The sequence below is a fragment of the Acomys minous genome (genome assembly GCF_964271855.1).
Source record: "Acomys minous genome assembly, chromosome: 19".
Classification (NCBI taxonomy): Eukaryota; Metazoa; Chordata; class Mammalia; order Rodentia; family Muridae; genus Acomys; species Acomys minous.
This window is the reverse complement of record NC_140499.1, coordinates 54600588-54672676: the sequence shown is the minus strand read 5'-3', so window position 1 is coordinate 54672676 and position 72089 is coordinate 54600588. Positions and strand designations below refer to the sequence as shown.

Here is a 72089-nt window from a genome sequence, read left to right as displayed (position 1 = left end):
CACATTACTGATGCTCCACTTGACTCTTCAGTGTTTGGCTGGCCACTAGGGATGGAGCCTGGCTCCTTTCTTGAATTATATTTGCATGATATTTTCTTCGTTGTTGCTTTTTAGGCGTATAAAAATTTCTCAGGCATTTTCTCCTCCTCCCCCTTCTCCTTTTGAAGTACAGATAACACTATTTTTTAAATTAACTGATTAATTTATTTATTCACTTTACATCCCAATCTTAGCCCACTCTGCTCCCAGTTTTACCCACCCTCATTCTTCCCCCCTCCCCTTCCCCCTCCCCTGTATCTCAGAGAAGGGGATCCCCTTCCCCTGTCAACTTACCCCAGCTCATCAAGTCACATCAGGACTGAATGTTTCCTCTTCCTCCGAGGCCTGGCAGGGCAGCCCCATCAGGAGGAAGTGATCAAAGAGCAGGCAACTGAGTCCATGTCAGAGGTAGCCTCTGCTCCTTTTACTAGGGGACCCACATGAAACCTGAGCTGCCCATCTGCTACATCTGTGTAGGGGGCCTAGGTCCAGTCTATGCACGGTCCTTCATTGGTGCTTCACTCTCTGTAAGCCCCTCTAGTCGGCTCTGTTGGTCTTATTTTGGAGCTCCTATACCCTCCAGCTCTTTCTGCCTTGCTGCCACCTTTCCTATGCTTCGTCCAATGGGTGGCTGGGAGTCTCAGCAGGTGTTTCAATCTGCTGTTGGGTGAAGCCTTTCAGAGAACTATGCTAGGCTCCTGTCTGTGAGAATGTCATTAGTAGTGTCAGGTGATGGCTTTCTCTCATGGGCCTTAGGTTGGACCAGGCCTGTTTGGACATTCCCTCAATCTCTGTTCCATCTTTATCCCTGTATATCTTGTAGGTAGGCAATTTTGGGTCAAAATTCTTGGTGAGTTGATGTTCCCCTCCCTCCACTAGGAGCCCTGTATAGTTAGAGGGTGTCCTCTTCAGTCTCTATAACCCCTGTTACTAGGAGTCCCAGCTAGCGTCACCCGCATATCTTCCCAGAAGCCTACCCTGTCCTATGTCCAGCTTGTCAGAGAGATGCCTCTGCCCATGGTTTATTTCCCCTCTGGAAGTCCTCTGTCCTCTCCCCAGGCCTGATCTCCACCCTCATTTCTCTCTGCACCCTGTCTCCTTGTTCCCCCTCTTCAACCAGTTTTGCTCTCTATTCCATTCTCCTTCTGGGTCATATTTAAGCATCCTCCCTTGAGTCCTCCCTGTTAATTATCTCCTGTGTCTGTGATTTGTAGTATGTTTATCCTGTATATATGGCTAAAAATCCACTTATCAGTGAGTACATAACGTGTATCTTTCTGGTCTGGGTTACCTCACTCAGGATGGGGTACAGAGCTAAACCGAGAACTTGCAGGCATTGCCCTCTTAAAAGTTAGAAGTTTAGCTGAGGGAAGTCTTGCCCTGAGGGCAGCCATCCCTTTATTCCACTTCACCTCCAGCTTTTTCTTACCTCTTGCAGCACAAGCCTTGTCTCCGACATTAAATTTCCTTTTACTCTTTTTCTTCTCAAACTGCATTTCCCCCAGCTTGCTTCTTTTCACTGTAGTTACGCATAAGAGCATGTCCCAATAACTGTGGGACGGAACAATATCAAGCTGTCTTTAAAATCTTGGCTGCCAATGAAATGAATTTTAACTTGTCCTCGGGAAGAGTTTGAGGGGAAAAAAAAAAAAGGCAGAAAGCAGCCACATTCTTTGCCAAAACATCACAGGAATGGCTTTTTAGTTCTGTTGCTAATATTGCTGCTCTCAGAAACCTTTTGATCTGGACTGCTGTATAGTCCATATGTCTCCTAGCACGACTGTCTACCAACCTTCTTCTAGGATTGCCCACAAAGGTCACTTAGAGTATTCAGCCACTTTCTTAGTCCAGAGTCTCAAAGCTTTTCCAATTCCTCAAAAAACAAACAAACAAACAAACAAAAAACAAAAAACAAACAAAAACAAAAACAAAAAACCCCAGCATTGTCACACTTATAACCTTGTCCCTATCTTAGTTATCTTTCAGTTGCTGTGACAAAACACTATAACCAAGGCAACTTATAAAAAGTAAACCTTTATTTTGGGGCTCACAGCTGCAGAGGACTAGAGTCCACAACTGACATCACAGGAAACATGGTAGTAGGGCAGCTGGGGTGATGCAGGGGCAGCAGCTGGGAGCTCACATCCTTATCCACAAAGAGAAGGCTGACTGCACTATCTGGGAATAGTGTGGGCTCTAAGCGCTTCAAAGCGCAAGCCTGGCATGGTGGCACACGCCTTTAATCCTAGCACTTGGGAGGCAGAAGCAGGTAGATCTCTGTGAGTTCAAGGTCAGCCTGGTCTACAGAGGGAGTCCAGGACATCCAGGGATGTTACGCAAAGAAACCCTGTCTCAGAAAACCTAAAAAAAATAAATAAATAAATAAAATAAAAAAAAAGAAAGAAAGAAAAATTAAAAACTTCAAAGCCCATTCCTGTGACATACCTCCTCCGACAAGGCCAAACCTCCTAATCCTTCCTAAAATCTTCTACCACTGGAGACCAAAAATTAAAATATGGCTTCTATTCTCATTCAACCCACTACAAAAAGCTTGACACCACACACACACACACACACACACACGCGTGCACACACACACACACACACACACACGCTGCTCTCTGGAACTGTGCTTCTGCTGCTAAGTGAAGCAAGAAAATGGCCCCCGGTGTGGAAAATGTGATCAGGAAAAGTGTTCGCAAAGCACACTTATTTATGCTTTATCCACACTTACAGGAATGACCTAATCAAGGGATATGAAGGGAAAGTAGGAGAGATTGTTAGAGCATGTTCGTCTGTTTGCTTTCGTTTTGTTTTGGTTTTTGTTTGTTGTTGTCTCTTTTTAAGATAGGATTTCATGACAGAGCCATGGGTTGCCTGGACCAGTGGAAATCCTTCTGATCCAGCTTCCCTAAGGCTGGAATGACAAGCACATGCCACCATACCTGGGATGGGACACAGTGCTTAAGGTGTCTGAATAGCTCATGGTGAAGTGTCCAAAGGGGAAAGTTTGAGGATTGTATGTGTGCACAGCCAAGAGCAGGATGCTGAAACATGAGTGTCTTAGAGTAGCTGCAGTAAAGCGACATGACCAAAAGCAACTTGCGAAAGAGTTTATTTTCTCTTCTCCAGGGGGCAACAGTGGCTTCTACCTCCCAGCCTAATCTCCTTAGTCTGAAATCTTTAATGAGGACAATTTAGTTTAATTATATTATTTAAATGTGTTTATAAAATATTTGAAAGTCTCATCATTCTGAGAATGCTGTAATCATCCATTTGTGTTTCACAACAGTGCTGGGAGGGCAGTGAGCTCATTAAAGAGAACGAATGCATGCAGGTAGTTCGTTAAAAATACAGTTATTTCCTTTTTAGCTATACATTTTCTGTTCTAAAGACAAGTGTGTACCTGAAAGTTCTATGCCCGGTAAGGCTTAGGAAAGGGAACATACGAATTTTACATGTATTAGACTAACTACACAGATGGAGAGGCTCAAATTTAAACGACTCTCATTGAAAAGTTACAGGAGTTCTGTCAAGTCTGGGAAGTCCTGGGCTAGACACACCACTGACTACAATCAGAACCTCGGCGTCTCATTTGTAGATGCACATTTTTTTCTGAACTGACATGGATAAGTAAATGGGAGAGGCAAAGAAACATCAGGATTAGTAAAGTGGTTTAAATGAGAAATATTCCTCAGGGGATCGTAGGTTCCTAGTTGATAACACTCTTTGGAGAGTTAATCGAAGGTTGAGCATGTGGAGCCTTGATGGAGGAAGTAAGTCACTGGTGGCAGGTGTCTTCCACTTCCTCTCTGTATGCCCAGCCCACCCCACCCCTTCTTTCTGTGTGTGTATGAGATGTGGTCACTCAGCTTCCTCTTCCTGTTTCCATGTCCTCCTCATCATTATGGGCATCTAGCTCCCTGGAACCATAAACCAAATTAAATCTTTTTTTTTTCCTTAAAGTACCTTTGGCCATAGCACTGCAGAGGGCTACTTATGCCACCTTACAAAAGTATTTCTACGAACACTTTAAGTGCTAAACTATGTTGGGTAAAGCTGGTCTCTGGATCAGCTCTAAACTCCTATAAAATGTGACCCTGAGATAAAGGTTAACTGCTTGACCATTTATCAGCTCTGTCTCCACTTCTATAAACAGTGCTTGCTTGCTGCAAATGTCCAGAGCTGCCTTTCTGTATATGTCACGATTGCCTTTTTTTTTTTTTTTTTTTTAACTCACACTATCTGGAGGAGGTCAAGAATGCTTCCTCCTGATCTGCTTGGGAAGGTCCCAGGAGAGGAAAATAAAGACTCCATTTGACTTATTCAGGCCTCTCAAGAGTTTTTTCTCTTCAAGTAGCCACAGCCATATTTTCTAAGAACAACATCAACAAAATAACTAATACAACTACACAATAATAACTACCGATTTGTGATAGAGCGTTGTGATTTTTTTTGTGTGTGTTTGTGTGTGTCCAGAGCCAAGAGGAAAAGTGAGTTAAGAAATTGCAATAACAACAACAATTTTGTGTTAGGAGAAGAAGGAATTCGAGTTCACTGGGTGTAGTCTCTTTCACTGCTCTAAAGAACAAGCCAGTTCCCTAAGATGCTGTGGTGTGGTTCAAAATCCCAAGGGCAGCTTAAATACTTCCTTTAATATTAAGCCTCGATTAAAATGCTCCCTCCATCACGGTGTGCTTTGTTCGGTGTCATCTGTCCACAGTGAAGTGGCTCTCCTATCATCTCCTAGATGTCTGTCATGAATTTCATCCTCCAGATGTTGACTTTGCTACTGCACCCACAGTGGTTTCCGATCTCGGGGAGTGAAATCTGGTGTTTGCATTGTACTCACTGAAGCCTCGGAATTTCTGTGACTATTTACCCTGTTTGGTTGTTTGTATTAAGTATTAAGTATCTGACTACTTGTTAAAAGTACACACAGGTGGTCATGGAGGATAGCCATTTGAATTCCATTCCTGGAACTCACATGGTAGACGGAGAGAACTGAATTCTGTAAATGTTCTCTGAGCTACACATGCAGTAACCCTAAATAAATGAGTACATGAAGATTTTAAAACACATGGAGATGTGCCAGGCACATCACAAATACTTCCGAAAACCCAGTGGCTTGACTTTCAGATGAGAGGTTACGTCAAACCCAAAGACATTAAGGAAACAAATATTCTTTGACTTTCTCTAAAAAATATACATAAAATAACAAATTATCTATGAAACAATAAACTGCTATGGAAATGCTAAACGTCAGAACACTGGCTCAGAAGTAACCAACCATTAAATTGAATAATATCTTTCCAAATTTAATGAAACAATTGCTCTAAACATAATATTAGAAAATATTTCATTGAAATTGTATGTACATTCGATTTGATCATTCTTATGCAGCTTAATCTCTGCAAATCAACGTCCTAAGAGTTCTAAGCAGCCAGGCAATGGTGGTCCACACCGTTAATCCAAGTACTTGGGAGGCAGAAGCAGGCGGAACTCTGTGAGTTCGAGGCCAGCCTGGTCTACAGAGTGAGCTCCAGGATAACTGGGGTTACACAGAGAAACTCTATCTTGAAAAACCAAATAAGCAAATTAATAAGATTTATAATCAAGACATGTCTTTTATTGAGATTCACTGACTCTAGAAAACCTCCTAAATACATAGATTTTTTTCTAGCGGGCTTCTCACATGATGGCTGGAGAAGAAAGCACAGGAGACTTGTGGAATCGCTTCTGTCACTGGGGAGGATACAGCCAGGGTTGGACTAACATACTTGGCAACTAGAGTTAGCTAGCTGTTTGTTTTTGTTTTTTGTTTCTTTCTTAGGCTGTTATTAAATACTCTGGCAAACATGGCTTTAAGGGAAACAAGTTTATTTTAGTCCATCGTGGTGGGGAAGTCAAGGTACCAGGCGCTCAAAGCCATTAGGCACATCGTGTTTTCTGTCAGAAGAGAGCAGTGACCACCTGCATGCTGGTGACCAGCTCGCTTTCTCCACTTGCATTCTGGCCTAGGGTAAAGGCGCCCCCACACTAGGCAAGTCTTTTCACCTCCATTAATACAATCAAGATACCCAGAGGCCGGTCTTCTTGGTGATGCTAACTTCTGCCAACATTAAGCATCATTTTATCTTAGTAGGTATCTCAGAGATTATGGTTTTTAAGCTTATTTTAAGGGCAGGAGAAAAGAAAAAAATTACATGATAAGAATTACCTTTAAAACATATTCATACTAAATTCCACTGTAATGCCTGAAGTGAAAAACAATACTTTGAAATTATCTACACACATTGCCTCTTTATTGTTCTTCTGTATTTTAAATTTTTCTAAAACTAGTATAGAAGAATTAGAGATGAAATTTAAAAAGTGGTTTATTTATTCCAACTGAGCATCAAGGATTAACATTAATTGGTATCGTAATTTTAGCTGTTTTGTGCCTGTTAGTACTAAGATAGTCCACTTGTAGCAGGGCAGAACTAACCAGGAGTCTTAGCGTGACCTCCAGCCGTGAAGATGCTTGGCAGGAAAGCTCAACAGAGAAGGCATGGACTTTCATTCGCATTCCTGTAACCACCTGGTATTTCTGTAAATGAGACTAAGGAGACAGAAACACAGGATACAATATTCATATGACCCCTTGTACCAAGGAGGGACTAGAGGTCAACAACATGCTCTGGTGATAAACACTTTCGCAACTAATATGAACACAAGAAATGATTCAGCCAGTTGAGTTGCCATGTGACCCTGCGGTCGTGTATGAGTAAAGCTCAGAAGCACTGGTGCTGAGACAGGTGTAAGAGGTGGCTGAGGCTCCTATGGCTCCCACAGAATATTAATAAGAGTTAAGAATCTGAATATCCCGAATAATCAATTATTCACATGAAAAAAATTTTTAATTAAACCCGAGCACCCTTACTCTGGCCTCACATTCCCCCAGGTCTGTGTCCAGTGACTCCTTGGATCTATGCTCAGCTGGTGTCTCCTTCATACCTGTTCCTCTTCGGATCACCTTTGCTTCCTCTAGCTCCCCATTTCCAAGCCCTGTTATAGTTTTCTCATAACCCCAACTGTAATCTATCACCTTATTTCTCAACTTATTTTAGTTTTTCATTGTTGCGTCCCCCGTTTTCTCTCCTGGTCGCTGCTTTCAGCTCATCACTTCAATCCTGGATTCTCCAACTCTGCTTGCAATGCCGTCATCACAGATAATATTTGGAGTGAAGGGAATCTTGGAGTACAAACGTAATTAGCTTTGTCCCCAATGCAAATTACCAGTTACAAGTATCTATAGCTCCTATACTGTTTTATCTGTGGTGTTGGGACTGTGCCTCACGTGTGCAAGGCAAGCACACTGCTAACATACTCTCTCTCCAGTCCATGTTCTATTATATTATTTTAAATAATTTCCCACCATTACTGGTGGAAATTCCCACAACATAGTCTGTATTTAAATTATCTAGAATGTATGAATTAGATAAGGCACATAGGAAATTCTAATCATTTAGTTTGTATGAGGGTTGGGATCATTGCATCTCATTACAATATCTTATCATGTTAGCTCAGGTATATGTCTCCCAATTTGTCTGTTCTCAGGCCCAGATGTTGAAGGAAATATGGAAATGTTGGGAATTATCCTTGAACTAATATATTACTTCCTGCAGACATTAGTAAAATCACCATAAGGGTATGAATCCGGTGAAACTGGTGATTCACACCCATGCAATTAAACATAAGTGAATACTTTTGTTAATGTTTGTTTGTTAAATAAAAACAAAGATAAACTTATTTATTAAACATGGTAATTTCAGACATTTTTACTTGTTCAAGAATGTAAAAAGTTTATCTTTTAAAAATGGAAGAATCAGTAAAGATAAAAGAGTCCAATCTTTGAGAATTATGTGACAGTCTGCGTAGGAGCAAGAGACCACAGGTGTCACACGAGGGAATGCTTGGTTTGCATACTGGCTTTATCAGTGAACAGCTAGTGCAGCCTTGCCAAGATCCCTTCTCCGAGGAGGAACAAGCTGGTCCCAGAGTTACAACCCCCGCTGCTAACTTCAGGAGGCTGATACAGGGAGGAGTTGATGACCCTCGAAGTTTCACAACAGTCTGGAGAGACAACGTACCTCAAAGTCAAGAACAAAACTTAGCTGTTAGATAATCAATAAGCTAATTAATTTAGCAAAAAAGAAAATGACCACAGCAGGGTGTGTGGCATAGACAGGTATCTCAAATATATATTCAGGTTTGTTTTTTTTTTTACACATTAGTAAGTGTTCTGTAATCATTTATATAAGTAATTTTACAAACATAAGAAAGTGATAAATTAACAATGAGGATTTTTAAAAATAAGTTATGGTTTGGATAGGAGATGTCTCCCACAGGCTTGTGCGCTGACTCGCAGGTGCCCAGCTCCCAGTACTATTTTACAAAGGGATGGGAAGTCCAGGCAAGATGCTCACGGGGAGCAGTAAGTCACTGAAGGCTTGACTCTGGAAGTTTTACTCCTCTCTGGTTCTTAATTCTGTTCTTGCTCTGCTTTCTTTCTACTAGGATGTGAATAGTTATCTTCTATCACACATATGCACACACATGCTAGTATGTACATGCGCATGTGCATGCACACTCCTGTTACCATGGTGTTCTGCTCAGACCCATATTCATGGGATCAAACTTCTAAAATGGTATCTCCCTCTTTTAAAAATTTTCCCTTTTGTCAAAATACCCATCAAGAAAGATGAAAACAACAGCTTCAACCAACCAAGCCCAAATACCCATTTCACAGCTTTCACTGAAAAGCAAAAGTTGTAGACTTACTGCCATCCCTGTAGACAAAGATCAGGTATAAACAAAGCTGTAACCAGCTTCCTGACTTCCCTCAGCTCCTCGGGGCTCTTCCTTCCCAGATCCTCACATTGGTAGTTTTTTCTCCACTGCACTGAACTCATCTGAGATCCCAATAAGCAAAGGGCACAGGAAGGTTGTTTTGTTGACAAAAGATAGCTGTGTCCTTCCATACCTGTTCCATGCTGAGTTCAGAAGGTATGAAAAGAAGTGACACACACTGTGCCTACCTAGTACAAATACAGCCTCCAGAATAAGCTGGGTGCAGAACTGGATGAGAAAAATCACATGTGATAAGTGCTAAGAATTTGAATAGGAAACAAGTTGGTGAAATTCCCAAGGAGGAAGGAATTGCTTCTTCCTGGAGGCGTCTTAGAAAACATCCTAAGGAAAATGATCAGAGCCGTGTTTTAGAGGCTGAGTCCCTGAACGCAGAAGGCACCGGGAGGAGACCAGGTGCCAGCAAGCCTGAAGTCCTTACCCTCACCACCATCTTTAAGAGTGCGAAGCCTTCCTCCCCGTGTGTTTGCCTCACAGATATGGAATTCATACAGGCAGCGCCAGGACAGCTGCTTCTTCCAAAAGTCTGCACTTTCCTACTGGAGCATTTTTGAAAGTTTGCCTGAATCACAGAGACTTATCCAAGTCTAATGTTTAGGGTTTCCACATACTTCAAAAGCAAAAGCAAGAAACTTTTGATATTCCTTACATTCAGTCAGTAAGACCCACCGAACATCAATTTCATGTAGTTCAAATGGTGTGTTACAGAAATGGCCCCAAAGGTTACCATTGCATATTGTTTGTAATATAGCTTATGATCATTGTGCTTTTAGTCTTTTCCAAAAATTGTACATTGTGAATGAAATAAAATCTTTACAAAAGTTTTTATACGATTTTTATTTCTTGATAATTTTAATATTTTCACAATTACACTCAATACATTAATTTTTAAAACCCACTGAGCTGTATAATGATTAGTTCTGACTTTTTTATTATTTAATTAATTATTTTTTCATTTGCATATACATTCATCGATTCATTCATTCATTCATTTATTCATACAATATGGAGATGGAGGCCAGGATCTGGGATATGCTAGGCAAGCAAACTGACAATGAGTTACATCTTTAAGCCATTCTTGAAAAAAAAAAAACCTTAAGGGATACTAATTGGCATGTAATATGAATAAATTATACTAAACAAAAAAGAAAAAGAAAAATCTTAATGACCAATGTATCATCTTTTTAAAGAAATCTTTTTATTTATCTTTATTGTATGTGCACTGGTGTTTTGTCTGCACGTATGTTTATGTAAGACCATTAGGTCTTTGAGTCACAGACAGTGGTAAGCTGCCCTGCAGGTGCTGGGATTTGAACCTGGGCCCTCTGAAAGAACAATCAGTGCCCTTAACTACTGAGCCATCACTCCAGCCCGCAATGTATCATCTTCACCTTGGGAAAACTTATTGTCAGAATGTTGATTAGAATTTTACCACAAACTGCATTAATAACAAAGAATAGCTGTTTTATAATAACTTTGTGTTAAATAATTTAATTGTGTTAATAGTGCACATTTTAATATAAATACAATAATAGTGCATCCATAAGCATGTCTGCACAAACACTATGTTCTCTGAGAAAGAGTCCTGGGGTCCTGGTTTGTTGGTAGCTACCCTACCATTCTAGATCTTTATTTTCTTGTTTACAGCACTGGTGAATATGATACAGCTGGACTCGTCTTCCTAGAATGCTTTCTTTTCTCCCTCGAAAAATAATCTTTAAAAAAAAAAGTCCTTCAGTTATTCTTGAGTAGCAACACGTTTTCCTCCCCTTGAAACCGATAGTTTCTTTCCCACTTTTTCTCCTGTGTGCCACAATCACCACTATACATATCTATTCTTGGGCTTAATTAAAGAGCTGTTGGACAGCTCCCACCTGTCCCATTAAATTAAAACCTGGCTAAAGGATTCTTATTCTTTCTAGACTCCCATCTAGGGACATGAAGCAAAGCACCACGAACAGAAGAAGACTGTTTCAGTACGGTGACTGAACCTACCAACTATATTGAACGGGTGACACGCCTGTCACGCCTTTGCCTGGAAATGATTAAAACTGGGTGGAAAATTACTTAGTTTCTAAATATATTAGCCCTTGTGGTGTAAGTATACAGACATGAGTTTGCCTCCTTCCAAAGCACAGCCTCAGCAGACCTGGGGAGTTATTTGGCTGGTGTGTCTAGGTAGACACGGTGAAGGGGTATAGATGGCCCTGTCTGTTTTCTAATGAGAGAAAGAAGGGAGTGGATCCAGATGGGAGAGGGGATGAAGAGTAATTGAGAGGAGTAGAGGGTAAAGAAAACTCAGAGGAAGGACAGCAGGTTACCAAGAAGAGACTTGATACCCTATGAGCATATACAGGGGGAGGTAATCCCCCTCAGGAACAGTCATAGGGGAGGGGAATAAGGGGAAAATGGGAGGGAGGGAAGAATGGGAGGATACAAGGGATGGGATAACCATTGAGATGTAACAAGAATAAATTAATAAAGGAGGAAAAAAAGAAAAAAAAGAAAAAAAAAAGAAAACATAATGGGGGTATATTATGTAGAGAAAAAAAAACCTTATTTTCAATTTAAAATTTTTTTTCTATGTGTCACATTCCTGACATTCTATTACTACATTCCAGGGTGGAAGAATGTTCTCTCTCCAGTATTTCCAGCAGATGGTTTCTGGGGATTGTTTTAGGCTGGTAGTTAGTTATAATTTGAATCTTTCAAGTATGTACCTCAGTCAGTGCTCCCGCCAGCACAGTTCCTCGGTAAGGCGTGTGTATATGGTTGGTATATGAGTTCATAGGATTACCAGAGTTCATTGCCTGCATCCATATATTTTTTAGATAAGTCCTAATGTGTAAATTTCAGTACTAGATCTGCTACTTTGAGTTAGAGTGTATATTCTCAAGAGCTGTGGAAAATTTCCAACAAAGGAGCTGGAGTAGGGCTCAGGGCAAAGAACTTGCCTCGCATCAACGGCCCTTTGGTTCGATCCTTAGTACTGAACAGTGAAAGGAGGGGGTGAGTGAAAGGGAGGGATGGAGAAAGAGGGATGGGAAAAGGAAGAGACAGAGAGATTTTAAGATTTATTGGGGATAATACATATGGATGGTTGTAAAACTTTAAACTGGAGATATTGAAGATGGCTTGGAACGCAGCTCAGTAACTGAGAGAGAACTCACCTCACATGCACAAGTCACTACATTCCTTCATGCATACTGAGAAGAAAAGGGAGGAAAAAGAACTCCCAGTCTGGAGCAAACATCAAATAGTAAATTTTTCCCCATAGAAAAAGAACTGAGTGTTGGCCGGATTATAACTGCTCATGAATCTGATATGGTTGCTACTGCAAATGTTATGAAGAATGAGCGTGTTCAGGCTCTGCAACAGCAGCTGCCCACCCTGAGTGGAGGAGGAAAATTACCCCCCATAAATTTACCCATTCTCTGATACAGCAGCTTGAAATATTTGGATGACTTGTCCAGAATTGGGAAAAGAAATCACGAAACTAACCCTTGTAAGGAGATCCATACAGAATGCAATGTTAAGAAAAAGGGAAAATATTTTGTTCTTAAGATATCTACTATCTCTAATTTACAGAATGAAAGCAACTCTCTTTTTTAAAATTTTTAATATATTTTATTAATTTATTCATATTACATCTCAATTGTTATCCCATCCCTTGTATCCTCCCATTTCTTGCTCCTTCCCTCTCATTTTCCCCTTACACCCTTTCCCTATGAATGTGACTGAGAGGGTCCGCCTCCCCCTGTATATGCTCATAGGGTATCAAGTCTCTTCTTGGTAGCCTGCTATCCTTCCTCTGAGTGCCACCAGGCCTCCCCATCCAGGGAACGTGGTCAAATATGGGGCCCCAGAGTTCACGTGAAAGTCCGACCCCACTCTCCACTCAACTGTGGAGAATGGCATGTCCATTGGCTAGATCTGGGTGTATACTCACTTATATCAGGACACTAGTCCAAGTGGCATGTCCCATGAAAGTCTTCACTTACCAGGAAAGTGGAACAGAGGGGAGGACATCCTATTGGGTCTCTAGGTGAGAGAAGCATGGGAGAATGGGGGAAATAGAAGGATCCAGAGGGTCATAGAAACCTACAAGAATAACATTATGATGGGCAGACCTGGGCCCAGGGGCCCTGCTCAAACTATGGCACCAGCCAAGGACAATACGTGCAGTAAACTTCGAAAGCAATTTTCTTACCCTTTGTATTAACATGATGATCTGTAAATGAAGAGCAGTTTACGACACAAGAGCCTTAAAAAGAGTGAAAGAAGCCATTTAGCTCTCGTCCTTGTAATTACCTACCTAGCTAAAAAAGGAAGTCAGTTAAAGGGATCAGCATCCTCGGATCTGGACCCTCTGGGCCAGGACAGCAGGAAAGGGAGCAAGGACTATAGCCGTTCCCTATGTAAGGCCCTGTCTTGTATATAAGCGATGACCAGACCACGCCAGAACACAGAGCTTATAATCCTGGTACACCATAGGAGTGTGGTGATTCCCAAGCTCTCCAGTAACATAGCATTTAATTACCCTATAATACTTATCAGTTATATATTTATGCGTATTAAACAGTAATAAAGTAAAGAATTAGATGTGCAATGGGGTCTTCCAAATTTAAAAGCTTTGTTTCTTGAGGAGGTTCCTATAAAATTTAAATCAGTTTTTATTTTTCACATTACCCATTTACAGTTATAGCTAAGACTAGAAACAAGTTCTGGCTTCTGATTACTCTGAGAAACTTTGAAGGTGAAATATCTCTCTTGGAGTAGGGTCAGTGGGCAATACTGTCTATGTCAAGCTCCTAACAGCAGCACAGGGTGATGGAGCTTCTGTCTTGGCCACACAACACTCAAAGCTGTTAATCATGAGCCCAGTAAGTGATGTTTATAGAAAGGCTACTGCATGGCTGATATCTTTCAGAACTGTAGACAAGTGGCAATTGCTCTTTTTGCACCAGGCACCACCGTAGATCCTCCCTGTCACTGGCATACCTCAGCTGAATGTAAGCTGTTAAGGTCACTGCAGTATGCTGCTCAGGATCATGAGAGAAGAGCTAAGCCAGAAGAGCTCTAGTATGGACTGGGTGTGGCTCTCAGCAGCAGCAGTTTGTAAATTTTCTTTCCCAAAGGACATTTCAATTCTCGTTCCTCAGAAGTTGTAAGACTATCCTACTCGGAGAGATTAAACTATTGTCCATGATGTCACTGTCTCTAGGGTTCATAACACGAATAGAAAAGCTTTATTAGAATCAAGTAGTTAAATGAAAATGTCCATGGACTTGGCCTCTATTGATTTATTTGGTGTGTTCTGTGTTGGATATAAAAGCACAACTTGGCAAGCGAGAGGGTTCGATCTGGCTCAATCTGCTCGCAAACAAGCTGTGTCCAACAAATATCCACCCTCAAGTTACAGAGGTTCAGCTGTGAATAAGTTCAAATGAATCCTGGCTAAGAGTGTAAGCTGTGTGCTGATTGGCTGAGGCTGGTCATCAAGATAGATAAAAGGCAGGACTACAGTAAGTGGGAAGCTTGAGGCTGTCACTGACCTAGCAAACCTGTGTGCTACTGAGACGCGTCAGCACCATGAGTGGGTGCCCGTTTTTAGGAAAGAGTGTGGGGTAAGTGTTTTTCTCTGTTCAAATGGAGGGGGAACTTTCCAGCCTTACTTTATAGGCAGCTAAATTTCTAGACTTAAAAGTCACCTTACTTGTTATTATTCTCTTCACTTATTAACAAACCAAATAGAATTAGTAACAGAATCTCGTAATTGCTTATGTTATTGTCACTGTGTTTTCTCAAGCTCTTTTTTTTTTTGTCATTTTCTAAAATTGCAGATATACGTTGGAAAATTTATCTATAGAAGGCAATGAAGAAGACAAAGCACAAAGTGGTGTAAACAGAGCTAGCAACGGAGGGCTGGTCTATGGGAACTACTTGCAGGTGGGTGGGAAGTCCTCACTGGAATCAGCTGCTGTTGGTAGCCACTAAATTTGGCTCCCTTGCCTTTCCCTTGCCTGTCTTTTCTTAATCATGGACAGTTTTCTGAACCTTAGGGCTCTTCTGTTCATATATACCTATGCCCTTTTCAATTTGCTATAGCACATTAAGGGGTGCAATGTGCCTCGCTAGAAGAGGTGAGGCAGGAGCAGAAAATTCTGTATGAAGACAGAAGATTGTGAGAGATAAACTCTTGTGAAGAGAGCAGGCAGAGTTTGCTCAGCATGTATAAAAAGATGTGGCTAGAACCCCAAATCACTGTAAGAAGCCTGCAAATAACAATGAGGATGTAATCTGAATAAATTATGATAAAAAAAACAAAGGAGAAATGTTAAAGGTACACAGGGCTTTCTCAAAATCATTAGTATATTAAAGTGAACATTCTGTAAAAAGTTTGGATGTTATTTTAGCTAATTTTCAGCTTGAAATTCTTCAGATGGAAAATGGTTAAACTCCTCATATTTTCTTTGATACTTTTGTAAAGATGAATTGATAAAGAATGTAAGAACCTTCCAGAAGCATTTTACCGGGAGGAGAGGAAAGTACTGCAGACTTGCAGCTGGCCAAGCCTATGGTTAGCTTCCCTCCATGCTCACTTTAGTGCAGTGGCATTAGCTAGGACAATGCCATCACACTGACTATTTCTAAGAAGAACAGCAACTGCAGTTATATATATATATATATATATACATATATATGTATATATAATTAATTTATTCATATTACATCTCAATTGTTATCCCATCCCTTGTATCCTCCCATTCCTCCCTCGCTCCCACTTTCCCCCTACTCCCTTCCCCTATGATATTGCAAATTTAACCTTTTCTGATGACACTCATTTACCATTTGGGGAAGAAAAAAAAAACAAATTGAAGTTTGAGAGTTTGAAACTTTGGGGGACTTTCCCCCCGAGAACTGTAGATGGCTTTTTTTTTTTTTATTAATGTGTTATTTTCACAGTTCAAGATTTGAAATTGTAAAATCCATTTTCTCATTTTCTTATTTAAAGTTGGACAAGATTTTGAATGCGCAAGAGCTTCAAAGTGAAATAAAAGGAAATAAAATCCACGACGAACACCTTTTTATTATAACTCACCAAGGTAAGCTGCCAGGGCCGGAAACAACCAGCTAGTGTTGCAATTATTCCTAACAAATTATGCAATCACCCCCTCTTCTGCAAGATAGTACAAGCCTGAGGAATATTTGATAGATTCCCTTAAGAATATTTTGTGTGATATAAAAATATGACAGGAACCTGTCTGGGCTCTTGTCCATCATCTTTGTGTTCCTTCACTGCAAGTTAGATTGGACAGGACTCCAGTTTTGTCCTTAATTCAAGGGAGACTTTTCAGCTTGTGAAATTTCACAAAGGATTTGCAAGCAAGGATGCCACTATTATTTTTTTATGGAACATTGAAAAATCTACTTTCCAGAAATAAGTTCTTATAATTTATTAAAATACAAATAATTTTATAAAAGTGTAGTATTAAGCAGAAACACATAGTTTGTATATTTGGTAACATTTGTCAGAGTTTCTACTTCTGGATAGTGGTGTTCAAGTTGGCAAGTGTGTCTTCACAAAGGCCTTGTACTCTTACGTGCACATTTTCACAAATATGTATATTAGTAGGCCCATGACCCACAAGTATTAAGAGTCCTTACTGTCCAGTTGACAGTTCTGTATTATGTTGTGTGTCTGTCAAGGAGCTCTGCTCCAGTCAACACACACACATTTTCCTTTCAATGAGTTATTGCCCTTTGTCTGCAGCAGGAGGCTGACTCTCTTAGAAGACAGGGGCCTCTCAATTTGCAATGTGATCAGTATGAGGTTTTGCTGTTGCTGTTTGATCCATAGGCTGTTTTTTTTTTTTTAACCTGTTTTGGGACCACAGTTCCCTAAATTTTTGGAAACAAAGGATAGCCAAATCTCAGCAACCCCAAAGCAAGCAAACAACAAAACAAAAACAAAAACAAACAAACAAACAAAACACCACTACACCAATATATGTCTTTACAGTTTTGATCTAGGTTCATCAGTGGAGGGAGAAAGCTGAGCAGCAGGCATCCATATAGGAAGTGAGAATTCTTTGTGTGTGGCATACTAAAAGACCTAAACAAATATGTCTATGAGGAGGAACCGCCGTAATAATAATAATAAATAAATGAAATAAACTAAAATATCCAATATATTGGAAATTCAAAACTTAGAGATAGTTAAATTAAATGTTTGTTTCTAGCACAAATATGGGTCCATGCTCACATGTGTCAGTTTTAAAGTTATATGTTATAACATATAGTTAAAATTATATGTCCTATAATTGCAGACAAAAGGGGAACCTGTAACTTTCTAACTGACTCTTTTAAAAATTACAGCTTATGAACTTTGGTTTAAACAAATCCTCTGGGAGCTAGATTCTGTTCGAGAGATTTTCCAAAACGGCCATGTAAGTGTCAATGTCATTACACGGATCAATTTTGTATACCTTTTAAAAAAACATTTAGAAAACATAAACTAAACATTTTAACCAATGCTTAAATACTGAAGCTACTAAAGAGTTTTTTGGAGAGTCTTTCTAAGAAGTTTCAACATATTTCAAGTCTTCAAGTCCTTTTCAAAGACTCACTGTTCTCTTTAAGGCGCTGTTATCAATGGGGTCGATTACACTAGTAGTAATGATAGTTGCTAGCAGGTAACAGAGCTCTATTTCTACTTAGTATTACCTATAGCAAGATAGGTGGAGGGAAAGCAAAATGGGTAAGATGAGAGAATTTAAAAAGAAAGTGAAGGAAAGAGGGGGAAAGAGCAGGAAGACAAAGATGAGAGAAGGCAGAACAGCAGCCAGGGGCTAGAAGTGCAACTGTACCATCCATCTTCCATCTTCTTCCTCCCTTCCTTCCCCCGACCCCACATCTATCTCTTTCCTCTTCTTCCATGCCCTCCTCCTCTCTCCTCTCTTCCCCAACTTCTACTGCTCTCTCATGTGAATACAGCACCATGGCTTGTCAGTGGCAACCTGGGCTTTTAGTGAAGACTAGGTGAATAGATTTAATAACGTATCTAACCTTTCCCTAGATGGCTCTCTGGTGTGCTAAGCTTTCTTCTCACAGAAACATGCTTTGAAATCAGAGTAAGGTGTTCTATTGGATAGCTTCCAGCTTGCATCTGTGTAATTTTCTACTTTTACGAATAGAAAGAAGCTGGGCTTGGTGGTGCATGCCTGTAATCCCAGCATTCAGGAGGCAGAGGAAGGCGGGTTCTTCGTGAGTTCGAGGCCAAGTCTACAAAGTGGGTCCAGGACAGCGAGGGCTAACAAGGGAAACAGTGTCTCAAAAAACAAACAACTACAACAAAAAGGAAATAAACTACATTTTGTAAAAAAACAAAAACAAAAAAAAAACATATCTTCTATGCAATTCAGAATTGCTATTATCTTAAAATATTTATGGAAAATTTTAGTTACAAGTACCTCTGTTGATATTTACACAAAAGTGATAGCAATCCATTGTCTTGAATAATCTATTCTGTATCTTCTCAAAAATCCAACCAACTACTCATGTTTTTTTTTCCTCTCACACCAGGTCAGGGATGAGAGGAACATGCTCAAGGTGATGACGCGGATGCACCGTGTGGTGGTCATCCTCAAGCTCCTGGTTCAGCAGTTCTCTGTGCTGGAGACCATGACTGCCTTGGACTTCAACGATTTCAGGTGTGCACCTACAGTTTAGAATGCATTGGGTTCCCTAACCCATTTCAGTTCTATAAATGTGTGGAATAAAGGAGAAGCCTGATCCATTAGCACATGAAGGACACTGGGGTGTTTTGATCATAAAATATTTGAGAGGTGATTAAAAACATTTCACGACTCATTTTTTGATATGAAACTAGATGACGCACTAATTTCAATTTATTGTTGTGAGTCCTGTTTCACACAACAAAAGATATTGGGTGTGAACTGGCTTAAATAGCCTACACTATGAAAATATAAGACATAATAATAGTCTAAAATAAATATTTCAACGAAAATGTCATTTTCATTACATATTGTCAATTCAAAACACACAAAGCCATCTGTATATGTCTGTGCATTTATATCTGAATCTGAATATGGACTTATATCTTTTTCCTAAAATTAGAGAAGACATTTTCTCAAGAAATTTAAACTGAGTCCATCATATGATGTAATAGGCAAAACTCCAAAAACATTTTGTAAGTTAAAAAACAAAAAAGGAGTCAAGTTATTTGTGGTAGCATTAAAAAAAATTAGAATCCCAGTATCACTTAGGGGATTTATGAGGTGTAAGAGTTTTGATGGTTTAGTATCATCTCTAGGCCAGTCAACATTTCAATGTTTGTAGTTATGCTATCTCACAGTTGCTCTTCTAGGCAGGGGGATGATAATATTCACCATTAGCACTGGGAGATGTGATTAAATAATATTTGCATACAATCTTTTGCCACTGTTGAAAAACACCATTTCTTTCTTATGAAGAAAAAAGTGTCACACAAATGCACACTATTATTATGTGTATATTTATTCAATGTTTTCTTGTGAAAATGTATATAATGTATCATGTCGATAAATTAATATATACTACAATATTCATTACACATACTAAAATATATGGCATTTCATAGCTATCGAAACTATGCAACTTCAATGTGGTCTACACATGTCAGTGATATTTAAGCACCTCATGTTTCTTATTTACGTACGGAGCTCCTAAGGTAGAATTCCCCGGTGGCTCTCTGCTACTGCTAGTTGTGACAAACTCTCTTTTTGGAAGGAGCCATTGCAGGAAGAAACAATCTCATCTTGTCCTTGCTCCTTCCTTTCCTCCTCACGCCTATTCTCAGAGAGTACCTATCTCCAGCATCGGGTTTCCAGAGTCTGCAGTTCCGGCTGCTGGAAAACAAGATAGGGGTTCTCCAGAGCCTGAGAGTCCCTTACAACAGGAGACACTACCGCGATAACTTCGGAGGAGACTACAATGAGCTGCTGCTGAAGTCAGAGCAGGAACAGACACTGCTGCAGCTGGTGGAGGTAGGAGCATATGAGTGCCCCCACCCAGGAGCGCTCCAAACTCTTGCTAATGCAGGGTTAGCTGTATCAGAACTCTCTAAGACTCTTATCAAAGTGGTGCTACTTTCATGATAAGCAAAGATAGAAACAAAAGAACCTGCTAAACTTGCAATCAAGCTTACTAAAACATTTACATGATTAAGAATCTTATTGAGAAATTTTTAAAAATATATTTTATTAATGTATTCATATTACATCTCAATGGTTATCCCAGTATTCATATTACATCTCAATGGTTATCCCATCCCTTGTATCCTCCCATTCCTCCCTCCCTCCCATTTTCCCCCTTACTCCCCTCCCCTATGACTGTGACTGAGGGGGACCTCCTCCCCCTGTGTATGCTCACAGGGTATCAAGTCTCTTCTTGAGAAATTCAACAAGATTTATATAATTGTATGTCATCTCATTGAATTATCCTATCAAATATCCCTACTGAGAAATATGCAGTTCGCTGATGTCTTCTCTTGATTGTGCTTGATTGTTCAGTCAACTGTGTTTCTCTCAAATGTAGCGTAATTTTGAAAATCTATACTGAGAATTTTTACTAATGAAACTACTAAGAATGTCCTCTTTAAGAAAATTCCCTCCTTATATAGTTTTTTTCTGGGAATTTATAAATAGTGTCTAAGATTTGTCTTGATTTTTGTCACTAAGCTTTGCTCTTTGCAAGTTACACATATTTTTATAGAGTTACACCCCGTTCTTTAATCTGAGTGTTGTAAGTGTGAATCTAGGCTACTATTGTCTACATCTTACTAAAAAAAAAAAAAACTTATTAAGGCCTAGTAAAATAAATAAAAAGTTACTTTCAAAACTAAATGGAGGCTAAGTAAGAAATGATAGGTGTGTACAAAATCATTTTGCTTTCTAGGCTACAAGGTGATTTGCAGTCCTGGAATGATTCCAGGAGGGGCTGGCGAGATGGCTCAGAGGCTGGAGAGCACTTACTGGTCTTCTGAAGGAGAACAATTTGGTTCCATACACCAACATAGGGTACCTCACATGGTGTGTACAGCTCCAGGACATTTACTGCTGTATCCTGGCCTCAGTAGCCACTGTACACACATGTGCAAATCCACACGCAGATAGATATACATGCCATTCAAAGCAGAAATAAACTATACAAAGTAATTATTTAATTTTAAAGCGAGTGATTCCGTATTTCAGTGCCTCCGAAAAGGATAAATTGTATCTTATACATATCACACTTTATATTGCTTTAAAATATACGTTAAAAATTAATCAGAAGTCAGTAAGACGTTGTCTGGATGTGATCACAGACTCTAGGAGAAGACGCCTTTTTTCTGCATGATCTGAAGGGTTAACGCTTTATGATGGTGCTCGGAGACTCAGCAGACACAACATAGTGAGGCCATTTAATACATTAGCACAATGAAGGAAAAGACAAAGTTTTACAAGTAAACTAACATGTTTCTCAAAATTATAAAGACTTATTAATAGTTTGCATGTACCATTTATTCACATAAATAATTATTTACCTAAGGCATGGCTGGAAAGAACGCCTGGCTTAGAGCCACATGGATTTAATTTCTGGGGAAAGTTTGAAGAAAATATCTTGAAAGGCCTGGAAGAGCAATTCTTAAGGATTCAGGTAAGTGTGAATTCATGCCATTAATGTACTGTGAAAAGAATTAGAAACTTAACCCATAAACTGTGTGCTATTTTCATAATGTTCTTTATAATATGCTTTTTGTGAATATATCTTCTTGGGCTACATACATATTACATGATTTATTTAGCTTTCTCCAATGATATAAAAATGGTGCTAAATTAAGACCTTCCTTATAAAAAATATTTTTACCTATAGTAAATGGTATTGATATAAATTTTATCCTTATGGAAAATTGTGTATTTTTATCAATTCAAGACACAACTGGCATAGAAGAGAGCAAATAGGCAAATATATTTGACCATTTAACTTTTTTGTTCTTGTTTTTGCTAGGTCCTCTCCATTGGCCACAAGACCAATTTGTTTTTGTTTTGTTTTTTTTAAATGAGGTTATTTTTGAATTTTGTTCCTGGGTCTCTCACTCTGTCTTCATGGTTCATCTTTTCTAGTCACTCAACTTGCCATCTTGAGACGGGGATCTTAAAGCGTGTACTTTAAAGTTATGTGATATGGGCTCAACTTTCCACTTAATGGTTGACCCCTGGGACAATGAATGTTACTTAACTTCTTGCATCATTTTTCTTGTAGGCAAAATTAGAAAGTAACGGTATCTACCCCCAAAGGATTATGATGATAGATTCGTGTTTTGAAGCATTTCAGTGACAGTTGGGTTACTTATGTCTTTGTCACCCATCTACTCCTCATCCCGCTGCCTTTATACCTCCTCACTCACAAGTGACATTCACATGTATAAATCCAATAACCACTCTCAGGGACATGCACCATGCCCACAGCTAATTCTCTAGCTCTTCTCTCTCTGTCTCTTTAATTGATCATTTCACCTTCTGCTTCAGCTTTAGGTACTCACCAGTGAGTCTCACACATTTATCTCCAGCTTGAATGTCTCCATAGATTTCAGATCATGTACTTAACGTTCTACTTGGTATGTTCTATTGGTTCTTTAAACATAAGCAATAAATAAATAAATAAATAAATAAATAAATAAATAAATAGAAAATTTCCTTCCCATGAGCCCTCAACTGGACCCACTCTTCTCAGAGTTAAGAATGTTTTCTTGCTAAGAGTCTTTAATTGTCAAATAAGACAAGTAGTAGTGGTCTTTGTCACTACTCTTCTTCAACTTCTTACTTTTAAAAAAGGTTTAAAGATTTGTTTATTTTATTTTTATATGTATAAGTATTTTGTCTGCATATATAATGTATATGTGCTCCAGTTGATGCCCACAGAGGTCTGAAGAGAGTGCTGGATCTCTGGGATTTGAGTTTACAGATGGTTGAGGATAAAGACGTAGGTGTTGGGAACTGAACCATCGGTAACAGCAAGTGTTCTTAACCACCAAGCCATTTCTACAGTCTCCTCAACAATATTTTGGAGGGGAGCCTGAATACTGCCAGATTTTATCTTCCACTAGACCTCACATCTCACATAGCTGTTTCTACACCTTTCACCATGACTCAAATGCAGATTTCCATGAAAGCAAAACTTTCTTTACTGTCCCGTGCCTTCCCCATTGTAGGCCTTCCAGTTTGTTCTCTGTTCTGCAGTTCAAAATGCATACCCGATGACCTCCTGCCTAAAGCCTCCTGTGCTCCCTTGCTCTTTTCAAGAGAAAGGTAGACAGCTGTAAGACAGACCGTAAGGCTTTGTATATCACACTGTCCAAACCTGCTGGGCTCTGCCCAGTAGCTGTGCTCTGTGCTCTGTATCCTCCCAGTTTAAAATGTTTATCACCAGGCAGAGCTTTTCATCTTTCTTACTGCTGTCACTCTGATGCTCCTATTCCTGTATAGTGCTGTCTGTTTAATGCTGTGCTTGGGTGACTAATTGCACCACATCTTATTCCTGTAAGATAATGCATTCGAGGTGAGGTAATTCGAATGTTTAATCACACTTTTTATGTGTCACCTTCCTGTGAACCTCTACTTAATAATTGAATAATCAATAATCATTGAATAATATTATATGCAGGCTCTTACCACAAGGTGCTTTCTCAGATGGACTGAGGATGACTGGCTGACTAATCTGCTACTGTCCTATTAATCAATAACAAATGAAACAGTGGGATAGGCAAATAAAGTAGACTTTCTTTAGCCAGTCAAAAAGATAGCAGCTGAATAAAAACATAATGCAAACTATTTTTAATAAGTTGTACTTATAGTCTACAATAGTCAATATAGAATTAATAGTTGTTCTGATTTTCTATTTTCTAAGACTTGCATCACCTCGATGTTAAATGATTATTATTTAAAACAAGATCAGTACAGATCTCTTGTAATTCATTTTAGTCCACCTCTCATGGGTTTTCTGAAGAGTAGATGATATTACTGAATTATTTAAACGTAAGTAAAAGGAAAGAACAACAAGCACTGGGAAGATTCCTACTCCTAAGATGTATCTTCCACACTGGAGCATCCGTGCTAAGAATGTACTCTCGAGCCATACCCTTCCTGCAAGCTGAGACTCTAGTCCCCCTAGGGACGCATTCTAAAACAGCCATCTGCTCTCTGCTTTGGAAGAATAAAGTGATATTTTTTTCCCTTAAGGCTAAAGAAGAGTCTGAAGAAAAAGAGGAACAGATGGCCGAGTACCGGAAGCAGAAAGAGGTGCTGCTGTGCTTGTTCGATGAGGAGCATCATGAGCATCTAATGAGAAAAGGTAGGTGTGCTGTCCTAAGGGACTTATGCCTCAACAACATACGCGTGAGGACAAAAAGTCACAAGACTGTGTATCAAGCCCAATTTGGGGGAACTCAGGCAAGAATTGTTTACTTAGAGAAGTAGGAAGTGGGTATATACTATGTCTGGCAGGCCTGCATTAACCAGCTTGCTTGTTCAGTATAGTTACAAGACAGCAGCGAACATTTCCATATTTTATGCTATATACGTAGTGGCGCCAAGGGAAGTTCTTATTGTAAGGTATCCCCAAAATTTTTTAGAATTTTAAATTCGAAGATTTTAAATATTAAATTAAATAGTTAAATGTTCTATGTGGTTTTGAATATATTTTTTAAAAAGCCAATGTTGAATTTAAATTTTTGTTCCTTAGCTTGAAGTTAATGATCTGTAGTTCTTAAGGGCAAATTAATATATTAACTATATAATTATTATTATTATACATATATATTATTTTAAACTGTCAAATATGTTAAGTGGTAAATTAGGGCAGCCCGATACAAAGAATAAGTAGCTCCCATGACCCATGTATTTTTCAGTTGAACTAACAAGATTCACTTCATTCCTTATTTGGTCATTTTATTTTATCTTACAGAGTAGGATACAGAGTGTAGCAGTGGCCTAGGGTAGCACCAGTCACTAGGCCCCGTCATCTAGAAATCCTCGGTGAAGCATGGCTAACCTTTTGTTCTCACGATGAGGGCAAAGCATTGTTTTAGCTTACAAGATACACTCTAGGAAACCAATTTGATGTGAATTTGAAAACAACCTCAACAATTTTTGATGTCTTTTCAGATAGAATCTTATTATATTGCCCAGGATAGCTTTACATCCATGATCCCCCTGCCTCATCTTTTGAGTACTGGGGATTGCAGATGTACACCCCCACACTCAAAATAAACCAACAGACTAAACAACAAATCACTTTCAAGAAGGGAATAAAGTGAATCGTGTTAGTTTTTGAAGAGTGAAGCACTGTATTGGTTCAACTGAAAAATACATGGATCATGGGAGTTACTTATTCTTTTTATAGGCTCTCCTAATATACCACTTAACATATTTGAGAATCTAAAATAATATATATGTGTAATATTAAATTTATCATGATTAATATAATTAATATAAATAATATGTCACATTGTTATATAAACAATATTTTTATTTATAAAATAAATTTAACAATATATTTATAATAATATGAGTAATAAATTTAAATGATTTTATGTAATATAATATAATATTAAATAGATATAAAATAGTATTCATGTATAATATTAAATATATAGCTACATACTAATTTGCCTTTCAGAACTGTAGATTATTAAGATCATGCTAAAGAACAAAAATTTAAAGAAAAATGTTAGTCTCTGTCTCTGAAAACACATAGAAGATTTAACATTTGAAGATGATGATTCAAATTAATACTATTGTCTTAAATTACCTATCAACTTGAGACTTGCTGTGAACTCTAGCTCGGTGGTAAAAGTTCTTGCCTACTGTATGTTAGGGCCTACTGCTCAATCCCTAGCACCAAGAAGGCATTTTAATGCTGAAAACTTGCTGATATCCTACAGGTGAACGGCGGCTGTCGTACCGTGCACTCCAGGGAGCTCTGATGATATATTTTTACAGGTAAAAAGAACATTAAAACAAAACAAAAAAGGGAAATGGAAATGAAACTAGCAAGTGGATACGGAGGATATATCAAGGATATGGTTTATAAATTGCAATCAAAATTTAATATAGTAATTTTATTTTTGGGAAAAAAAAACCCAGAGGATACTTACTTTAAATAACAATTCTGACTTTCCTCATGCAGTGGGCTGGTTATATGCATGTGTTAGACAACCAAATACACATTGTCTCTTAATTATAAAAAGCACTGTGTGTGTCAGTTATTAAGCCGCCCGAAGGCCAAAGGTAATCTTTCCTTAGAAAATTGGAAGCCAATGAGATTGGTGAGTTGGTAAGGTAACTTGCCACTAAGCTGGACACTCTGAGTTTGATTCCTAGAACCTCCATAGTCGAAGCAGAGAGCTGACTCCCTCAGGTTGCCTCCTGTCCAAAGATACTCCATCCAGTGCGTGCGCATGCCCTGCATAAACACCACGTAATAAAAATTAAATGAAAAGTGGGTGAATGAAAGTGTCTCATAAACAAGTTGTCTACTTGGTCAGTGGTTTCATGTAAAATTATCTTTACTGTCTATAATGTTTTCAGGGTCGGCTGAGTGTTCACTTTTCCCCAGGTGGCCCATGAATGTGTGTTCAGGCGTAATGATTACGGTGACAAGCGGCAAGGGGCTCTTTATAGAATGCTTTATTTGTATGTTTTAATTTTGTACATTCTCGGGGATCTGTTTCTTCAGAATCAGAAGAAACAAAATCTTTCAGTGTTCTTTTTTCCTCCTATTAAAATAAATGGATGCCCTAAGTGCAATATGTTTCAAGAATGTGTAGGTCTTAGATGGAAAAGGAAATCCTAGCACACTAGGGGGCATAGGAACCGTCTATGTTTGCACTGTTTAGTATCTGCTTAGAAGTGTCTGGTTGCCATTAGCATTCTATTTAAGATACTTTACATGTCTCCCTTTTAATAAGACAAGAGTTATTGGCTGGTTACCTTATACATATTATGTGGAACTTTCTAGACTCCACGCAAATGTTGGGCATTGAGTAGTGTCATTCCCATTTTTTTTTCTTTTTTGTGATAAACAACCAAGGACTGAGATGACAATGTGAAGGGTGTACAGCACCTAAGTACACGGAGTTGACTGGTAAGGTGACTAGGGCCAACGCACAGACACTCTGGCCTGCCTGGATGCACTGGGTTTTCTTAATCAGAGAGGACTTCCTACTGTTGTTTCCTGTAGGGAGGAGCCTCGATTCCAGGTCCCTTTCCAGCTGCTGACCTCGCTTATGGACATAGACACGCTCATGACCAAATGGAGATGTGAGTCCCTCCTCCCTCCCATCCACACCCTATGCTTTTACCACAAGACATTTCAGAGATTAAAAAAAAATGCTTTAATTTATTCTAGAATGAAAAGGAAAAGTGAACATCATGTCAGTTTTTTATATATAATATTTTATCCTTGTTCCAATGCCTTTAAAATGAAATTATTTGCTTTATTTTGTTTTATTACATTAGCTTTTAGTAAAGTTTTGCTTGGTTGGTGAAATGACAGGTTTCCTTATGATCTTTACATACTCAGACATCAGTATCCTCCCTGACACCAACGTCCCCTTACTGTCTCCTTCCTACCTGGTGCCTTCTTCCCTGCCCAGGGCCCTATTTGCATGTTCATGTAGGTGTTTTTAAAACTAGACCCGAATGAGAGAACACATGTAGTATTTTCTTCCTTACCCCTCAGAACTCCCTCATTCCCTATATTTTCCATCCCTCCTGTGTCTTGGCTTAATATAACTTAACATGATGACCTTCCAATGTATAATTTCCAGTATTTTTATTTTTATTTTTCCTGGAGGAAGGATCCGACGGAAAAACAAATGGGAAGGACTCATGAAAGTCCTTGTGTGGCCCTTTCTTCTAGTTACTGTGCTCACAGGCTAAATGCAATGAAGGATGAATTAAAATGCACATAGCCTAAGCCACACTGGTGCTAGGCAACCTGATGGTCTCATCTGGGGTTCGTATTCGACCTTTCCATCTGGCTAAGTGATATGTTGTCAGCCTTTGCTAAAGCAATCACCATTACCAGCCCTTTGGTTTTAGAGCACTGCGGAGCTAATGGCAGAAGAAATATTCATGCAGTCAATTTGTATGTTTGCCTAGATAATCATGTGTGCATGGTGCACAGGATGCTGGGCACCAAAGCTGGCACTGGGGGATCCTCAGGCTATTATTACCTGCGCTCAACTGTGAGGTAAGTTGGGGTTTCTCATCACGGCTGAAATGTGCAAGTCTTGGTGTCTATAGGTCTATGCATATCACTTTGGAGAAGTTACATTTGCTTCTGTCTGAACTCTTAATAGCACATTCTAGATAGATGCCAATCTTCCTATGGAAACTCAAGGTAACTATATAAAACTCTCAGTTAAAGAACTTCATCATTGTCATCCTGTGACAAAAGATGGGTCTGATGTCATTGGCTGCAATGGTGTAGAGCAGTGGTTCTCAACCTGTGGGTCGTGGCCCCAATGTCCCTTTTATAGAGGGGGGGGATCCCCTCAGACCATTGGGAAAAATAGATCTTTACATTGCAATTCATAACAATAGAAAAATACAGATATGAAGTAGCAACAAAACTAATTTTATGAGCGGTGGTCACCACAACATGAAGAACAGCATTAAAGGGTCACAGAATCAGGAAGGTGGAAAACCATGGTTTCAGAGGAATTAGTAATGTTTGCATCTAGGAGGAAAAAGTCTTCAATTCATTCTGGTGCAAGCTTTTGTTTGTTTGTTTTTGTTTGTCTGTTTGTTTTTATTTTAATTTATTCAGATTCTATCCCAAATGTTATCCCCTCATTTGGATCTTCCCACTCCCACCCTCCCTCTCTCTTCTGCCCTATTCCCCTCCCCTAGACCTCAGACAGAATGGTACCTCCTCTGCCACCATAAGGCCACAGCCTATCAGGTCTCAATGGATAGCCTGCGTCCTCTTCCTCTGTGTGCCCGCCAGGCCTCCCCATCAAGGGGAAGTGATCAGTCTGGGGGCACAGGAGTTCATGTCAAAGGCAGTCTCCATTTTCCCCACAACTGTGGAGAATGAGCTGTCCATTGGCTAGATCTGAACAGGAGGTCTAGACTTACGGCATGCATTGTCCTTGGCTGGTACAACAGTTAACCAAACTTACTCCTTGCATTCTCATACGTGTATTCTGATTACTCTCACCCCTTATGAGTGGGACTCTCTTCGGTCATTCCCATTCATATCAACCTACTGTCTTCACTACAAGTGCCTTTTCTTTATTCATATACTTTTGCTTGTTTGAGATCCTGTCCATTTACCCACAGCCACCTGTATGGCCCTGGGTTCAGAACTCTTCCTTGGAGCCTGCTGGGCTCACCAGCACTTGCTCACCTGGTATCTGTGATCCTCCAATTGCCATATGCATCAGTAGCCACCAGATCAGTGGGGAAGATGGTGACAGACCTCAGGCACCCTTCCTCCATCAGTGGCTGTTGGTTGACAAACCACTTCTCATGTAGGCAAGCACAGCTGCGTTGAATTCATGAATTGAATGGCCAAATCATGCCCAGAGAATACCATACCATGGCCCATTTTCTTATCTTTTGGCTCTTATGTTCTTTTGGTCCCTTCTTCTGAAATGTTCTCTAAAGAGGGCAGGGGGGTTAGAGGTGTCTATTTATGATTATAGCTTAAATTTTGATCAGACTAAAAGTGTCACCATTAATCCACTTAATATCTTTGCCAGACAAGTTACACAAGTAAAATTATATGTTTCTTCATGCACCTGTTTTATATTAAAACAAATTCTGACTATCTACAGAATGACTTTTCTCGGTGTCTATAAGGAAAAGGTCAGCGTATATTGAGGACTTAAAACATGGTAGTGCAGCTGGGCACGGTGGTATACTCCTGTAATCTCAGCACTCTGGGCAGCAGAGTCGGGTGATTCTCTGTGAGTTCAAGGCCAGCCTCATCTACAAAGTAACTCCAGGACAGTCAAAGATACACAGAGAAGCTCTGTCTTGAAAAACAAAAAACAAACAAAACATGGTAGCACAGTTTCTGGGAAGGTTATATTCTCTTTTTGTGTAATATTAATTTTCACAACAATTTACTACCATAAGAGCTAATGAATAAAATACACAAGTTGAAATTCTTACTATTATGTATATTCACTTTCCTTTGGTAATAAATTCTATATGCCAAAAAAATAGCCAATGGTTTCTGTACAAAGTAAACACATAGCCCAACCTAGACATAATGAACCCGGGTGATGTTTCTAGGGCATCATTATCTCACTAATCCTCACAAAGTCCTGGCCAGAGGGCATAAGTAGGCTTTACTTTAGAGAGATGGACTCTTCAGCTTCGTCTCCATGGCCCCATAGGTGACAAGTGACAGAAGCAGTATTCCAAACCAGATGTAGCTGACTTCAAAGACAAGTGTTCTTCCTCCATAAAACATTACCTGCCTTTGCTATTTTAAAACTGCCATTTAAACTAGCTGGTTAACAAACAGAAAGGCAATTTTCATATGGAAACCAGTCTATAAATATTTGTAATGAAGCTAAGATGATATTTAAATTTATTAATCCTTCATCGAAGTCACATGACAGCTACTTTGCTGTTAGGAAATATTTGCCAGTGAGCAACTAAGAATTCCATTTTTTATTATATCTTTACACACCAGCCTTTTACAATAAAAATTGAGGTGCCTATAGCCTTGTCTCAGCTCTTAAAAGTATTTACTTTTTCTCTAAAGTTTGCTTCTAAACACCCAGGTACATCAACTTACAACCGCCTATAATTTCAGGTCCAGAGGGACCTGAAACCTCTGGCCTCACCAGTTTCTGCACTTAAATGCATGTACCCTCATAGATACGTACACATAAATATTATTTAAATAAAATATTTATTTAAAATAGATCTTTAAACAAATTTGAATAAGGACACAGCCTTATCTACATGAAAACAATATCACAGTAACAACTCAAGATTTAATCTAGATCACTGTGGTCTGAGTCAAACACATTATTGTTTATAAGCATTAATCTGTGACTCAACTAAAAATTACACAACATTAGTACCACTACAACCTAGAAACTAACCTATATATGATATATATATATATATATATGATGTATAAGATATAATGTTGAATAGTAACTTTTAAGTGAAATAGTTTAGAAAATTACAGAGTAGAACATTTTTCCATATCAAGAAATTTTCATAACGTGTTTGTGTATATATGTTTCCAGTGACACACCCTAACATGTATGTGTTTCCAATGATCCATTCTAACATGTCCGCATGTAAATGTTTCCAGCGACAGGTACAAGGTGTTTGTGGATTTATTTAACCTCTCCACGTACCTGGTTCCCAGACACTGGGTACCAAAGATGAATCCAATCATCCATAAATTCCTTTACACGGCAGACTGCAGTGACAGCTCGTGCTTCAGCAGCGAAGAATCGGATTAAATTCTGCCAAACATCCCTGAAGGCTACAGGGGTCTCAGTCTGCCTTTTACCTTATAAATGTTTATGAATAACACGTGATTGGTAGGATGCATTTGTATATGTAGTTTAGTGACCTGCTGTTTTGGTCCAATCCTGGGAACAATTTTATAATCTTGTGTACTGTGATGGTGTAAGGCTAGGCAGATTAAGCACTGTGATGAAAAATAATTCGGTAAAAATGTTAGCATCATCGTATATAGAATGGGCTGCTATTAGAACTCAATTCACACCGACACATCAGTAGAACCGATTCACGGTCATTACCTCATTGTCTCATTCTTTATAAAGCTTTTTGAGCATTTGCTTTATATTACAGATGCAAAAAAAAATACTGTCATTCTGTACAAAAATTTATTCAACTACATCTTCAAGTAATACATCTACATTTTGGCTGTTCATTGCTTGTAAAACATGGCTTTGCTGCGAATCTTGATGAGCAGTGGCAGAAATCTGTCTGAGCCTGGGGGATAGGATTCTTATTTCACCAGCTCCTAGAACTCAAAGACACTTGATAAGTGAACCGCAGAAACCCAGATGTGCTCCCAGAATATGTTACTCCTGACACATTTTGAAGATGCTCTTCTCTTTTCTGCGTCAATGTCAGCTGTCATAGAGCACTTTCTTCCTTGCACTGTGGCCCCTGAGAATAGCAAAGATGATTTTCTCCTGCTCCAGTGTCTAAACTGGGTGTGGCCCGTGCTAACACATAGCTGTAGAAATAAATAGCAGTTCTATAGGGAGGAAAGAGTTTTCCAACTCACTAAACAGGACAACTGCCTAAACATCAATCATGTTGATTCCTAATAAAAAACATGCATAGAGTGAACATCAACTTGGACCTTAGTCTTCATTTTTGAGCTTGGTTTGGCTGCTGACAGCATTTAGTTAATTATTAATGTGAGAGAGACTGCAAAATATTATGTTAATTGTCTGCAGATTCAACATTAGAATTAACAAGTCATTTCCAAGAAGCAGAAGTCCTTGAAAGAAACAGAAGCTAAATCAGTCTCAATTAAACATCAAAGGATTAGTCTTAGCTGCTCTGTGATATGTATGCAAAGTAGGACCATCTGTGTCTTAGCTTCTGCATTATGGATCTGTCTACTTTCCAATTTTTATATGCAACAGAAATACAGTACTTTTGCAGACTTTTTTTTGTCAGTATTCTCTACATAATAATAGCATGCATTTTGTTCTTTGTATTACAGTTAGCCTAGAAATGACTTAATAGTATAGAAGGAGCCATGTCTAGATTATTTTGAAATAAAGGACATTTCACATATAAGAATTGAGCATCCATGGATTTTTAACACCTGTGGGCTTCTAGGAACTGGTATTGCAAGGTTGTAGAGGAAAGATGACCATGGCTTTCAGCTACACCGCTTGTGTGCATGTGCTGTGCATGTGTGCACACTCACATGTGTAATTACATAATAAACAATGGTAGATAAACAGATGGACATACAGAGGCAAATATATGGGAACTAAAGGCAAAAGCTAAGAAATAAGCAAGCTAAAATGAGAACGCTGGATTTGTCCTTTGCTAACTATCTATTGTGGCACACTCCTAGAGAAACAATAGTTTCTGTCTAAATGGGGAATACTTATTTTGTAAGCTTCATTTTCTCTCATCAAATAATGAAAAGGCTTGTAAATAGATGTTTTATGACCCAAATGCCTTAGGATCCTGAAATAAGTGCTACCTGTCAAGTATAACTTTCTCTAATAAACTCAATTATTGGGTTCTTTATATCTATATTTAGATATAAATATCTAAATATATAAGCTATAAACCATTACAAGAGCCCCCCAAAAAGGAGTCAATAATTTCTTTCTTTTCTCTTTCTTTCTTTCTTTCTTTCTTTCTCTTTCTTTCTTTTTATTTCTTTCCTTTTTGTTGTTGTTTTCAAGACAGGATTTCTCTGTGTAATAGCTGTGGCTGTCCTGGAATTCTCTTTGTAGACCAGGCTGGGCTCGAACTCAAAGAGATCCACCTGCCTCTGCCTCCTGAGTGCTGGGATTAAAGGCCATGCACCACTAATCCCAGCCCCAGTCAATAATCCTTAATGTAAATTTCACAGTAATTTGTACAGGTAGTTGATCCACTGGACCCCATCCCCTTTGCTCTGGGGGCTGGAGACCCACTTTAGTGACAACTCTTAGAGGAATTTCAAAGTCACTGCAAAGTTGACTGATTCAGCACTTGCAATGGAGACCTTGTGAAATCATTTCCAGGGCCCGTTGGTGATTTCAGTAGGAACTGTAAGTAGTAAATGAAGAATTCACCTGCTCTGCATCTGGTTTTCTAAGGCAGGAGCATCTATAATGCAGTGTAGATGAGTCATCACTCATTTACAGAGGATGCAGAGTTAGAAACAGGCCTCTCCCTGGAGCTCATTTGCAAGAATTCACATGCTATCTCACAGGCACTGAGAAGTTTGAAACTTCTGAGTAAAATGGTCATTTTGGAAATATAAATCTGTGAAAATACAGTAGACGCATTATCATAGCATCTTTCACAGCCATCTGGATTCTGCTCTGGAGGTTATAGACTGGGAACCGCTTTGGTTACTAGTAAAGATTATTAGAATCAAAGGGAGTTACTCACACCAGGCTTTAATAAGAAAATAAAAGGAATAAAGCTGAGAAGTCACCAAAAGGGGGATATTATATACATATGAAACATAACAAGAACTATCACAAAAGATTGTTTGAACTTCATAACACCAACGGTCATCATAACTTCGCAGAAATTCAAGCAAACAAGCAACCTTTTGTGAAGTTATCTGCCTGGTAACTACCTAGTTCCGCATGATTAGTTCCGCATGATGTAGATCTCTGTAACCGAGGGTGGCTTTTTCAGGACAGAACAGCCTAATAATCTTGTTTTCTTGGCTTGTTTTACTGGCAAAATCCCCTGCCTTACTTTTCCTCTTGGGCACACACTCCTGTGTGTCCTCAGCAGCATATTTTGTAGAACAGTAAACTCAACTATCTGTGTAGTACCTGTCTTAGTTTGTTATTTTACATTGGCTGGAGACACTGAAGAGTGTAGATAAGAAACAATAAAATGTGTATCCCCCAGAAAGGATGAGTGAGATGGAGAGGGAGGTGGATAGATGATGGAATGTGTTCTAAGGTGGAGTTGATTTGGCTGAGTACCTAGAAGTCCTTTTGACTTTATTGACTAGTTACACAACAGCTGTGCTGCTGATAGAAAGACATGGTGTGGGGGGGGGGGAAGGACCACTGGGCACTGACAGCAGTGATGGAAGGACAGTGAGGGGAATTTTGGACATAATGGGGCTAAGATTTTCTATGGAGAAAACCATTTTGGATGTGGATTTGGGTCTGAGGAAATGTGAATATAAAGCTCATCGATACTAATAAGTATCCATTAGTACTCATAAATAATAATCAATTGGAGACCATGCATTTAAAAATATGTTCTTTTTAATTCAAAGTCAAATATAGGTTGTTTTATTATAAATTTTATCAAAATCCAGAATACTTGAGGGGTCACAATCATTTTGAAAAATTAAAACTTCTTTTGCATAGGAAATTGAGTATCAGGAAATCTCCTATAACACACTGAGGGTCAGTAGCAAAAACTATAGCTGAACTTAATTATTTCTTCCTGGAGTCCCTGGATAATTAAGCTACTTTAAAAAATATTAAGAACTATTTTCTGGTATTTCTTCATACTTCAATTTCTACTCATTCCTTTGAGATTGCTTCTCATTTGGGACAGGAAAAATAAAAACAAAAAGTTTTGTCTTTGGTGCTGATATTCTAAGGCAGGACGTGAACAAAGAGCAAAGCGAGCAGGACTGCAAGGTGTCGCGAGGTGTTTAAAATAAGAGATTGAGGGACAGAGATGAAATAACAATATTGGGACTGAGTTCTTTTGGACTGGAGAGTGAACCACCAGGAACACATGGGAATTATACAGGAAAGAACAAAAGGGGAATAGATGCAGAAAATCCTCCATTCTCTACTTCAGAGAGAAGAAGGCAAGAAGCTAAATGTCTTGGATCCTTGACAGCGAAGCTTTCTAGAAACTCTGCCTCACAGGAAGTGTCCTACGATACTTCCTCTCACATAGCAGCTCTGTGCTTCACCTAACTTCAGTGGGCTTGTCGCTCTGAAGAAGGGACTTTTACATTTCACCTTTTTGCATAGTTGTTCTACTGTCTTAGAGTAAGGGCCACCTGCTGAGATAAAACAAATGATACTTCAAATCCGTACATATGGCACTCTGTCTCCGAGGGCAGCTCTAACTGTGAGGTTACACATCGCGTTAAGTTCAGAGTCCTTGTAGATGAGGTAATTTAAGGCTGGTGGTTATAAGTCACAAAGGAAAACAAAATCTGATCACTTTGAGCCAACCTGACCAAAGTACCCCCATTTAAATAAACAGCCAGAAGTCCAATATGCAAGTGACATCCCAACTGCTTCCAGATGGAGGGCCTTGTGTGACTTCTGACCACACCAGGCTCTCAGAGTTCCACACTGTCTCACAGATTCCTTTGTGGGCCAGTGTGCTGGGGGTTTCCTAGGAACTTTGGGCTGTCCATCTCTGTGCAAGAGTGGGATGACCTGCCATTGTCTTTTTTTTTAACACTAGCTTGCTCTTAGAACCTCTTTGTAGACAGTTATTGAAATTGATGGGGCATAATGCTTAAAATTGAGTATTTATTATATAAGATTATGCTGTAAAGAGCATCATTTTGTAGTTGTCTCATGAAGACTCCAAAACATGTCATGATCACACAAAGACAGCAAAGACTGAGTCTGCAATGCCTAAGGAAAAAAAAAAAAAACAAACAAACAAACGAAAAAAAACAAAAAGAAAAGAAAAATAAACACATTAATAGCAATAAGTTTCTTTTATACAATTTGCTTCACAGAGTTTAATTTTCACATATATTTAGAATGACTTAGTATCCACCAACAAAATAATTTCATGGTTATGCCTAGCCATCAGTAAAAGCAAGGCAACCTCAAAGGCAAAACTAGAAGAGATACTTAAGATTTTTGTTCTAGCTGGGCATGAAGACACATGCCTTTAATCCCAGAACTTGGGAGGCAAAGGCAGCTCTCTCTGTGAGTTCGAGGCCAGGTTGATGTACAGACTAAGTCCAGGACAGCCAAGGCTGCACAAAGAAACCTTGTCTCAGAAACAAAACAAAAGACTTTTGTTCCAAAAACCAAACGCCAAAACTACTTACTAGGTGAGTAAATGAATATATGTATATGGGTATATATATATATATATATCCATATATACCCATATATATATATACACATATATATACCCATATATATGTATATATGATCTGTACTGATATGTATTGCCTAAGGAAATAAACTATCTTATGGAATTTATTTTAAGATGTTTACAAATGTATACTCTTAGATTTGACGTTTATGGCATCGTAGTGAATCATAAGTGTGCTAGGCTTTCTTAATACATCAGCATATAGAACTTGTATCACAGTAAAAGTCCATTTGAAAACTGGATTTCATTTTAATGACCCATTTAAAAAACTTTCTTTAGATTGTGGAATAGTCTCTGCCTTTTGCTATTGTTCACTGTAATAATGTGGGCAGCACTGGGTATAGAATGTTCAGGAACTGTGCTCAGGAAAGATTTGGATCCCAGGACAATCAGTAACCAAGAAGGCCCCTGGAGACTCAGACTGTGAAAACAGGTAGAGGGAAGAAAACCTCTGCAAGCTTGGGAAGGCCAATGTGAAACACGGAGCATTCGAAGCAATTACAAATCAGATCTGCATTGCATCTATTGGATTCGCCAGGATCCACAGTCCTGGTCAGAGCTCTGAACACAGCAAACTATCTGCACAAACGAGACTCATCTCATTGCCACTTTAAGAAATTATGTATGCTGGGCGTGGAGGCGCACACCTTTAATCCCAGCACTCTGGAGGCAGAGGCAGGCGGATCGCTGTGAGTTCAGCCTGGTCTACAAAGGGAATCTAGGACAGCCAACGCTACACAGAGAAACCCTGTCTCAAAAACATAAAAACAAACAAACAAAAAACAAAAACAAAAAGAAATTATGCTAGTAGCGGGCCTAGGTCCAGTCTCGGTCCTTGGTCCAACACGGTACTTGGTTGGTCCTTCAGTCTCCCTAAGCCTCCTTAAGGGGTGCAGGGGCTATCTCTGACATGTTGCCTGTCTTTTGATCACTTCCGTCTGGCAGCGCTGCCTTGACCAGCCTCAGTGAAAGTGGATGCGCTCAATCCTGATGCTCTGATGGAACTCGATGTGGTGGGGTGCCTTGCTGGTGGGCAGGGGGCTCACCTTTTCTGAAGAGTAGGGGAGGTGAGGTAGGGGGAAGAGGGAAGAAGAATGGGACTGAGAGGAGAGAGCTACGATCAGGACATAAAGTGAATACATGAAAAAAAAGGAAAAAGAAAATAGAATAAAAGCATGATAGGGGAAAAAAAGAAAGAAAGAAAAAAAAACTATGTGAGTGGGCAGCAGGGGCAAGATAGTGAATCCAATGACATAACCAGCCGTGACACCAACCTGCAGCAAGCGCCTGTGTGGCTGGCTCTGCTCTGTGCAGTTGGCTACTTCCAATATGAAAACCATTTCCCTGCCTAACAGGACAGGCTCGTTAGTGATTGTCATAGACTCATGCTATGGAGTGAGTGAATGGTCCTCACTAGACTGAAACAAAACACCTCCTCTCAAACTTTGCTATAACTCTCTTATCTGTCCCACATCTTGAAGGGTCAGCTGGTCGGTTGTGAGGATTTGTGTGTGTGCCACATTGTTAGAACCCAATACGAAGAGAAATGAGGGTTTGTTTCTGTATGCCATTTAGTTTAATTTTAAGAAGACTTAGAAACTACAGTGATTTTCCCAGACTAGGTCATACACTACAATCCTAAATACATGTTTCTGTATCAGCTCAGACCATTGACCCTTCGGTTTGGTTTTTATTAGGCTTGTTTTATTTATATATATATATATATATCAGCATATTTGGTAAGTTTTGCAGGTTCCACAGGCATTTTGTAAGCATGGTGCAAATTAAGTGAAAACAAGTGTGGTTTCAGATTTTCATACTTTCATACTTTCATACGCACACGCACACGCACACGCACACGCACACACACACACACACACACACACACACACACACATTCCTAATTTTTTTTCCTTTCATGTTTTCCTTGCCTTTGCAGTGTCAGAGGTCAAGCCAGGGCCTTGAGCATGCTGTGAAAGTGCTCTAACTCTGACCCATCTCCTCAATTACTCTTGACCGTCTTGAGCAGTTAGAGGAATTCACATATTATAAAAAAGTGGATCTGGAGCAGGGACATGGCTCTGGAGAAGTTTAGTCACTTAAATGGAGTGAATGATCCGGTTTTTGAAGTAGTTGCTAGTGTTAAATTATTGTTTAACATACATTCACAATATACTTTTCATTTAAAAAATATATATGTTTAATAGTGCATTATGAAAAACTTCATTTTTTAATAATAGATTAAGCAATAAAATGAATACCAAAAAAGGGCACAGAGCCCATTGCAAGCACTCAGGTTTGTCTCGATAATATATTGAAAAATCCCTTCATATTGAGTCTACATTTTTCAATGAAAATTCATGACTTACCACACACATTACCTCCCACTTTCACGTGGGCATAGCCGTCTACTCCCCACGAGTTTCCCCAGGAGTTTCGCACTATCCAATATGGAGTATTTCCTACAAAGGTAAGATGCTAAGACACACTGATAAACCACATGATTAGGAACACACATATTTCTGTATTTAAAAAGTGAGCATTCTATTAATCTATCTGTCCAGAGGGAAAAAAATCATAAACATAAAACAATAATTTACATTTATTTTCTATAAATTATTTTGTTGAGACAGCTCAGTAAATTTAAATTGTGCTTACTGTGTCTGAGTTCACTTTGTTTAGTAAGAGGCAGATAGGACAAAGCAAACACATTCCAGTGGAATTAAAGGTATTATGCAAGTATGATAAACTATCAGGCACTTCACTTCTGCCAAAACTTACCCTAAATATTACTGATGAAACATTCGTTTCGTGTGTATTGAAAATTATCATTCACAGACTAGGGTGTGGTTCAGTGGTAGGGTGCTTGTCTTGTTTATGCAAACCACAGGATTGACTGCCCAGCAACAGAAAGAGGCAGGGGTGGGGAGGTTGGGGGCGGGGGTTCTGCCAACACAGTTTCATGCAGATCCATGGGCAGGCAGATTAGGAGGCTCAGCGGGGCATCTGAGCATCCTCTGTGTAGCCCTAGCTGTGAGCTCCACCTGGAGCAGGCTCTGCTGAGCTAGCGCTTACCTGTTTTATCAAAGCCTGTGATGAGCACCGCATGGTTTGCCTTCCCACTGGAGCAGTGGTGCTGGATTATGCCCCCCAGATAATCCTGCCAGCTCACTGCATCGACTAGCACAACCAAAGGGCCGAAGGTCAGAAGTGCTTTTGCCATTTCATCTTCTTGGTCGCTATCAAAGGAAGATACACATAGGTACAAAATTTAGCTTTTAGGGCAAAAGTAAAAGAGGTCTTTTGAATCTGTGTTAAATTGGCACATGTTTGGTAGTCACAGAGGACGTAAGCAATACAAGAGATACTGAAAGCCCAGGGCTGTATGGGACTCAAATATGTTAGGAGCTTGCCTTCTTTCCGTATCTTTTGCTATGAAATGTTTCCACTTTTACAGTCTTCTCAGGGCCTAACATTTCTGGCCCTCCAGCCATTTATCACATAATACAATCAGTGTGAAACACAAAAGAGAAGTTCTACATTAGCGTTGAGAAGATTTCCGGGGCATAAGACTTTCATGTGCATGTGCATAGATCACAGTGGCCAGAGCTCAGCTATGGGACCAGCTCTGGATTATAAGACGATATGGGAAGAGTTTTGTATCTAGTAAGTGAAGTATTTTGTTAAGCTGCAGGGTTCTTTTTAATAATGATGATGATGATGATGATGATAATTTTTTAAAAGTATAAAGCTCTGGTATATGTAAATACTTTGTCACCTCTAAGAGATGAGTATCTGGAAACAACAGCATCCACTTTTCATCAGTGAAAGTTAAATACAGGAATTACAAAGAAGGCTCACTCAGAAAAACACCAGAAGAGATGTCAAAGAAAAAAAAAAAAAAGACGAAATTTCAAGATTCCAGGAGACCTACGTGCCAGGTTACCAAGATTGCAAAGCAAATGGTTGTTGCTTTCACAGTTACTGGTGTATAATGCTGCACAGCATTTGGCCTTCATCCATCCTAAATGCATGCGATCAAACCAGTATTTACATTTTTCAAAGGCCAGCTTGTAGGTGAAGGGTATTGAGACCATGTTACTGATAGCTCAGGCTGTAAAGATAGCACAGCGTTGTTTATTGCTCCAGCAAGGATTAGTGGCTTTCACAGTAAATGCTTCCCTACCCTACCTGCTGCAACCCTGCTTCCAGCACAGACCCACAGTGTACAGATGGAGGGCACATTGAAAGCCTAACTCTGCAATTGACTACAATAGAAACTGTGACCTCATTGTACACAAGGGGCCATCCAAATTATTAACCTGAGATTTGGCTTTTACACTTAGAATGTTTGCTTTAATAACTGGTGCACAGTAGCATGACACAGAGATGGGGGAGGAATATACAAATTTAGAAGGCACTATGGCCAATAGCAGGCTTTGAATCTCTCCAATCTCGGGTTAAAATCGAAGATGTATACTGTAGATATACCATCTACCACCCATATGGTATACAACCATAACATTATAGAAGTGAATAGACTTTATATTCTGTAGTATATCTAGCATGTGTTCTCTAATAAATGTATAATAAATCTTACATGGTTTAATCAAACCTTATAAACTTCTCTGCCTTCTAAATTACCAAAACACTAATTCAGCTCAGCTTAGATTATAGTACACAATATGTCCTTTTAGTCTTGAAATTTTTAAAATATTTTGTAATTCACACACACACACACACACACACACACACACACACACACACACACACACACACATATATATTCTCTTGCCCTAATACAATTGTCTCCATTGACTCAAGTCAACAAAAGATACATAGTAAGTCTTTCTCATCTATAATCCAGTTTGAAGGACAATAGGAGAGATGTAACCATTGTACAACAGCCAGTTCTGCAGGCCTTGAAATAGTTTAGTAGCAATCTCTGTCTTGAGAAGAATGAAGAAAAGATAGAGAAGGTGCTAGCAAATTAGACAGAGGCTAGCCCAAGGCCATGACAGAGGCTAGCCCAAGGCCATGACAGAGGCTAGCCCAAGGCCATGACAGAGGCTAGCCCAAGGCCATGACAGAGGCTAGCCCAAGGCCAGGACAGAGGCTAGCCCAAGGCCAGGACAGAGGCTAGCCCAAGGCCATGACAGAGGCTAGCCCAAGGCCATGACAGAGGCTAGCCCAAGGCCATGACAGAGGCTAGCCCAAGGCCATGACAGAGGCTAGCCCAAGGCCATGACAGAGGCTAGCCCAAGGCCATGACAGAGGCTAGCCCAAGGCCATGACAGAGGCTAGCCCAAGGCCATGACAGAGGCTAGCCCAAGGCCATGACAGAGGCTAGCCCAAGGCCATGACAGAGGCTAGCCCAAGGCCAGGACAGAGGCTAGCCCAAGGCCAGGACAGAGGCTAGCCCAAGGCCAGGACAGAGGCTAGCCCAAGGCCATGACAGAGGCTAGCCCAAGGCCATGACAGAGGCTAGCCCAAGGCCATGACAGAGGCTAGCCCAAGGCCATGACAGAGGCTAGCCCAAGGCCATGACAGAGGCTAGCCCAAGGCCATGGCCAGAGGATAACTGCTCTATTCGATCTTAGATATCTAAACAAGTAACATTGCCATCATGTGTTGTGCAGAGAAGTGTCCCTCTCTCCAAGTTAACTGTGGCCTGCACTATCTGTGACCTCCCCCACTGCCCTGTAAGTCCCATATGAACTATGTTGGGGAGGGCCAATGTTTTTAGATCTAGGTTCTATGTGCTTACATTTTATTCTACAAATCAACAATTTATAGACTCTATAGTCTTTAAAGGGTGCTCCCAACTTTTCTTGTCATCAAGGTTTATTGTTTAAGGCAAATGTTCTCTGTTACTGACCTCTGGTAGTTTTGTGGATATTAGCTTCTCTTCCTGAGAGCTTGATGTGGTCATATGTCACATCCTATGTCTGAATCCACTGTAGTGCATGTTACTCCTTTCCCTTTTGTTATCTGCATAGCTATTCTCACATGCCAGCTTGCGTCATATAAGCATCAGCCTCAGATCTGAGGAGCAAAAGTCTATAGAAGATGCCTAGCATGATGGTGTTTTACCTTAAGCCTAGATTTGTATTTCTATTTTCCACTCTTCGTTAATCTTTTTGGTCTCTTTACGGCGTCTTATGAAAGTTTTGGTGAATCACTGTGCCCTGAATGACATGTTTTGAGAACCCTTAAAATCAGAGCTCATGATCACAGAACTAGAGAGGGAGGTGAATTGGTGCAGAGCTGAGCAGGCATTGTCAACCCAGCCTTACAGTCTATATCCCGGTGGGTGACCCCCTGAGTCATGGGCCCATAGCCAATTCTAACATGCCAGAAATCTGGCCACTAATCACCACTAGGCAGATACGAAAGAAGGCCCTCTAGATCTCAGCTCCAGCTCTCAGCAGTGTACTTCCTCCCTGACCCTCTAGTAAGCCTGGGAATCACGACAGCACGGCCACCTCTGCCTCAGTGGCACCCCAACTAAAGAGTCTTATTGATACCAATTTTGATGAGGCTCATAGGGCATTTCTCACCGCTGATCCCAGAGTTCCTCAGCCATTGGCCTCAAGTCATAAGACTTTGGTTGAAGATAAAATGGACTCTGCCTTGTTGTCGCCTTCTTCTCTCCCTGCTAGGGTCTCCTGTGGCCACTGCCTACACCTTTTAATTGCACTGACATTTCCCTGTGGCTCTCTTCTTGCCTGAGACTTTCTTGTCTAATTCTGTTAATTCAAGTTTTCCGTCCAAAAAGCCTAGACTCTCCCATAAAGAAGTGTGCAGTAACAAGTTCTAGTAAGAGGAATGAACCGTGACTCCCACCGCCACACCCTTCCAGTCCCCTGGCAGGTCCTCATATGCTGGCCTTGATCTTGTCTCCGCTGGAGACCCGTTGGTCTCCTCCCTCCTCTGCAAGCACGCTGGGCAAGCCTCTGCACCCATTTCCTCTGCCTGGACAACACTCATGACCCTGTCCTCATGGGCATGTCATCCCAAGTCACTCCTCAGTCAGGCTCCTCCTGGCTGCCCTTTCTTGGACTACATACTCTCTCCTAGATGCTCCTTCTTCTCCTTCTTTTACTTTTCTCTTTGTAAGTTCACACACCAAACCTAGCACATGTTTCTATTTATTTCACTTGTCTGTCTTCATCACCAAAGGACGATCTGAAAGGACGGGACTTTGCCTACGTTGTTCATTGCCCAATACCCAACAGAAAACCACTGGTCCACAGTCATCTGAGTGAAGGAGTAAATCAATTCATGATCTTTCTGAGGCCTGATTCTGGCGGTTTGAGGTTACTGTGAAAATATTAAATACACAGATGTTGTTGGGCTGCAGGTATTGCTTAGTGCTAGAGAGTTCTCTTTCTCCATCCTAGCCTCTTGCCCCCTCACCCATGGCACACATGCTCATTCAGTGTAATATTCTTTTATTCTTCTGTCTCCTCCATATTTTCAACTTACTACCATCCCCCAGGAAATAATTCTTCCCTAATTCCATTAAATTACATGTGGAAGTCTAGGTCCTCCTGAGAATACCTTTTCTTTACTCTCCAAAAACGGGCAACTTATAAAGACCTGTTTTCTTATTTCAGGAAGTATATTACCTTCACTTGCAAAGGACACAGAGGCCAATGTCCTCACAGCCAGAACCCTGTGCATCCACCTATGGAAGAAATATTCTGTGGATGGTTCTTAGGGTCTTTCTCATGGCCCTTGCTGCAAACTAGGGCTGTGGTGACAATCTCTAGTGCTCTGGGCACTAAAAGGTTATATTCAAGGATGCAGTTATCACCCCCACTTCCCCTATGTCCCATGGAGATGCCATCTGGATCAAGTGTCAGTAAGCCACAGGACAGTCTATGTCCTTGTCTAACATAAATCCCTTTATTCCCTGTGATGTTTCAATAATGGCAAAATAACTCAAAATGTATTTACCAAAGTGGAGCTAGGAGCTGTTTGCTTCCCTTGTCTATAACGTTTCTATTCTATTCTTGTTCCTAAATGGCATAAATAATTCACTGGGCAACTTTGATTTTTTTCATGTGATTTTAGAGATATTTTAATGGTTGTGATTTATACTTGCAGTGACCAAGAGTTGCACTAATTTTCAATATCTATCACTCCTTTCCTTTTGGCAGCCTTTACTTATCCTGTATCCCTATCACACTCATGTGGCATGCATGTTGCACACCTTATCTTCAGTGAGATAATCTTAGCTCCAAGACTTGATGTGATTGGCTCAGGTTTTTCTAATAGTTTTATATATATATATATATATATATATATATATATATATATATATATATATATATATGTATGGCTTCTTGAAATGTTATCTGTGAACGATTTTTCAAGTCCCATACAATGTGAATTTGGACAGACTCAACTATTAAGATCGAAACAGGCTCATGTGTTTGAGCATCAGAATAGTGTGAGTGGTGGTAGCTTCAAACTCAGTTAAAAGCTATTCATTTAAATTTCTTGTTTTTAGTGTGACTCTACATAGAAGAATATGCAGATTCTCTTTAAGAGTCCTCTGGGGTGACCATCAGTTGCTCTCTTTAGGAGGAAATTGGTTCTGAACCCAGTGTGCAAAGGTACCTCCATCAATCTGAAGACAGCATAAGCATGCAGAAAAATAAAAACACAAAATATAAGTCATTTACCTGAAGTCATATGCAGAAAAATTCTTGACTGAAACTCCAGGCTGTGACTGAGGAAAGTAGCGACACAGGCCATTTTTTGCCTTGAACGGGTATTCTGACTCTGCCACCAACTTTAACTGCGTCTAGAAGAAACAGTCGCAAAGTGTTCATGGCCAATTGTTTTAAAGGTTAAATAGAGCTTACATCAAAGCTGCCAAAATGGTTAGGCTGCACCCAAGCAGCCTGTGGGCATCTTAAGATTCTAAGAAACCACTAAGTCCTTGTATCAAACATCCAAGAAAACATGAATCCTTCACTTTTTGTTTTGTTTCTTATGTCTTCCCTTTCTAGAACAACCATAGATGTGTTAACAAAGTCTTGCCATCTTTCTCCGGAGGACAGGCCAGGGCAACACACTCTCCTTGCAGGGCTCCTAAGACTGAGGTAGTGATGCTCTGAGGCTGCATAGTGGCCACATATTCTTCCCGTTGCATCTCTTGATGTGATGCATTTCTTAAGAGTTGCTTATTCAAAGAGTAGAGGTACAATCACTGTTATCCTTAATGTGTCTAGAGTGGTCACTGGCATGGAATGTTTGCCGGGAAAGTGAGTGTGTGGTGAGAGGGCATTTGGGTTTGGACAACACTGACCTGATGACCTTTACGATGGCCTCTTATCTTTTCACTTCATGCCACAAGTGCTGGGTATGGAATCAGAATGTGACAAAATACTACAGTGGGAGCATGGGGGGCTTATCATATTCTTTTGCGTGGCGACATGATTCCAACTTTCAGTGATCATTTCTTCATCTATAAAGACTTACAAAGCCAGCTGACCTGTGGTGTCCCTCCTAACACTGTCACTCAGGATGTCTATGGAAAAAGAGTAACTGCATGCCCTAATCTTTCTGAGAAGTTTTATGTGACAGGTTTCCACATGAAAATTACCTACTAACGAAAGTGAAGACATCTTTATATTTTTCTGAAAACGAGTTTAAGATGTCTTTACCCTTAAGTTTATTGCTAGCTAATTGGCTAAAAGCCGTGACTTCTTGCATCTTCAGGGCCTGTGATGTAATGCGGTAGAACTCTGGCCTAACCTATGCCTGGCCCTGTTCTGATTTTTCACAGTGCCCTTTTCTTCCTGATTAAGTCATTCAGGCTTTGTCTACTGAGATTTTGGAACACCGAACCTTGTTTAATACCAGAGAGTGATTGGATTCTGTGTACACAGAACATGAGAGGAGATCAGGGATTCAGAAAGCTGAGATGATTACCGTATTTAGCCAGCTCAAGGCACCAAAAGGGTAGCCACCGCTGCAGCCGTAATTACTATAGGAGCAGTCGATGACCTGCTGCACGCTGAGGTAACCGAGTGGTTTCCCTTGGATCGCACAAGCTGATTCTACTGCACTCACCACGCTGAAGGCCCAGCATCCTCCACACTGCTCAGAAGACAGGGATGGTGAAGACTAACACACAGTATCTAAGTTAAACTTATCAGTGTTTTAGATACAGCAACATAAATAGGGAAAACAAACGCAAACAAAACAACAAAATGACAAACAGAAAGCATTCATTCAAAATTAAACTAAAATTCTCTCATGAGCTTTAACATCAACTAGTTATTTATTAAAACTAAATCAGTGGTGTCACTATTAAAAATAAGTACATCAGGCTAATGAATTAGGAGGGGGTCAAGGAAACAATTGGTGGTGGTGATTGGTTTACGATTAGTCAGTAACTTCTGCTTATGAATCACTGCTTCTTGGAAAAGAATACACGGGGTGTTTCTAAGGAAAGGAGGAGACCCAAGGAACAGAGTGGGGGCCACATAAAAGTCTGCATGATTCATAGAAAAGGCAGCAGGGGGTGGGGGACTGAAAACCTGCTTTAATCATGAGACCAGGTTCTGCAAAACTAGCACAGTGAAGTCTTGAGTGTCCTTGTAGGGTGATGCCCTGACCAACACCATGGTTTTAAGAGGTCTTATGTAGGGCTCTAACCTTAATGCACACAACATGGGAAAACAGTCACCAACTGAAGGTGAAATGATTTCCAAATCTGAGAGATGTGAGTATGACTGGGGACAACACACCCAGAGCTAGAAGCAGATGAGCCACTGAGGCAAATCCTACAAAAACCCCACCTGGGAAGGACTGGAACCACGCAGAATCCACTACTTACATCTCCCACACACTGTTGTGTACCCTCACTTCCTATAAAGACATATACCACCCAACCCATGTCCTTAGAAGTGCAGTAAGAGTAGCTTCGAGGCCACATGCACTCAGGACCAATCAGCTCTGTCCAACGTGTGATAGAGCTCATAGGATGAAGTGAGGTTAAAAGTCCAGACACTGTGTAGCCAGGCTCATTTCACCTCACGGTGCACTTCACTTTTGAATCACGTACACAGCCCATAATTGTGTTTACCTTCCACCTGTCGGTTGGCAGAATTCCTTGTTGGCATGGTAGTGTGGCTACTGTGATATATTCCTGAGGTAGGCATGAGCGCCCTAAGGGCAATGGTCGTGGGTAAGTGAGCACACCAGGCAGGCTTAAAAGTCAGAGCAAGACGGCTATGGCTCATCCTCCAAGGAGTCTTCTCTTCCATTGGCATAACTGAGGTGTGACCTTACACAGGAAAGCCCCCGGGTTCCTCCTGGCACCTTTGACTGAACTTGACCTTGAAGTGCTTTCTAATGTGTAGACAGTAAGATCGAAGGGACGCAGAGCTTACCCTCTTCTGGTTCCTCACTTCGTTTACAACATGCTTGTCCCTCCAGTCAAATCTCGCTGGCAGAGACACATTGGGGATAGGCGTCTGCCCTTCTGCTGGGTATCTGGGAGCCCAGGCAGGTTTGCTGCCTAAATATAAAGCTGAACAGAGGGGGGAACACAGAATGGAGGGGGTGTCACAAGAAGGGGTTCTGCTTCTCTGGAGTCTTTTTTTTTTTTTTTTGAACACCTTGTCAGGCAAAAACAGTCACTGCCTAGCCAGCCTGTCATTCGAGATTCTTTTCCTCAGTGCTTTCCTGTGACATGAAAAGCATTTTTACTGGAAGCTATACATGTAAATTTCTGTAACATGACTGGCTTGATAAAATTAGGCCAGTAATGAAAAAAAAATGTGTATAATTGACATTTCCTTTATTATTACCCACAAAACCATGAAGACTCTGAACTGAAATGGGGATATAAAACGATGATTAGCAGAGGGTAGTCCTTAATTCACATCCCTTATGCTTAGCATATGATACACACTTCAAATTTGGCACTTAAGAAATATTAACTATCACCGGAAGGTAGTGGCGCATGCCTTTAATCTCAGGACACGGGAGGGAAGTAAAGGCAGGTGATTTGTGTGAGTTCCAGGCCAGCCTGGTCTACAGAGCAAGTTCCAAGACAGCCAGGGTTACCCAAAGAAACCCTGTCTCAAAAACAAAAGAAAACAAAAGTATCAGCCATCATATAATTTACAATATTTTCTATTAAGCCTTTCCTTAATTAGACAAAAAAACAAGTTAAAAACAGGAAATTAATCAATAGTATCGCCAGACCTTACCTTTAAACTCTTCAGGAAACAAATGAGAAAACTGATTTATTCCATAGAAGGCAGTGGAGTTTTCATCAGGGAAAGAGTTCAAGTATCGATGTCTGTTAAGACTTTCCTAAAATGATGAAAACAAACCTTACACATCTATTAACCTCAGCTCTCCAATGCCATAAATGTATAACTAAATTGGATGTATTTTTTTAATGCAAAATCTGAGCTTGATTTTCAGGTGGGGTAAAAGATGTCTTATGCATTTGTACTTCTTCTTCCCCACAGATGATGGCAATATCACACACACACACACACACACACACACACACACATTTTTTAAAGTGTTGACAAGCACTAGATATATAATTATGCACATGAAATGTGTCTTCCACACATTCTTATTTCTCTGTGCAAAGTAACAAAGCTAGAAAAAAAAAGGACTAAGTAGACAAGTGAATGAAGAAGTCCAATTCTCCTAAAGCTGAATCCAGGTTTAATTTGGGACAAAAGAAGCAGTCCTAGGGGCCTCTGCAGAAGACTTGTTTCCTAACTAGCTGGAGGCAAGGAAAATTTAATCATAACTCTGTATTGCATCATAATTTATCTTCCATTTGCCTTTTTCTCGGAAGATGCTTAAATTTCCCAACACTGGCTCAGCGGTTACCATGGCAGCAAAGAGATGATGCCTGAGCACTAAGGTTGGCTATACAGGGCAGACACAGAGACTCTTCTGATAGAAAATTATTAAATAATAGCCACCTGGTGACCTTGAAAAACCTTCAACCATCTGTAGGGGCATTTGAATCCAGTAAGCATGGCTGCTCTGATCACATCCAAAGGCCTTCTATGTCTGTGTGGTCCTGCTGGGATGCAGACACACACACACACCTTTAATCCTTCTGGTTTGGGTATGAACATGCTCTTAGTACACACTTTTAATTCCAAACAATTAAGGTAAAGGTAGTTTGTAGAAGGAAGCAATCATGTTTGAAAATGATGTTTAACTGAGAAGCAGACAAAGTGACAAATCAGTGAAAGATTTGACAGAATAGAATATGCCCAATTCTCATGAGAACAGAGAGGAGAGGCAACTTAAAAGAGAGCAGCACAGAGGGAGAGAGAGAGGAGGCAGTTTTACCAGGATTTTTTTTTCAGAGACAGGTTGATGATAGAACATGCTAGACAGGCATGGAAAGACCAAGGCTACGGTGCTTCTGGCATTAGAACGCTAATTCTTTTGGCAACTTTCATGCCAATAAATTTTACAACTTGTATGATATGGAAAGCTGCTTAAGAAACAGATTACTGAACACGGGAGAAACAGAAAACTTGAATCTTCACCAACCCACAGCATTAAAACTACTCAGAAGGAAAACTCGAGTTCCACATGGCTTCACTGATGAATTCCATACAATTAAGGCAGAAAGAACACCGTAAGACGAGTGCTACCTTGATTTTAAACCAGAAAAGGACAGCTCAAGAAAACACGACTATACATGAATAACTCCCTTGAATATAAATGTAAAATCCTTAATGAAATATTAACAAACCATCCCCTACGGTGTTTCAGACAGACAATACGTCATGATTAAACGGAGAAAATATAAAAAATGGCACACTGATTAGCACAGGAAAGCATATCAACACAATGAACCATTTTAACAGAATGAGGGAGTAAAACGACACGATGTTCTTCCATTAGAAGACGTACGTTGCCTGGAGTCTATAGCATGCTTGTGATATTTAAAGCTCAGCCCATCTGGGTGCCATGTCGTTTGTAGTAACAGCAATAGAAGAGAACGACGTAAGATCGACCCATTTTAAGGTACTGATAGGCAGAACTGTGACGGATTACAGGACAATTGACAGTTAGATCTCTTGTGAGATGTGCTTCTTACAGCAGCACCCGCCCCTGCAGGGCTCCTGTGGATGAGGCTCTGTCTCATTTGCTCAACCAGACACCAGTTGCAGAGGTCCCACGTGTCAGTCTTATGATCACCCCTCAGATTACTCCTGCCCTTTCATAGGCCTCTAGATCCGTGCCAAGGATAGACTACTTATCATCGCCAATGTCTTGTGAAGAACAAAATGTTCTGTGTCACTCCCTCCCTACCAGTAATTTCACACACACACCCCCTCCCTTTAACTCCAGTAACACTGAAAACTCCTCCCTAGCAGCTTCTAAAGAGGCACGATTCCCTTGCATTCCTGTGCACATAAACATCCACACGCTTGACTTTGAAATTAACTGAAGTAAATATCCTACCATTGAAATGCAATCTGAAGGTGCATAGTCCATCTCTCTCTGTGCCCCACTTTCTTCACTGACAAACTTGGTTACTAGCAGAATACAGGGATGAATAATAATACTACTGAGACTATGTATACTGAAATCGACGGCAGGATGAGCTTCCAGTTAGATACCCTCCAGCTGCATCTCCACTCCTAAAAAGCAGAGCATTTTAATTATAGAAGGTATCATTCAAAGGTCATGATTTCACTTTAATTGAGTTAAAATGCAGCAAGTATTTCTCATGGTTCTACAAACGAAGACTAGCTACTGCAAACAATCGGATACTGTATTCAAACAAAGCCAGGCCATCCGAGAACATTCTATCTGAGAGCAGTGATTCCACTAGTAGAACTCAATACTAGTTTACCTAACATGAGGCACACACGTTGCTTAAAATTTCTGTTTAATTTCTGGAATTTTCTGCTCTTGCCAGTTGCTCTACTTGCGGCCCCCAATTCTCACTGTTGAAGCAGTTGTGAGTCTGCGTTGGTTTCATCTCAGTGCAGCAAACACCTGTGTCTTAGGACAGACAGCAGGTGAAAGGTCAATTAGTTGAGTTCTAACATAAAGCAGCAGAGGCCGTGACAGTGTGCAGGCACACGGTAACCAACTCTAAAGCTACACGCAACGTTCCAAATGAAAGATCTAAGCACTTACAAGAGATGGTGTTGCGGTAGAACCTTGGGCCTTATATATGCAACACACATATTCTACCATTGCACTGCACCTCAGCTCAAACTATGGCACCAGCCAAGGACAATACGTGCAGTAAACTTTGAACCCCTACCCAGATCTAGCCAATGGACAGGACGTTCTCCACAGTTGAGTGGAGAGTGATGGGGTCTGACTTTCTTTCCATATTCTAATTTGCTGCTTAACTGGCCTAGCTAGCTTGGAATTGCTTCTATTCCCACAGTCAGAAAGAAGAAGAAGAAAAATCCCAATGTTTATTGGAAGTCAGAAGAGGAGAGGGTTGTTTCCATCTGCTAGTGATAAAAGATAACTCTGAAGATAAGGTGCCTGAACTGGTCTCACATGGAGATTAGGCTAAAGTTTAAAATTCTTCAGAAGGCAGCATACTTTTTTTTTTTTTTTTTTTTTTTAGAAACCAGAAAGCCTCTCATCCCATTTCAGCTATCTAGACTATCCAAACCTTTCCAACTATGAGAAACAAAGTGGTGGAAGCTTGTTTTGATTATGATTAGCTGATAGATACAGTGGTTTTCAAAAATATCTAAAGCTAGAAACTCATGGGGTGGTGGGAAAGTCCTTAATCTCTCCCTAGAGGAGAAGACCCAGGCAAATCTCTCTTGCAGGTTGTTAATACAAAGAATAAATTGGATATATACAGTTTTCCTTTTATGTGTTCAATAGTATCTGAAGAAGGAAAGAAACCCTGAGGGCCACTTTGTAGGGCTTTCTGTTTCCTAAAATGGATGCTCATCGCTGCCAAGCTCACTAAACATACAGTTGAGGGGATGGAAAGGTTGGCTAAACCAAAGCACTGTTTCTCTTTTCTAAGTATTTTCTTTAAACTATTGGCTCAGCATGAACTACTTGCTCACCTCATCTTCTCTTCTCAGGTTAATTAACTGAGGCATAAATGAGTGTTTTCCCTAAAGTCACACAACCAGCACATGATGCAAGGGTGCAGCCATCCCACCTGAAAGATACAGGAGGCAGGACAGGTGCTTTGTGGGGCTTTATACTGATTTTATTAGCAGAGAAGGCCATGGAAATTAGATGTCTTTTCCCCACTGCTATGTTGGCCTTCCTCAATTCTGGTTCATTTTCCCCTACCAATATAAGCAAAGATATTTCCCTGTGATGATGCTCATGCTTGGAGAACATGCCTTTGGTCTTTGTGTGTTTTAGATTTGGAGATGGGTTTTTCATTAGTCACCATGGCTGATCTTTAATGTCATGTCCTCAGTGACCCTCAGACTGTCAGTTGGCTAGGGCTGCATGAACTCACCCCATTGCCCATCGTGTAAGGTCACTTCAGTTTAGAGTTCTGAGCTCGTTATTTGCTAAGCTTTTCTCCTATCCGTCCTCCCTGGCGAAGTATCATGTGTAACAGACCAGTTCCACATGTGCATTTTCTCTCTGGAACTGTTTTAGGTTTTAGCAGGTCTGGCAAATCTAAGCAGAAACAAATAAATACAGACTATGCTCAACAATGGAATCATTGCTGGGGTTTCTCTCTAGACATGGGAAATGTAAGTCCCAGCTGAGAATTATGCTATCCCTTATTGCAATGGGGAATTTTTTACTAGTTGAGGTAATCTACTTTCTGGTGTATAGGACTTCAGACTACTTTTTAGAAATGAATTATAGTGCCCCGTGTGTGTGTGTGTGTGTGTGTGTGTGTGTGTGTGTGCGCGCGCGCGCGCGCGCGTGTTGTTTTTGTTGATTATGATGATGATGATGATGATTTTCAGACAGATTGCATGAGTTTTTATCAAGCTTCCCACATACTGTGACTACTGGTATGTGCCACAACACCCAACTTACATATTTTCATGCTATGTGTCATTGTAATATAACTTCTCAGAGGCCTGCACATGCATTACTCTTCTGTGTCACTAAGGAAACCTACATCAATTCTTAAGACAGGATAAACACCACATAAATTGTTGGACAAGTAGATCGTCAAAAGGATAAATGAACAAACATAATCTGATCTAAGGTTTTTCTTTTTTTCTTTTCTTTGCTATATTTCCATTTAGACAACGTGTACTTTAAGCTAAAAATCATCAGAAAATGTCTGGGGAACAGTGTTACCTAACCTCAAAGTCATCTCTTCCTGACAGTTCTCAGTTTCCCTGACAGATGGGGTGCATTCGGAGGAGATAACCCAGCTCTCTGTGACTCACTCATCATAATCATCCATTTAAAATTGTTAACAATTGCTGATCAGTGGTGGGTGCATGCCTTTAATGCCAGCACTCCGGAGGCAGAGGCAGGTGGATCTCTGCGAGTTCAAGATGAGCCTGGTCTACAGAGTGAGTTCTAGGACAGGCAAAGCTACACAGAGAAACCCTGTCTTGAAAAACCGAACAAAAAAAGTTATAATAATCCACTTACATATAAATGAGCTGGGACACATACACAATTTAATTAAGATGTCGCATAAGCCATTACAGTGTTATGGTAAAGTTCCTCACTGTATGTGAAGCTATATGTCAGGATTATTCTGAAGGCAACATGGAGTACGGAGACAATTTTTATTTGATCCAATAATGCATCTATAGCCCCTCACCTCCTCATAGGCTAAGAATGCAAATGCTTCTGGTGAATGTTGGAGAGCAATTAGCACCCTGGGATTTCCCTTTTTGTTTCACAGCTGCAGAGAGACAAATAGGTCTCCTCTACTACTCACCGCACAGAGCACTCTGCGGCCGCCACAGGTTCACAGCCACAACCAAGTAAGCGTGGACTGAAACGTTAAGCAGGAATAAAGGTCTCCGCTGTGTGAGCAGGTCAGCCATGGTCTTTTGTCATAGTATTAAAAAGCCGAGGAAAATTCCCATGAAAGTGCACAAAAGGAGTAAAGCGAAGAGCAACAGACGATGCTCATACCAAGCCAAGAGGGAAAAGCCGAGTGGCCCATGTAGGAGAGTTCTGTCCCTACCTTTCCTTCCCCTTCAGGAAGCCTGAGACATCCCATAATAAGCCATGGTGGAGTCTTGTGTCACTGAAGAATAGTGTAATGCTATCTGGTAGGACTGCCATTTAGTTTTTTTTTCTGTTAAGGGATGGATATTCAGTGGAACTTAGAGCATTTGACTACCCAGTTTTACTTTATAACATTAAAATGCTTTACTTCACTTTCTAGATCCTGTACAGAATGTGTGGTGTAAGAAACAGTAGCGTCTCCAACCAACTAATTCAACAGTTGAAACAATTTTCTAAAAATGAAGCTTTTGAGATGCATAAGCTGAAATTTACTTACCATAAGTTTTAATCCATACCATAAAGCCAGAAGAATCCTTCTTAACACCCATAGTCCCCAAAGAAGCAAACCCCACTTCGTCCAACTCTAGCTGATGTCATCCAGGAACGATCAGTGTGTGACTGCAGTTAAAGACTAAATACTCAGAGAACTGGGCACCTATCTTATCAAGCAAATTCCAGCTAGCAGGAACTGCTTGGGAGCTGTTTCAGTAGTTTGGTTTTTTTGTTTGTTTGTTTGTTTGTTTGTTTTGTTTTCCAAAACAGGGTTTCTCTGGACAGCCTTGTAGATCAGGCTGGACTTGGGCTCACAGAGATCCGCCAGCCTCTGCCTCCTGAGTGCTGGGTTTTACAGGTACGTGCCGCCACTGCACTCTGCTCTGTTTTGGAGTTTTTAACCCCAAGTTTTAAAAATGTACTAAGATTTGGAATGTTTCCTTCAACTTCCAACTTTCCCTTTCCCATATGGCTCCTTGGTTATATTTCTCTTCAAAAGAGTAGCATTTTCCAAATGTCAAATGAGTAGGCATGAAAATTATAATTTACAAACACAAATTCTATTTTATTCTATTATCTACGTAAATTCTATTTATCAGTGACTGTAATCGTTAAGCTTGATTGTCCATTTGCTGGGATTTGGAATCACCATGGAAGCAAACTTCTAGGCATATGACTACGGATATTTCTAGATCAAGGTACCTTAGGTAGGAAGATCATCCTAAACTTAGGAGTCAGTATAATAATAATGAGAAGTGAGCTGGGCTACAGCATCCATGACTCTCCTTTCCTGGCTGGTGATGTAGGGTGGCCCTCAGCCCATCCCCACCATCCCCTGGAAGTGTGAGCCCAAACACACCCTTCTTTCTTTAAGTTGCTTTTGTCAGGTTTTTGTTTTGGCAACGAGGAAAGAAATTATACACTTACACTGTTGGCCTCCCATACTCAAGGTTGAGAAAACATCTATTTAGCCAATGAGCCCATTACCCACACCCACAACACTGACTATTTTACCCCAGTGGGTCTGGTTGATCAGGAGATAAAACCAAGGACAGGACTCAGAAACACACAGGCCCAAGGACTTTGCTGCGAAGTAGACGGCGTTTCTGAGTTTGGTGACAAGAAATGAACTCAAAAGTAACAAAACAAACAAGAAAACGGAGAAAAAGCACACATTTTGGTTTGAGTAAAACACAAGGGTAGCTGGAGCCAAAGAAGGAAGGCCTGACCTAATACTGGAACTTTCCAGCCCAAAGAGGACAACCAGGAGAGGGCAGCACTATGGAGTCCCGTGGAAATGTCAAAAACAACAACAAGTAAATGGAAGCAAATCTAGTGAGCTATGTCACTGAATTCACACTGACTGACTCAGTATGAGTGACTTTTCTAATACAATCGCGATGGCATCTTCTCAGATTGAAAGACAGAACTGCGGCCAACTGTGAATCTACACTACAGTCAGTTTCCCTGGTTACTGGGAAAATGTCCCCAGGCTGAGCTAACCGGTTTCAGAATTTTAAGGTTGGAGAAAAATTAAAAGATCATTATGAAAACTTTTTAAAAGCAATCCAAATGAAAGGGAATGAAGTGTTTCCTTTGCTCTACGTTAGTCTCCACCAAATCACAAAGAACTTTACTGTGATGTAGTACAGAGTCCCAGGACAGGGAAATCATTAACCCAGCTGGCAGCCTCGGAATCAATGACCCTGCATTTGAACTTCCAGTTACAGGAGGAGGGAGCCAGCGCCCCCTGCAGGTAGCTTTCCGAGCGACGGGTTTGTTGTGGGAAAGAAGGAAAGGAACAGCTTTGGGATTCCAAGGGTGCTGCTTCCCTTTAGCTTTCTTTGCTTTGGAAACGTTTTAGGACTCAGCACATAAATCCCTGTTCCGGGGAATCAAGGTACTAGGCTTCATCCCTGCTGGGAAAATGCCCTCCATGGGTCCCTCCCTAGGAGTCCCGGGACAGGGCACAGGTAGAGGAGAGAGCTTGGTACCCTCAAGGCAGCCGCCTCTTGCTCGTGGCTCCGAGGCCAGATCCGGGTAACCCCACGGCAGAGACAGCAGCAGCAGCAGCAGCAACACAGCAGCAAGAGGCTCGCCCACCGAGGCTCCATGCGGGCGCCGGAGTTCCTGGGCGCCTAGTCGGCTTTCTCTTTCGGTTCCTCGGCTCCGCCCACCGCCGGAGTCCGGTGCGTGCCCAGAAGTAGGAAGCGGCTGGGGTCCCGCTGTTTTGTTTGGTGCTGATTGGGATAATCATCGACCTTGCTTTGTTATTGAGCCTCAAGGGCTTGCCTCTTATCTTTTAGGAAAGAGACCAAGGAGTGAGTTATATGGCAGCAGGAAGATACGAACTATTGTGTTTTCTGCCATCGGAGAATAAGCCCATTATTTTTCTTCCTGACGTTTCAAATTGAGTATGCGTTCGCTAAATGTGTGCAAATTAAATCCAGCAGGTTGCATGTAGACATGTGACGTGTGTGAACTTACACTACTCTTCTGTGGATGCTTGCAAATACATAGCAAAACTGTACTGCTGCACAAATGCACACACCTTCTTCATCTATAATACTGTGGGCATTTCTGCACTTGTGGAAGACCACACGTGCTTCCAAAATTTGTGATGAAATTTAACTAGGTAATTCTTGTGAACGCTTCATTATATGTCGGCCACGTTTTGTGTGCTTTTTAAATTATTTCACTGTCAAGGAAGCTTTAATTTTTTTTCTTGCTTTCTTCTTAGTTAAATATTTCATAATCCATCCTCTACACTTTCTAACGCCTGCTTTAATTAACTGATGTGTTTAAAAACAAAACAAAACAAAACAACAACAACAACAACAACAACACCGTGCTTCCTTTTACCAGAGAGCCAGTGAGTGGAGTGCACAACAAAGAAGCAGACTGTGTTCCAATCAGTCAATATGTCAGCCTGGTCACACACATCTCAGCTTAAGGGATAGAGTGGAGCACAGCTTTCCTTCTAGGAGACTGGGTGACTTTAAAAATCTGGGATCAAACATCTCGTATCACTGGTGATTCTTGGGATCAGGCAGCTGCCTCTCAGAATGTCATGCGCGCACGAAATGCACGTTCTGATTTTGGAGTGTGACTTTGCTCTCTTTTTCTCTTTTCTCCCCTTTCTATTTACCTGCCCCACCCTTCCTCATCTGTGCGCTTCTTTCTCTTGTCCAAGAGCAGATCCCTTGTAGGTGACTTTTAACCAGGTTCCCAGAAACGGGAAGGTCCTCTGTAACATTTCTGACTTAGCTTTTGTCCCTGCCCGGATCTGAATAATTGTATAGTTCATTTTCTTCATTTTCTTCTCCCTCTTGTCTTTGATCAAATGGACCCTGGTCTTCAGGCCTAAACTGCCCCCCTCCCCCCCCTTTTTTCTTTCTCTGTGCAGCATTGGCTGTCCTGGACAAGGCTGTCCTCAAACTCATGGAAATCAACCTGACTCTGCCTCCCTGAGCGCTGGGATTAAAGACATGCTATGCCAGCATCCTACTATTTGGATTCTTTTCCATTACCTCTGAACATCTGTGTCATTTGGTCCATAGCACTTTTCCGCAATGCTAGCTTTGTGAGGCCAAAGATGTTGTCATCTCTTTAGCCTCTTCCACACCAATATTTAGTGGTTATTCAATTAATAAATATTTGTTGATTAAAACTTATTAAATTTAGTTCCAGTAAACTTTCATTCGATCACAGCAATTATTCTGAGCTTGACTACTTAAACTTCAATGTCCTAACTGAAAAGATTGTCAAAAAAAAATATATATATATATATACATATATATATATATATATCATCAGAAAACTCACTTTAGTTTAATAGCAGAAAAAAAAATGGGTAGAGATGAGTAAACCACAAGGAAGGGCTGCCTGCGAACGGATTGCTGAAGTGAGCACACGCAGGAATCTGTGGGGTTGTTGCTATCTCAGCTGCATCTGCATTGCCAAACTTTCCAAGAGGAACAACATCTTATCGTGGAGTGAGAGTGTAAAGGACCGCCCTGTCTCTCTTCATGCCCAGATCATACTTTTTAAATCATCCTTTTTGCAGCACAGAACACAGTTACTCCCTGTACCTAATAAAAACTAAAGATCTAACTGAGATGTGGGTTCTGCAGATGTAAGAGGGCCGTGATGTCCACTGTGAAGACATCTGGAAGGCTTACCTAAGATACGTTCTAAGGGGCCCCTGAGAGCCAGCTCCGAGCAGTGTGACAGTGCTGAAGTGGGTGCCAGAAGTCACCATCACTTGAGTGAAAATTCACAGTACTTTATGAGCAAAGAGCCCTCCATTTTCACTTTACAATTACAAGTTCTGTAGCCGTTTCTGTGGCTCTGAGAAGAGAGTATTCTTCCTAGGCTACCACTCACCAAACAAAGGTATAAGCAGAGATGAAATGTGCAGAAAAGCAGACAGACATTCCTCTGAGATTGATAACCCAGCTGTATCAGGCAGCTTCATATTACTATAATAAAATACCTGATACAAGCACTATATAAAGAAAAATGACTTTGTCTGGCTCTTGTTTATGAAGGTTTCAGTCTAGGATCAGGCAGTCAGTTTCATTCCTTTAGATATTTGTCATAGATAAAAGATCAAGGCAGGGACTGGAGAGATAGCTTAGAGGTTTAACAACATTATCTGTTCTTCCAAAAGTCGTGAGTCAATTCCCAACAACCACATGGTGGCTCACAACCATCTATATTGAGATCTGGTGCCTTCTTCTGATGGGCAGAATGCTGCAGAAATAAATACATCTTAAAAACAAAACAAAACAAAACAAAACAAAACAAAAAACAGAACAAGGCAGATGTGATAAGGAGCAAAGGTGTAACCCTGAAGGCATGGAGCAACTTCAAGGGATGACCTAAAAAATAACCTTCACTGGGTCTGCATTATCTTCCATTAACATGACCGAGAAACCAAGCCTGTCACCAGGCGCCCCTCAGTGGACCTCTGTGCCCAGACTACAGGATCAACTCTGTTTCCTCCATGCAATATTGACGATCACTCCTCGCTACTCACAGCTTAGTCTGTGTGACCCTCAGTACAGCATCACATGCAAAAGCCTGAGAGTGGAAAGGCAGGCAGTGGTGGCTTTAATCTCAGTACATGAGAGGTAGGGGCAAGGGCAGGAGCAACAGCAAGGGTAGAGCCAGGTCTCGGAGTTCGAGGCTAGCCTGGTCTACAAAGTGAGTCCAGAACAGTCAGAGCTGCCTCAAAAATAAATAAATAAATAAATAAATAAATAAATAAATAAATAAATAAAATCACAAGCAGAGATCATGCAGCTTTTCATAGGCCGTGTAAGAGTGAAATTAGAATTATTTGTTATAAGTATACAATTATTCAATTATTTTAAGTGCCTTGAGAAGGCTTTTTTCGGGGAAAAGCAGGGGCAAATATCTTTATAATAAGTTTACGCATAGAGGGGAGCCCATGAGCTACTAATATTTGATGGCTTGTGTGTGGGGCTCAGGGTGTGAGGTCCCTTTAAGGATATAGGCTCTGGCAGATGATGCAGGATCCAGTAGATGCTCATACCTATGAGTTTCCGGGCTGCATAGACTGAACTCCCTGGGTTTTAAACTCAACCAAAAAAGAAAGGACAATGAAATTGAGATGGGGAGGGGCTGGGTCCCCAAGGAGTGGGGGGAGGGTTGAATATGATAAAAATACACTGTATACTTATATGACATTATCAAATAAGTAGTAAAATATTAAATATATGAAGTGAAGAGAATGGCATTACATAGGGGGAGGTAATTTTGTAAATTTACAAAATAATGCTTGGAAGTTCCTCCAACTAATAACCTTGTGTTAGTTATCTATACCACATGGAAAAATAATCTCCAAAGAAAGGAACTCATGACACTATGTCCTGTGCACTCATTTCTGTGGATTTAGTGCCAGGCGCAGGCTAGCATGTGGTAGCTCAGGCTCACTCCTGAGGTTTCAGACACTGTTGTTATGTGGCTGAGGTTATCTGAAGTTCATAGGAGTTGGTTCCACTTTGTAGACAAGACCTCTCAGTTGTCCTAAGGTTTGGGTAAAGCCCTTAAAACTCTTTTTTTTTTCCTTCCAGAGCTGAGGATCGAACCCAGGGCCTTGCACTTGGCTGCTGCAGAGGCTCCAGCTAATCTGTCTTGAGCACACCAGGTCTTCTGTCTATCACAGAGATCAAGCCTGAAACGACAACGCAGCAGGGAGACCACAGACCCGTGTGATGTGTGAAGTGGTCCACCATCGGCTGCTATCCTGTAGCCCAATTTCCCTTGCCTCTATTTTATGCCAGACATAAGTGATATTCTAGGCCTGGTGTGTCTGTGTGTGTGGGTGTGCATATGTGTGCTTGTTCATATGTGCACATGAGTGTCCTGGAACATACGTGAATGTGTGTGTATGTACCTGTGTGCATATGTGTGCATGTGTTCACACATGTAAGTGTGTGTGTGCCTGTGTGCATATGCGTGCATGTGTATATGTGTGCATGTGTTCATACACGAGTGTGTGTGTGTGTGTGTGCCTGTGTGCCTGTGTGCCTGTGTGCATATGTGTGCATGTGTTCACACACATGAATGTGTGTGTGTGTGTGTGTGTGTGTGTAATGTCTCTATAACATTAGTCATCTCCTTAATGCTTCCTCAACCTTTATAATAGTCAAATCCTCATTCACTATGTTTTTACTTTCTCTGGAAGCTTCTACGTTTTATTCAGTTATTAATTGATCTACTTCAATCTTAAGTGGTCTTTCTGGGAAGTTGTCTTGTCTGTTTTGGCTGTTACTTTAGAAGCACTGGTATTTATGATTTACAATCACCAGCTCTTATAAATATTTAACAAATTCTAGGTTTTCTTATAAGAAAACGGTAAGAATTTCTCATATTAGAAATGTCTTATATTAGAAATCTCAGAATAAGTTCCTACTATAACGGCATCAGCACATCCATTTGAAGATGAGAAGACAGAAACACTGAGCACTTAGGCAGCTTGTTCAAGGTCATGTGTTCAGTCACAAGCATCTAAGATCAGTAGCTGTGGACTCGACACTAACTTTTCCCACACCACCAACCAGCCCTTCACTGGTACTTTACATACCTCATAAAGGCCCCACACCTTCTCAAGGCACACATTAAAGCTTGTTATTAATGACCACTTAAATTACATGACATATTATGAATGTAACAAAACTAAATTAAATGTGGTGAAATAATTTGAGTCTGAGACTGATACAGGTGAATCTGGGAGCATTGCTTGTTGTTAACATGACTTTTATTTTGTGTGATTTTTTTTCTCTATCAACTACACCTCTGCAGAGCGCCATGAGCTCCCTATGTTTGTGCATAACTTAGAGAAAAGATTGACATTTGGGGACGCAAATAATTATATTCTCCATGCTTTGAATTGCTTTCTTCCTGTTTAATTTGTCACCCTATATTATGCAGAGGACATCATTCCTGTGGGGAATTAATTACTGAGAGTCTGTGTGAAAGACCTCATTTTTATATTTTGTTTTACCAATTTATTGCTTTTTCAGACCCAGTTTCATGTTGTAGCCTAATGCTCCCCTGGAATTCATTAAGTAATCCAAGTCAGTTTCCAACTCATGACCTTCCATATTCTTTCATCTTTTGGAGTATTGAGAGTTCATGCTAGCCCAACACACAGGTGATTATTTTTTTAAGTTTTGATTTTGCATTTGCATTTTCGCTAGTGCCAGCTATCTTAGGTCTTTCCTCAGTGGCTTTGAAAAAAAAAGACCCCAAAAACAGCAACTTAAAGGAAAGGCAGTTATATTAGCTCACAGTTTGAGGGTTCAGCTCATCCAGGAAGGCAGAAGCTTGAAGTAGCTGGTAAGGTCACATTCAGTCGGGAACGGGGAGCAATAATAATTGCTGCTCTTCAGCTCCTTTTCTCCGTTTGTACCGCCCAGTATCTTAGCCAGGAAAAGACGCCACTTAGACAGAGCAGGTCTTCCCCGATCCAATAAATTAATCAAGGTAATCCTCCATGGGCATGCTCACCAGCACGTGGGTGATTCTAGATTCCTTCAAGTAGACAGCTAGCACTAGCATCACACCACGATGCACCCCTTTTATTATGTTTGCTGTTATTAGTGCTAATTGGGTTTCCACAGTCATTGCAAATGTCTTTAATGTCTTTTGTTGATAACATTCCAGATGGATGATTTAAAGTCTGAACAAGAAAGCATGTCATATGAACTTCTAGGGAAGTGATATCCACATTTCCTTCCTGATTAGAAGGGAAGAAAATGCTGTGTGATGGGCACCAGGAAAGGACAGGAGCTCCTAACCTTCAAGAGTGTCTCTGTGCAGTTTCTCAGACACAGTGAAAGACAGTGAGGTGGGCTGCCAGGAATACAGGCCAGCTGAGGAGCATGAGGGATTCCTGCAGCTGACCTCTAACAGAGAGAGAGAGAGAGAGAGAGAGAGAGAGAGAGAGAGAGAGAGAGAGAGAGAGAGAGAGAGAATAGCGTTAGTAAAAACTCACAATACATACCCTCTTCTCCAAACAGCTAATGGAAGAAAATGCCCTGAAAAACACCTGAAATTCTGAGTGGTTTCTATGGAAACCTCGGTCGTTTTTTATTCTGAAGGCATCTGAGTAAAGTGGGGAGATGAAAGCTTTTGGTTTGCTGCTTGCTTGCAAGGTGGAGATTCAAAAAGCCCAGTCTTAGCTTCATCATCTTCTTCAGCAGTGTCATGTGTCATTCTCTCTCTCTCTCTCTCTCTCTCTCTCTCTCTCTCTCTCTCTCTCTCTCTCTCTCTCTCCTCTCTCCATCTCATTCCCTCCCTTAATTTGAAGAAGCAAACAAGTGGCATTTTCGTTGCCTGAGAAAAGTCTGGTATCTTTTATCATTTTATCATTTGTCTTTTTCATTAATGTCACATTCTGATTTAGTAGGTGTGTGTTTCCCAAAAGACAATAGACCCTGCAAGTATCACATGCTTTTGATCTCCAGGGTTGGTGAAAGTATATTATTCAGAAGGAGGAATGTGATGAAAGGTAGACTCACACAAAGAAGGGATATATGAAGGCGGGAGAGCAGTCTAAGGTGGACCTTCTCATAGTCACAATATAAGAACTATCTATCATTATCATAAGGAAAATATGACTTTGATGACTTTATCTCTTATAAGTAGAGTAATTATTCCTTAATCTACTCCCTCTTGAATATTTGCATTGACCAAGGAAATATTGAGAAATTAACTTTTATATTCATAAATAAAGGGACATAAGACTTGGGCATTTAGAATAGAAAAAAAAACAATGAGGGAATAGGAATGACAATTCTTTAGCTGCAATTTAGTCCTGGGATTTGGGGAGAAAGAATGTACTATGAAATTGCCTGGGGTTCTGTCAGAAGGTCTGATAGCATGTGCAGACACTGTGAGTTAGAGTGGGGGGAAGGGAGAGTCACTATTCTGGGTCTTTCAAAGGAACAGGCACAGTCAGAGTGGGCTCTATAGCTTCAGAAAACACACTGTAACTGACTAGGGGTTTCTGAATCCGGCCTGCAGCCAGGGAATGGCTGTGATGTGACTAAACAAAGTCAGATGAGAGAGGAATGTGGTTCTGAACCTAAGACATTTAGAATCACTGGGAAACGGGAGGTGGGGCCCGTAGAGCACTTATAAGCCCTGAGCTGTGGTCTCTGCTAGCCAGATGATGCATTTTCCTGGAAGATGAAGAGCATCCTTGGCAACCTGTCAGTGCTTGGACCAGGAGAGGTGCTCCTGGAATCTGGTTCCTAGCTTCATCTGGTTCCTAGCTTCATCTGGTTCCTAGTTTCTCTAAGGCATATGCTTTCAAAACTACCGCCGATTTTTTTTTTTTTTTAAGAATTGAAAATCTCAGCTACTGCTCACCTGGTCCATGAAGCCATCCAATGGACCTTCCTGTTGATAGGTTTACCTTTCTGTGATAATTGAATTGGTAAGAAAATGGTCTTGTGTTGCTGGCTCAAGATCTTTGATCTCCGTCAATTCTCATCACCTTAAATCATGAGTACAGCTTACAATTTGATAAAGAATAAAAAAAAAATCAACACCCTTTGTGCTTCATTTTTCATAACAGGTATTGTGTTAATAGGATTTTCACATATTATCTGAACAGATTTTTAGACGTTTTGTGCCTATTTCTTCAGAAATGTCTCCTAGGAACAAAGAAATATTAGAGAAGTTGCAAATTTAAGGTGCTGATGGGATAATACAGTGTTGAAATAGTTTGAGTTATGGAATTGGACAACACAAACTTGGTGCTGGCTTTATTGCTCATCTATCTATCATGGCCTTTTGGAACACTGTGCAACTGTTTTAATTTCATCTCCTGAATGTGACAGATTTGAAAAAAAAAACCATATGGCTTGTATACTTATATTACCTAATGGGTTAAATTTAAATAATATTAATGTATTTGTGTTATTTTTGCTCTGTGAAAGTTTATATCTCTATCATTTTTTAAATTATTAGAATTTTGTGGGTTTATGTTCCAAATTAATTTTGTTATTGACAATTCACGAACTGGAAGATTAAACTGGCCAGAGAAAATTTACTGATTTGAGTAATCATTTGTGTGCTACTTTGTGTCTGACCACGTGAGGGCAGCATAGTACCTCTTAAGACAGCACTGAGAATAAAATCCGATATAAAAGCCATGTAAAAATCATGAATATGAGATTAAAGCTGGAGGACCCCATAATGATCTTTTTATCCAAACTTTCTCTTTCCAGCTGAAGGAATTGAGGTCCACAGAGACCAATTAACAAGCCCCCTCATACAACTGATGCCATTGGAGGTAGACTGAAGGACCATTTGACATTAAGAGCAGCAGTAATAACTACATTAACTAAGCACTTAGATATTTTAAGAGATTCATTATACGCTGATATTCAGTGTGAAAACATTTTGGCTGGAATTGAATCTTTCTAATAGTAAGGAATTAGCCCCCAGAAATGTCCCTTTCTGGAGAACTTGACAAATAAAAGGATAGAGTAACCTTTCCGAAGGACTTTAGGAGAAACTTGAGAGCAGAAACGTGACGTGACGTGACGCTTGGAACTCTTAGGGTGCTCATTAGCATTTTCTTCACAGCCCTGCACGTCTGAGTGCTCTCAACATGGCTGCACTGTGTCTCGGAGGAACTGCAGCAAGCTCGGGGAACAGGGCGCTGCAGTCCTATCTAGACATTTCTCAATATTATTTCCTCACACCCAAAACACCTTGTTATATGTAACACACAAATGAACACACATACAATGCCAACCAGTGGGGTCACGGCTGGAGTACCAGGGGGAGGGAAGCGTTAGTTATGTCTGTCTCAGAAACTTCCTCTTTCCAAACTGCTCAGATAAGTTAAAGATTGACTGGAAAATGCAGATAAATAGAAAAATCCTTCCCATAGTGATGAAATCCTCCCATGACTCTACCAGGTCTTTACCTGGCTTCTCAGTTCTTTCCTTCCCTGGTGCTCCTATTATCGCTCACCACAGCATCACTCTAACAGCCTTGTAAAATGGGCCCTGGCGTAGGTAGTTTATACGTCAACCTGCCAAGCCAGGGAGGGCGTGGCTATTTGTTCCAACCTGATCCTGGATGTTTCTGTAAAGCTAGATGTTTCTGGGGAGGTGGGACTGGCATCAGTCAGTGGTCAGTCTGAATAATAATAGGTTGGTCTCTTTGGGCAACAGGTTTCTCCTCACACGGTTGCCTTTAACACTGGATGCTGCCTTAACCCTGACCTCGGACACAAATGGACCCGTTAGCTTTTCCCATAATGTCAGGTCTTTGGATCGGAATTTCCTACCAGCTTTCCTGGTTCTCAGCTCTTTGGAACTGGGGCCTAGTCTTCATCTTCAAGCTTCCTGATTCCTAATTTAACCTGAGGACCCCAGAATTTGCCATCCTTCGTCACTGTATGAAACAATCTCTTTAATAAGTCTCTCTCTTAGTATATGCATTGTTGGTTGTCTTTCCCTGAAATGCTGTAGTAATGGAAACTCATATTGTCTTTACTACATCTTCAGTTAAAAGCAGAGAGCAATTTCACAGTAGTTTATCAGTTGACGCTGTGTATTAGTTCAATGAATAACGCGTTAAATAAGAATCTTGATCTTGCGGTGACACTGACTTGTCCCCCGGGGATCTCACTGTCCTTGGCATTTAGTAGGCATTTAACAGGTATGTGCTGAAGGCACGAACACAGATTCTATCAATTTTATTGTGAAAGAAGTTTCGTTTCTATCAGAGCACCAGCGTTTTCCCTTACCTTCATGTGTGAGAATATTAATGTTATTAGCTTACTGCAAAGAAAATGCTTAGCATTTTGTTGCTAGGTTACTACTTGGTGCAGCCACAAAGCTAGGCATCTTATAATTTTCTATGAAAGGACAGTGTGAGCTTAGGAAGTTTTGAGTGTAAAGAGCAAATGAAGCCCTGAGGGAATGTGCTTTGTTTGACATAGACATGGCAAGGTCAAAGACCAAAGCCTTAGACTCATGAAAAACCGACACAGTCTTCCCCATAAGGGTCAAGCTTGGCAACGGCAAAGCCTTATTCTGGTCTGAGTGCAGATATTGACAATATTGACAACGTGTGCAAAGCCAAGAAACTGCAGCTTCCTCCTGCTGCTGGCTTACAGCTTGAGACTGCTAATGCAGACACCACCTACCTAGATAACTCCACCCCACTGGACCTGAGGTTCTGAGTTTCTGCATAGCTGGTGCCATGATTTGAAGTGTATGCATTCCACCTGACCTCAGATTTTTTTGTGTCCACGTTTGTCACTTCTTTAGTATCTCTCCTGTCATCAGTCCCTCCCTTGTAGCCCCTACACAGGTCAATGTACAAAACAACACAGGATGTGGAAGCACATAGAAGATTCCATGTGTGATCAGCCTGTGGTGAGGAGTCCTTTTTTGCTTTTGCTTTTTGAGACAGGGTTTCTCTGTGTATACTTGGCTGTCCTGGACTTGCAGACTAGGCTGTGGTGGAACTCACAGAGATCTGCCTGCTTCCGTCTTTTAGACGTGTGCCACTGCGCTTCGCTTTGGTGAGGAGTTTTAAAGAATGTTCTAACATTTACTCAGTGTGCTAATTTTGACAATCCAGCTGTCTATATGTCACTGCTCACACAAAGGAAGCCACAGCATAACTTATGTTCCAGGTTTGCATGATGAACAGAGAGGTAGTATTTTTTATTTTTCTAAGAAAAACTGGCTATTTGAGTGTCCCCACCCCATTCCCCGCCACCAGCCCGCCATGCACAAGTGAGTCTTCTGGGTACCACTGGTTCCCTTCCTCACTTAGCATCTCCTTACTCACCTGTTTTTTTCCTTCCTGTGAGTGTGGGAGGGGATATGCTTATTCACAAAGGAAACCCAGTTTCTTCTGCAACACAGCCTTGCTGCCTCCCTTTAGTCTTTCGATTCTTTTTCCTATGTTTTCCCTCAACCTCCTTCTTTCAAGCACAGCACACACATGAGCAGCTATTTTACACGTAAAACTTTATAGCAAAACTACATTTTCTTTTTAATTTGTTTGGCTCACTTATCTGTGTCCTTACCATATGACATTGGGAAAGTCATTATAACACAATCTTGTCAGTATAGTTGGCGGGTGTATTTTGTGGATGTCCAATGCCTTGTCCATAGCAACGGGTCAAGATATTTCCTTAGAAATGGATTACAATAAAAATTTAAAGCCGGATGTGGTGGCGCACGCCTTTAATCCCAGCACTCGGGAGGCAGAGGCAGGCAATCCACTCTAGTTCAAGGCCAGCCTGGTCTACAAAGCAAGTCCAGGATAGCCAAGGCTAAGCAGGGAAACCCTGTCTCAAAACAACAACAACAAAAAGTTAAGTTTACTTCATTAGAGTTAAAGTCATACTCAGACCTAAACCTGTAGTTTAGGACAAAATGTTAAAATAAAACGTTGGAGATTGCTTTTTAAGTGTCTTCTAGTAGAAGCAGAGTTGTACAGAGCATAATATTGTGATTAATTTAAATAAAAGTATTTGTATGCCTTAAGTTAAAAAAATTTCAGATATTTTTGCTATTCCTAAGGATCAACCAATCAGGATTCCACAAAACTTCAAAGCTCAGAGCTCATGCTTGATATTGCTTGAATGAAGTTACGAAGAGATCAAAAGCAGGCCCAGTATTATGTGTTCGGAACCTATAAATCTTAATGACAGAGGTCAGGATGAAAGCATGAACTGTCTTGCCCTACTGTACTTCACAAGCTTGCTGTTACTTAAGTGGGTTTTTTGTTTGTTTGTTTAAAATAAAATGTAATATATAAAACCTAATGAGCTTTTAAGTCTATTAAATACTCTAAGTTGACTGCATAGTTACATTGATTTGTAATTTCTATATCTGAGGGATAATTACTATTCCTCTTTTTTTTTTTTTAAAGAAACTGAATTATTTAATGATAGGGAACACAGACTCAAAGTTCAAACCTGCCAAGCTCTAATGATGACCCTTGCGTCTAATCTATGATGGGTGACTGAATATTTGAAGTATCTAGTTCCCGTTGGAATAAATAACAATAACGATTCAGTTAGATTGGATATGCAGGGACCAGCGCTAAGTAAAAAAGAAAACTTTGTTTGGCAAATGATTATCAAAACACTGAGGCAAGTGGAAGTCAGGACAGTGTGCAGAATCCTCAATCCAGGGAGGCATCTGCAACAAAACTGAAGGAAATGACAGGTAGGCGATGCAGACGCACACACAGCACAGGAAATGTTCAAACCTTGTGTTTGTGCCCCAGCGCCAGACACTGGCCTTTCAGATCCATCTTTTACTTGATGAACATGATGGGCTCAGTTGTGCTGTTTGACATTAAGCTTTCCTTCTCTCCTGTGCCTCCACAGACTCTATACAGGACAGCTTTTGGCCTCACTGGCTTTGGGAATCGGGTCTCCTGATTGACATCCAGACAATGCCTTCTCCTGTTGATGAACAAGCAGGTAGAAATGATGCATCCGAAGCTGAAGCCCGGAGCGGCAGATTGGATTATGTCAGGTTATGTACTTGGAGCCTGTGCCTTATGCCGTGAGAAAGGCACATCCTAAGGAGCATCCTTCATCCCTGGAACTGAGATAAAGACCTGAGACATCACACTGTCATATAGGAAAGCCTAGGCAAGTGCTGAGGGCATCAGCTAATTCACAGGTCACTCACCGACCTAAGCATGGAAAATGTTGTTTCTATACTCCATGGAAATTTGACAGGAGTGTTTGCTACATTGCACTACTAGAACAGAACGCCGATTAACTTACATACTGACAAAGCACTGGTAAAAACACAGCAAGTTTATTAAGGAAAAAAATAGTTGCCAGAATTGAAGGTATATCAGATATATTTGTATCAAAACAATACCATCTGGCTGCAATACAACTCGACTTTAAAGCTCCTGTCTAGGATATTTAGAGACCTGAGCTTGATTTCCATGACGAAGAGGAGAAAAAAGATCTATCCATGTCAGTTTGTAAGAACAAAGCTACTCTGGCGTTTGAGCTGCTGTATAGTTTCTGTGTGCCAGAAAGTGCTTCTGGCGTGAGACTCTGTACAGAAACACTAGCTTCTGTGCAATGGATCCTCCCAGTGAGCTTGTGGAAAGGCTTACATAAACTGTGTGTCGTGTTTACAGTTACATATGCGACTGCTGATTCTTCTAATGTGCAAGGCCCGCCATTATTTCCCTACAGCAAAACCTTGTATTATTTTGCATTCAATTATTCCTTATTATGCAGCGTCCATTCCAAACAAGGGGAGAACTGTGGCAACACCCTCTTCTCTACGGCATGTGTGCTGCAGTGTAAAGCACTGTCTGCTCGCTTGTCTGCTGCTTTTAAAGTGCTACCAGTGCATTTGAGCGCGTTGGTGTGCTTCTTTGGATTTTCCCTCCTCAGTTTTCAGCACTCTGAAGAGAATGTTGTGCTTCTTTAATGTTGCTGGCAGGCACATTTTAGAAATGTTGGTGAGGAGCGAGTATTCAGTAATTGTTGCTAATTGCCTCTGCTCTCCACTTCACATTGCTACTACAGACCTGGCAAAAGACTCTTTGTTCCAGTGAATCCCATCTTTGTTTTCAGACACTACTCATTAATTTGGAGGGAATGAATCTAAATCAGGCAGTAAATATGCATCACACATTGAAGGAAAGTTCTAGTTGGTACATGCATCACCACACACACTAAGATCTGAATTAAATGCCAAGTTATTTCTTTCCTCCAAGTATTCAGAAAATATAATTTCTGAGACATTTTTATGTGATGAGCATAATATATATATATATATATATATATATATTATCACAATCACGTTAGTTACTCTTATTTCTATCAAATCGCTTAACTAGCACAAGCAAACTTTTTAGTAATGTTAAAAATGAATCAATTAAATAAGCATAAGCATATTTTCAAAGATAATTTGGGATGTAAACACGTTTAAAGTTATACTTTGAAATACTGGTTTTGAGACTATGAAACTATATTATATTCAGTACTATCAAGTTTGTAGGTCAATAGTAGTAGATGTTTAAGGAATATAAATATGAATGGATAAGATATAATTGCTTAATAGGACCACCTTCACCTCTACTGTGACATTTTCACACATTAAAGATAATTGCATATTCAAATATCAGGTAAGAGACCCCATACTTACAAATGAAATTGGAGTATGATTTCCTACAATAAACAAGCAATGCAAACTATGAAGTTTTTTTTTGTTTTTTGTTTTTTTTGCCATAGTGACATAGTTA

General features: G+C 40.4%; 2 protein-coding genes across 3 annotated transcripts; one reads left to right on the top strand and one right to left on the bottom strand.

The window, feature by feature from the left end:
• Positions 1–14488: 14488 nt before the first annotated feature.
• TDO2 (tryptophan 2,3-dioxygenase) lies at positions 14489–31495 on the top strand (the record flags this gene model as incomplete). The annotated part of the gene is made up of 12 exons (XM_084768386.1): positions 14489–14576; positions 14793–14898; positions 15965–16055; positions 17329–17399; positions 18535–18662; positions 19811–19997; positions 21541–21648; positions 24231–24342; positions 25934–25991; positions 27232–27311; positions 28155–28245; positions 31342–31495. The coding sequence occupies exons 1-12, from the start codon at positions 14542–14544 to the stop codon at positions 31493–31495; spliced, it is 1221 nt and encodes a 406-aa protein (XP_084624512.1). The 5' UTR covers positions 14489–14541.
• Positions 31496–31885: 390 nt separating this feature from the next.
• Positions 31886–57478, bottom strand: CTSO (cathepsin O; the record flags this gene model as incomplete). Of its 2 annotated transcripts, none has more annotated exons than XM_084768387.1 (8): positions 57275–57478; positions 49055–49160; positions 48230–48369; positions 46764–46931; positions 45509–45630; positions 39891–40054; positions 39185–39277; positions 31886–32025 (listed from the first exon to the last, which is right to left on the bottom strand). In XM_084768387.1, exons 1-8 carry the CDS (start codon positions 57392–57394, stop codon positions 31886–31888), a joined length of 1053 nt encoding a protein of 350 aa, XP_084624513.1. In that variant the 5' UTR covers positions 57395–57478. The 2 variants fall into 2 exon arrangements, with proteins under 2 accessions (XP_084624513.1, XP_084624514.1); XM_084768388.1 differs by lacking the exon at positions 31886–32025 and adding an exon at positions 36140–36337 and having other exon boundaries at positions 57275–57475.
• Between the last annotated feature and the right edge of the window lie 14611 nt (positions 57479–72089).